At 48.0% G+C, this 72,089-nt stretch overlaps 2 pseudogenes across 1 annotated transcript; both read left to right on the forward strand.

Moving 5' to 3' along the window:
• Positions 1–9,721, forward strand: part of LOC122542698 (adenosine receptor A1 pseudogene) — a 12,805-nt pseudogene extending 3,084 nt beyond the window's left edge.
• A 32,187-nt stretch (positions 9,722–41,908) lies between these two features.
• On the forward strand, positions 41,909–52,492 carry LOC122542938 (putative G protein-coupled receptor 132 pseudogene; annotated as a pseudogene). Its single transcript, XR_015754690.1, has 2 exons — positions 41,909–42,120; positions 50,445–52,492. The product of XR_015754690.1 is annotated as a putative G protein-coupled receptor 132 pseudogene (transcript).
• Positions 52,493–72,089: the final 19,597 nt, after the last annotated feature.

Raw genomic sequence — 72,089 nt, forward strand, 5'->3', positions numbered from 1 at the left:
CTAGATCAAAGTTTGCATTATTTATATGTGTCACCGGAGCAGTCTGATCAGATTACATTATCCCCTGCACCCGTTACACATTAACAAGAATTTGACGCAATCAAGCAAGTTTATCAGAGAATGATTGCCAGTTAATTAGAAGGAAGTTGTGTCTGGTATGAGTTCTTGCCAGATGCTGTGTATGTTGCTGTTTCGTTTAGACTAACTGCAGGTAAGAGACTTGTTGTTCTGTCTGCCGCACACTTAAATTAATTTCAGCCAATTCTGCAATTTCAGTTCACCCCTTACCTGTTGGAAATAGCCCTCTGGGAGGGAGGCGCTTGGGTAATGAAAGCAGTGAGATGCCCTTAATTTAGAGTCATAGAGATGTACAGCAAGGAAACAGACCCTTTGGTCCAACCCGCCCATGCCGATATCCCAACCCAATCTAGTCCCACCTGCCAGCACTTGGCCCATATCCCTCCAAACCCTTCCTATTCAGATACCCTTCCAGATGCCTTTTAAATGCTGTAATTGTACCAGCCTCCACCACATCCTCTGGTAACTCATTCTATACACGTACCACCCTCTGCGTGAAAAAGTTGCCCCTTAGGTCCCTTATATATCTTTCCCCTCTCACCCTAAACCTATGCCCTCTAGTTCTGGACTCCCCTACCCCAGGGAAAAGACCTTGTCTATTTATCCTAACCATGCCCCTCATAATTTTGTAAACCTCTATAAGGTCACCCCTCAGCCTCCGACGCTCCAGGGCAAACAGTCAGAGCATATTCAGCCTCTCCTTGTAGCCCAAATCCTCCAACCCCGGCAACATCCTTGTAAATCTTTTCTGAACCCTTTCAAGTTTCACACCATCCTTCTGATAGGAGAGAGACCAGGATTGCACGCAATATTCCAAAAGTGGCCTAACCAATGTCCTATACAGCTGCAACATGACCTCACTCTGGTTCAGGTATGATGGGAGTAGAATCCAGGGGCTGGTTAGCTCAGTTGGCTGAATGGCTGGTTTACACTACAGAGTAATGCCAACAGTGTGGGGTTCAATTCTCAGGTTGGCTGAGACCACCTGAAAGGACTCTCCCACAACCTCTCCCCTTGCCTACAGCATCCTGAGTCTGTGACTAGAACCACCCACAAGTCTCTCTCCATCTAACAAGACAGCATCCTGATGCTGTCGTAAGACTCTGCCTTAATTTAGAATCTATGTAGGACCAGATCTAATGGGGATTTCCTTTCAGAGCTTTGATTGCTCTGGTGTTAACTGACTCTGCCTGAGCCTGGAAAGTGAGCCCTGGAGCTCAGAGGTCAAAAAGTGAGGCTCTGGAAAAGTGCTGGTCAGGGAGCAGGAGCATTGATGTTTTGGGCATAAGCCCTTCATTTTTTGACTTGTTCTGTGGCCATCCAGATTGAGGCTGTGTGCTTGGGAGAGGGAGGGTATAACAGGTACACAGTCCACGGGATTGCCCTGTGACTCAGTGGGAAACGTTCCCACCTCCAAGACAGAAGGCTGTGGACTAAAATCTCACTCTAGCCATCTACGTTCACTAACCAGAGCAGTCGGGACCGTCGGGTATGACATTAAATTCAAAGTAACTCCACAGAGGCCGATATCCCAACATCCTTTATTCACACGTGGAAAATCTTTAACACTGAGCCAGCTCTCAGAGTGAACAGAACCTCTGACCCTCCTGTTTCTTTTTTTTTTCCTCACCATTAGCCTCTTAATTCCATTTTTTTACCCTTGAAGTTGAATTCAAATTGCACCATCTGCCGTGGTGGGATTTGAACCAAGCTCTCCAGAACATGAGCTGGGTCTATGGATTAAAGTCCAGCAACAATACCACTAGGCTATTGCCTCTTTCCGACCCTCCTGTTTCTTTATTTTTTCTTGTTCTTTTTTTTTCTTTTTAATCCCTTGTTTCTCTTGTTTTTCTTTAACCCCCACACTACCACCTAAGTGCGGTAGTGCTTATTTTTTCCCCCAGCACCCATGGTGTGTGTGTGTGTGTATACGTGTGAGACAGTGAAAGTTACAAAGTGCACGAATCTTTATTCAAATTCCACCACCAGGAAGATAGGAAAACACCCAGGTGGCCAGTGACAAACACTGCCCTTCACATCAAAGGACAGTGCTGTGTGATCAAAACAGTGAAGGGGAGGGTAGGGACGACCCTCCTGTTTCTTTTTTTTTTCTTATTTTTTTCTTTATTCAAATTCCACCACCAGGAAGATAGGAAAACACCCGAGTGGCCAGTGACAAGCACTGCCCTTCACATCAAAGGGCGTTGCTGTGTGACGCTTACCCTTTTTTTTTCTTTTAACCCCAACACTACCACCTAAGTGCGGTAGTGCTTATTTTATCCCCAGCACCCATGGTGTGTGTGTGTGCAGGTGTGAGACACAGTGAAAGACACAAAGTGCACGAATCTTTATTCAAATTCCACCACCAGGAAGATAGGAAAACACCCGGGTGGCCAGTGACAAACACTGCCCTTCACATCAAAGGGCAGTGCTGTGTGATCAAAACAGTGAAGGGGAGGGTAGGGACTAAATCAAAAATCTCCCGTTTATATATATTTTTTCAAAACAGTGAAGGGGAGGGTAGGGACTAAATCAAAAATCTCCTGTTTATATATTTTTTTCTTTTTTTTTCCCCACACTACCACCTAAGTGCGGTAGTGCTTATTTTATCCCCAGCACCCATGTTGTGTGTGTGCAGGTGTGAGACACAGTGGAAGACACAAAGTGCACGAATCTTTATTTCCACCACCAGGAAGATAGGAAAACACCTGGGTGGCCAGTGACAAACACTGCCCTTCACATCAAAGGGCAGTGCTGTGTGATCAAAACAGTGAAGGGGAGGGTAGGGACGACCCTCCTGTTTCTTTTTTTTTTTCTTCTTTCTTTTTTTTTCTTTTTTTCTTTCTTTTTTTTAATTTTTTTTATTTTAACCCCCGCACTACCACCTAAATGCGGTAGTGCTTATTTTCTCCCCAGCACCCATGGTGTGTGTGTGCAGGTGGGAGACACAGTGAAGGACACAAAGTGCACCAATCTTTATTCAATTTCCACCACCAGGAAGATAGGAAAACACCCGGGTGGCCAGTGACAAACACTGCCCTTCACATCAAAGGGCAGTGCTGTGTGATCAAAACAGTGAAGGGGAGGGTAGGGACGACCCTCCTGTTTCTATCTGTCAGCCAGGGCTCCCTGATTGGACCAGGTTAACAGCCCCAATCAGGGAACTCAGATTCTATGAGGTCCACCTGACTGACCTCATTTAGTCACTACACAACTGAATCCTTATCTATCCTCCCAAGTGGATGTTAACTATCCTGAAGGCTATTTCATTGGAGTTTTGATTTGCAGATGCCAGTGTTGGACTGGGGTGTACAAAGTTAAACATCACACAACACCAGGTTATAGTCCAACAGGTTTAATTGGAAGCACTAGCTTTCAGAGCGACGCTCCTTCATCAGGTGGTTGTGATGAAGAAGCAGCGCTCTGAAAGCTAGTGCTTCCAATTAAACCTGTTGGACTATAACCTGATGTTGTGTGATTTTTATCATTGGAGTTTGCCCTTGTATTCTGACCACTATGTATCCCTCAAACAATAATCACTGAGAGTGGATTATCGGCTTGCTATCACAATGCTGTTAGTGCGAACTTGCAGTGTTTCCTAACACAGCAAGAGTGATGACTCCTCAAAACTGCTTTGGCACATCCTGAGTGTGTGAAAGGTTCTATATCAATGCAGGACCATTTCAGTTTCCACATCTTGCCCCAAACATCTGGATATTTGTCTTTGTTCTTCTATGGGATATGGCTAGATCAGCAGTGGTTGTCCATCCCCAATTGACCCTTGAGCCAAATGGTTTACTTGGGTCATTTAAGGGTATTTAAGAGTTGATCTCCATTTCGGTGGGTCTGGAGTCACGTGTAAGCCAGACCGGGATAAGGACAACAGGTTTCCTTCCCGAAAGGACATTAATGAACATCGATGATAGTTTCACCCTCACTGGGACTAGCTCTGTAGCATCACACAGCACGGAAACAGACCCTTCGGCCCAACCAATCTGTGCTGGCCTTAATCCCAAACTAAACTATCCCACCTCCCTGTGCTTGGCCCATACCCTCCAAACCCTTCCTTATTCATGTATCTGTGAATGAATTTAAAAAAACAAACCTCTTCTCCTGTTCCGTCCTCTCAATCTCTGTCGTCATCTCTATTCCCTTCCCCTTCACCTGCCCATCCAGTTTCCTCTTAAACACACACCATTCACTCCCTGTGGGAGCAAGTCCCACCTTCTCCCCACTCTCTGGGTAAATACTGCTGGATTGCCGATGAGAATTTCCTGGAGCCTATCTTATACTATGAGGGTGATCTCTCTGTCTCCAATCTATCGAAACATTTCAGCATTTTAATGACCTCCACTAGGTCACTCTCCACCCCCTTCCCGGCCTTTATTTCCAAGAGAGTGGAGCCTGAGCCTGGAAATCTTCTCCTAAGGTCCAGCTCTGTGCATTTCCTGTGTTCACATTGGTAAATCTCCTCCATACCCTCTCCAGTGCCTCGATATTCTTCTTATAAATGGTGGCCAGAGCTCAATATATTCATAGGGTCATAGAGTCAGACATACAGGTCCTTCGGCCCATCGAGTCTGCTATGGTCAGCTAACTCTTAGAATCCCATTTCCCAACAGTTGGTCCATAGCCTTTCCTGGTTAAGGGCTCTAGCCCAAAACGTCGATTCTCCTGCTCCTCGGATGCTGCCTGACCTGCTATGCTTTTCCAGCACCACACTCTTGACTATAGCCTTGTGTGTCTTAGCATTAAAAATACACATTTAATGACAGTAAACTTTTCAGTAACCAGTACCTACAGGACCAGGAATGTGTCTGTCAATCAAGAGGTCCGCATAGTCAATGTAAAAACGTGCATTAAGTAATAGAGACATGACGCAGGAGTTATACACAACACTGTTATACTTTACTGACACTTAAATAATAATTCAACTTTGCCTTTAATAAAACTTAACAAAGGACAGCCTTCTCACTTACACCCTCACTGGACATTATGGTGCTGGAGGAGAAATTGACTCGAAATTGAATCATTGATACTTTATGTGGCCTTTTGAATGAACAATGAAGTATATTTACATTGAGATAAATATGTTTTTGAAAAATAATTGGGACAGAACAATATGTTAAATGTAGTTGAGGTATATAATTTGTGCTGCGTTATTGAAAATGCCACTTCATTAAGATTAAAACAGCGTTTGCTGTATTTTTTCAGGCAGTGAGTTCTGGGTTCCTACCACCCTCTGGATGAAAACATGTTCCCTCAGATCTCCTCTATGCCTCCTGCTCCTTTACCTCTGTCTCCTGGTCTTTGGGCCCTCCCCCAAGGGGAAGTGTTTCTTCCTGTCTACCTTATCCATCACCCTCGTAATCTTTTACATCTCAATCATGTCGGAGATAAAGAGAAACCTCTTCAGCCAGAGAGTGGTGAATCGATGGAACTCATTGCCACAGAGTGCTGTGGAGGCCGGGTCATTGAGTATATTTAAGATGGAGATAGATAGGGTCTTGAGTATCAAGGGGATTGAGGGTTATGGGGTGAAAGCGGGAGAATGGGGTTAAGAAACTTATCAGCCATGATTCAGCAGAGCAGACCCGATGGACCAAATGGCCTAATTTCTGCTCCTATGTCTTCTGGTCTTATATTGCCATTTCTCAGTCGTCTCTATTCCGAGGCAAACAGCCCCATTCTGTCCAATCGCTCTTCAAAACTACAACTCTCCAGACCAGGCAATATCATAGAATCCCAACAGTGTGGAAGCAGGCCATTCAGCCCATTGAGTCAACACCAACCCTCCGAAGCACATCCTATCCAGACCCACCCTATCCCTGTAACCCTACATTTCCCATGGCTAACCCATCTAGCCTGCACATGCCTGAACACTATGGGCAATTTAGCATGGCCAAACCACCCTAACCTGCACATCTTTGGACTGTGGGAGGAAACCGGAGCACCCTGAGGAAACCCACACTGACACGGGGAGAATGTGCAAACTCCACACAGTCGCCCGAGACTGGAATTGAACTCGGGTCCCTGGTGCTGTGAGGCCACTGTGCCATCCTTAGTATCCCGATAACTCTCGTCTGCACTGGCAGGACCCTAACTGTGATCAAACTAAAATTCAATACGGATTTATCATAATTCCTTACTTTTCAATTGTCAACCCGTCATCTTGGAAGTTGTAGGCACGGTGGGCCTGTTAAATGCCGATAAGATTTGGGCATCTTTGTAAGGACACCATGCCAGATAACATTCAGAAACCACAATGAGAGACTGGTCACTGGAAGGACATTGTAAAAGGGCGGTACGGTGGCTCAATGGTTAGCGCTGCTACCTTAAAGCATCAGGGACCTGGGTTCGATTCCAGCCTCAGGCAACTGTTTGCACATTCTCCATGCGGGTTTCCTCCGGATGCTCCGGTTTCCTCCCACAGTCCAAAGATGTTCAGGTTAAGGTGAATTGGCCATGCTAAATTGCCTGTAGTGTTCAGGGATGTGTAGGTTAGGTGCATTAGTCAGGGATAAATGTAGAGTAATAGGGTAGGGGAATGGGTTTGGGTGGGATACTCTTCAGAGGGTCAGTGTGGACTTGTAGGGCCAAAGGGCCTGTCACCACACTGTAGGGATTTGATGAAAGAATTCAATTGTCCTTGAAGGTGAACTGAAGGGGGAATAACATAAAAGAATTCTCTGACTGAATGTTGATTTCCCTTATCAAAGAAAGATGATAAACTCCTTACACGCTTACAATTAATTACCTGTTTCCCATCATGAAACATTAGTTGGGATATCTCCTTGATGAGCAGTGACCTAAGGGGCTAGTAACCTACTGCTTAGAAGGTGAGATTAGGTTGGACAGCTCCTGGGTAACCACAGACACAATGGGCTGAATGGTGCCCCCCTGCTTCCATGTTGTGAACTTTCAATGAGCAGAGCGTGAGTCCCATCCTTCTAAAATTGTATCTTTTTCACCCCCCTGCAAGGGCAAAACAGAACAACCCAAATTGTCCTGTTGAAGATTTGTGTACAGCTATTTGGAAAACCATCAAGGAGCCATGAGGAGTTAAGGCGGGAGTCAACACGGAGAGGAATTTCTCATTTCACTATGGACGGATTGGCAGGTTATGTCAGGAGTGTGTCAAACCTGTCCCAGAGTGAGATCAATTGCACCAACCCTTCCTTGCCCATCAACGTTGGATATTTTATTGCGGAGGCATTAACCGCATTCCTTGCTGTTTTCGGGAATGTCTTTATCTGTTTTGTTGTGGCCAGGAACAGAAAGCTGAGGACGGCGACAAATTACCTCCTGGTGTCACTGGCCGTGGCAGACATATTGGTTGGGGCAATTGCCATCCCGTGCGCCCTGCTGACAGATGTCGGCCTACCCCGGTGCAGCTACTATCTCTGCGTCCTCATGCTGTGCACCCTGCTGGTCCTCACTCAAGCGTCCATCTTCGGCATGTTCACCATCGCTGTGGAGCGCTACATCGCTATCCTGAGGCCCTTCCGTTACCCGGTCCTGGTGACGCCCGGGAATGCCGGCCTGGCCATCGCCGCGACGTGGGCGCTGGCCGTGGCCATTGGGCTGGTGCCCCTGATGGGATGGCGCAAGGTGCGGGTCTCCGACAGAGGCTGCTTCTTCAACGTTGTCATCGACGAGAGCTACATGGTCTACTTCAACTTCCTCGGCTGCACCCTGTTGCCCCTCCTTGCCATGTTCGTCATCTACGCCAAGATATTCTTTGAGGTGAAGCGGCAGATCCGGAGGATAGCCGAGAGACACGTCGGCATCAGCGCAGAGGAGAAACGCCGGAGAATTATCTGTAGGGAGCTCCAGACAGCAATGTCACTCTTCATCGTCCTCTTCTGTTTCACCCTGAGCTGGATTCCGATCCACATTCTGCACTGCATCAGACTCTATTGCCCAGAGTGCGACGTCTCCACGTCCATGATGCTGACCATGGTCATTCTGTCCCACTTCAACTCAGTCATCAACCCCGTCATCTACGTCTTCAGGATCAAGGCCTTCTGGGAAGCCTTCAAGGAGGTCTCCTCATGCATCCCCTACCCCGCACTCTTCGGGAAGTATTCCAAATCGAACTTGACCGTGATGATTACAGCCGAAACTTTCAGGAATCGGAACAATGCGTTGCCGGGGTTGTAGGACTGGGGAGAGGAACTCCAAAGGGTTTTGTTGGGCTGGCGTGACCCAGTGACCTGGCACCCTCTCTGTTGAGACACTCTCTGTTTCGTCAATTCTGTTTCTGGTGATCAGGACTCACGGACCGTGAGTGCTCAGAGGTCACGCTTTGTAGCTTCATAAAGCACAGCGAAGTCCCATCAGGTCTGCACCAACATAACTACTGCTAAAAGTGCACTCATCCCAATTGTCCCATATCCTTGATTCCTTTGGACTAGGGACCGGGGAGGTGTGTGCTGTGAGGAGGATGCTAAGAGGCTGCAGGTGACTTGGACAGACTGGCTGAGGGGGCCAATACGTGGCAAATGCGATATAATGCAAGGTTATCCACCTTGGTGGCAAAAACAGGAAGGCAGATTATTACCTGAACGGTAGCAGTTTAGGGAAAGGTGAGGTGGGATGAGACCTGGGTGTCATGGTGGAACAGTCGCTGAAGGTTGGCATGGAGGTACAGCAGAAGTGAGGAAAGCCAATGGCATGCTGGCCTTCATAGAGAGAGGATTGGAGTTAGGATGTCTTGCTGCAGTCATACAGGGCCTTGGTGAGGGCACTCCTTGAGTATTATGTGCAGTTTTGATTAGATTAGATTCGATTCCTACAGCATGGAAACAGGCCCTTTGGCCCAACAAGTCCACACCGACCCTCCGAAGAGTAACCCACCCAGACCCATTTCCCTCTGACTAATGCACCTAGCACTATGGGCAATTTAGCACGCCAATTCACCTGTCCTGCATATCTTTGGATTGTGGGAGGAAACTGGAGCACCCGGAGGAAACCCACGCAGACACGGGGAGAATGTGCAAACTCCACACAGTCAGTCACCTGAGGCTGGAATCGAACCTGGGACCCTGGTGCTGTGAGGCAGCAGTGCTAACCACTGAGCCACCGTGCCGCCCGAGTCTGAGAAAGGACATTCTTGCTATTGAAGGAGTCCAGTGAAGGTTCACCAGACTGATTCCTGGGATGGAAGGACTGATTTCTGAGGAAAGGCTAGATCAACTGGGCTTGTACTCACTGAAATTTAGAATAATGGGAGGGGCATCTCATAGAAACATATAAAATCCTGATTGGACTGGACAGGCTGGATGAGGGAAGAACTAGGGGTCACCGTCCAAGAATAAGGGGTAAGCCATTCAGGATGGAGATCAAGAAGAACTTCTTCCCTCAGAGAGTCGTGAACCTGTGGACTTTTCTCCCACAGGAAGCTGTTGGGGCCAGTTCATCAGATACATTAAAGAGGGAACTGGCCGTGATCCTTGCGGCTAAATGGATCAAGGAATATGGAGAGAAAGAGGGAATGTGATACTGAGATTGCATGATCAGCCATGATCCTATTGAATGGTGTTGCAGGCTCGAAGGGCCGAATAGCTTATTCCTGGACCTATTTTCTATGTTTCTATGTTATTAAATGTGACAATTCATAATGATTTGCTTCTGATCCAGTTGCCTGTCAATTATAATGTAAATAATTAAAACTAATTTGCAGGATGTGGCCGGGCCAACATTTATTGCCCTTTAGATGGTGAGGCGGTGAGGAGATTCTCAATAACTGAATCATTTTTTCAAACTATTTCAGGGGACAACCACATCGCTGTGGGTCTGGAGTCACGTGTAGGCCAGACTGGGTAAGGATGGCAGATTTCCTTCCCTGAAGGACATTAGTGAACCGGGTGGGTTTTTACAATAGTGTCCAACACCGAGACGCATTGTTAATTCCAGGTGTATTTGAATTTCCTCGCTGTAGTGATGGGATTTGATGTCTTGTCTCCAGATCATCACAGCGGGCCTTCTTGCATTTGATCATTGTTGCCAGTAGATAAAGTTTGTCAAAGATTTCTGTCTTTTCAGTCATCAGGACAATTCACAAGGGTAAACATTCTGAGACTTGGATGAGAATTTGGGAGGTACGGTTAGTAAGTTTGCAGATGACTCCAAGATTGGTGACATAGTGGAGAGTGAGGAAGGTTATCGGGGAGTACAGCGAAATCTGGGATCATCTGGGCTGAGGAATGGCAGATGGATCTTAATTTGGATTGTAATTTGCAAGGTATTGCATTTTGGTCAGGCAAACCAGGGCAGGACTTCCATAGTCAGTGTTAGGGCGCTGGGGAGTGCAATAGAACTAAGTGATCTAGGGGTACAGGTTCATTGCTCCCTGAAAGTGGAGTCACAGGTAGACAGGGTGATGAACAAGGCTTTCAGCATGTTCGCTTTCATCAGCCAGAGAATGGGATGTCTTGTTGCAGCTGTACAAGACGTCGGTGAGGCTACAATTGGGGTACTGTGTGCAGTTCTGGTCACCCTACTGTGGAAATGATATTATTAAACTAGAACAAGTGCAGACAAGACTTATCAGGATGCTATCTGGGCTGGAAGGTTGGAGTTAGAAGGAGAGGTGGGAGTGCAGGAGACTGAGGGGTGACCTTATAGAGGTTTATAAAATTGTGAGTGGCATTGATGAGGTAGATAGCCAACAGCTTTTCCCCAGGGTAGGGGAGCGAAAAACCAGACGGCATAGGTTTAAGGTGAGAGGGGAGGGATACAGAAGGTCCACTTTTGTCATACAGAGGGTGGTGAGTGTCTGGAGCAGCTTGCCAGAGGTCGTGGTGGAGGCGAGTACAATTTAAGAAACATTTAGACAGGTAGATGGATGGGATAGGTATGGAAGGATATGGGCCAAATGGAGGTAAACGGGACTAGTTTAATTGTGAAAATGGGACAGCACGAGCAAGTTGGGCCGAAGGGCCTGTTTCCATGCTGCAGACCCCAATGTACCTCTGACTTCCATGTAACATTGGGACTTCTTGTGAATCGTCCTGAATATTGCTGGAAGAAAAATGGTGACAAAACGTCTTTACTTCAGTAACCCTGAGAGTCTGTCCCACCAAGTGACTATGTGTAACTTGGATACGGTAAGGACTGCAGATGCTGGAAGCAAGAGTCAGTAGATAGTCATAGAATCATAGCGATGTTGTGAAACTTGAAAGGGTTCAGAAAAGATTTACAAGGATGTTACCAGGGTTGGAGGATTGAGCTACAGGGAGAGGCTGAACAGGCTGGGGCTGTTTTCCCTGGAGCGTCGGAGGCTGAGGGGTGACCTTATAGAGGTTTACAAAATTATGAGGGGCATGGATAGGCTAAATAGGCAAGGTCTTTTCCCTGGAGTCGGGCAGTCCAGAACTAGAGGGCATAGGTTTAGGGTGAGAGGGGAAAGATATAAAAGAGACCTAAGGGGAAACTTTTTCACACAGAGGGTGGTACGTGTATGAAATGAGCTGCCAGAGGATGTGGTGGAGGCTGGTACAATTGCAACATTTAAAAGGCATTTGGATGGGTATATGAATAGGAAGGGTTTGGAGGGATATGGGCTGGGTGCTGGCAGGTGGGACTAGATTGGGTTGGGATATCTGGTCGGCATGGACGGGTTGGACCGAAAGGTCTGTTTCCGTGCTGTACATCTCTATGACTCTATGACTCACCCTAAACTTATGCCCTCTAGTTCTGGACTCCCCCACCCCAGGGAAAAGACTTTGTCTACAGGGTGACCACTGTATCCACGGAGTTGATTTCCATGGTCTCAGTTACCTGCGGTTTACCGCAGCCCGAACATATTACAGGGAACATTCCAGAACCAGGGACCGGGGGCTACCGGGAAAGTACATTTTCCATATAAATGAATGGGTTTGCTCATATCCTCAATTCTGGGCTTCTGCAGTTGGTCTTGGAACATATGCCCCACGGGTACTGGGGGTTGGGGGGTGGGAAGCTACTGTATTTACCCTACCCATGCCCCTCATGATTTTATGAACCTGTATAAGGTCACCCCTCAGCCTTCGACGCTCCAAGGCAAACAGCCCCAGCCTATTCAGCCTCTCCCTTTTGTTCAAACCCTCTAACCACAGCAACATCCTTGTAAATCTTTTCTGAACCCTTTCAAGTTTCACAACATCCTTCCGATAGGAGGGAGACCAGAATTGCACACAATATTGAGATGCTGTCCTGCCTCCTGCGCTTCTCCAGCTTCACAGCTATTGTTAGCCCTGCTCGGCTGAGCCCACTTTACCTTCAGCTTTTAAAGTTTTGCCAATGATTTGTTGCCAACGATTCAGTTCCGTGGGACACTCCAGATGTTCTCCGTGAAGTAGAGAAGGTGAAGAGGGGGCTTGAGCGAGGTGTTCAAACCTTTTGAAGGGTTTTGGTGCAGTAAGCAGGGAGAGACTGTGTCCAGGGGCAGGAGGGTCAAAGGACAGATTGGGAAAAGGATCCCGAGGTGATGGGAAGCAGTGTTCCTGTTGAACTCAGCAAAATGTGGTCTGGAACCCATTGCCCGAAAGAGGAGGCAGGATCAGCAGGAACTTTCAAAAGGGAATTTGATAACTATTTGAAAGGGCACATTTTCAGCATTTACGGGAAAAGAGCAGAGGGACAGTGGGACTGTATTGTTTAATATGTTGACCTCACTGCCTCCATCACTGATGCACAGTCACAGCAGTGTGTACCATCTATAAGATTCACTGTCGCATCATACCATACCCCTTTGCGAATCCACAATCTCTACCATCTAGAAGAACAAGGACCATCCCCTGCAAGTTCTCCCCCAAGTTACTCACTGTCCCAAATTGGAAATATAATCATCCATCCCTTCAGTGGCGCTGGATTAGGTTCCTGGAATTCCCTCCCTAACGTCACCATGGAATCACTACAATATGGAAGCAGGCCATTTGGCCCATCGAGTACGCACCACCCCGCCAAAGTACAGCTTATCCAGACCCACCCCCGACTCTACCTGTGCACTTACCATGGCTAATCCACCTAGCCTGCACATCCTTGGGCACTACAGAGCAATTTCCCACAGCCAATCCACCCTGACCTGCACATCTTTGGACTGTGGGAGGAAACCGGAGCACCCGGAGGAAACCTTCGCAGACACAGGGAGAACATGCAAACTCCACACAGACAGTTGCCCGAGGGTGGAAACAAACCCTGACACCCTGAGGCAGCAGTACTAACCACTGAGCCACCATTCCACTCCATGGGTGTCCCTCCACCACGTGGGACTGCGGTGATACAAGTTGGCAGCTCAATGCTATCTTTTCAAGGGGAAATTAGGGATGAATGATACATATGGGCCAGCTGGCAATGCCCCACATCCCGTGAGAGATGAGGAAGAGTCCTTACTGTCTTGCCCATGCATTAGTCGACAGGCACTTGGGAGGAAGGTAATGAAGGAAAGGTGAACTCTGTCAGTTTTGGTGGTGTTTGTGGTTTGATGAACAATGATTCTCAGTGGTTTTGCTGAAGATATTGATCTGAGCTCAATTTCTTTCATTTGAATGGTACAAGGTCATATCACAGGAGGAGATCGCTCTGCCCATCACCTCTAAGTCAGCTGTTTTGAATAACCTTCTCTCCACAGTTCCATATCTTCCCTCATCACCAAATGCGGTTAACTCTGAGCTTACTGACACCCGGTGAGGTTCAAGAACAGCCAGCTTTAGAGGCAGACGATGAGTTGAGGTACTGCACGGTTCTCTGGCATCGGGGGTACTGTGTACTGTCTACCTTCTTTGGGCAGAGCTGGATAGATGGGCTGAATGGCCTACCTCCATGTTTCCATGTTAGTTCTCTCAGGGAGAATGTAAAATAAACAGAGATCACTCAAGCAGGTTTACTCAACTAATACCTGGAGTGAGCAAATTGTCTTATGAAAAAATGTTCGTAAGACATTTTTAAAATTCAGGTATGCGATGAAGGCCACTCTGGCTAGGCCCAACATTTATTGCCCATCCCTAATTGCCCCAGAGGACAGTTTAATAGCCAACCCCATTGCTGTGGGTCTGGAGTCACATGTAGGCCAGACTAGGTAAGGATGGCAGATTGCTTCCCTAAAGGACATTAGTGACCCACATGGGGGTTGTTCTGACAATCGACAATGGATTCATAATCATCACTGGACACTTACTTTCAGATTTTTAAAAAATTGAATTCAAATTTCACCATTGACCATGGCAGAATTTGAACCCAGCTGCCCAGAACATGTCTAGGGTCTCAGGATTAAAATCTCAACGATAATACCACTCAGCCATTGCTTTACCAACATGGCAGCCTCTGGAATTTAGAAGGGTCATACAACCCCTACAGTGTGGAAGCAGGCCATTCAGCCCATCAAGTCCATGCCAACCCTATGAAGGGCATTTCACCCAAACCCACCAACTCCTTACCCTGTATTCCCCATGACCCATCCACCCTGACCATAGCAACACGACGGTTGGAGGAAGAGCGCCTCATCTTCCGCCTAGTAACCCTCCAACCACATGGGATGAACTCCGATTTCTTCAATTTCCTCATTTCCCCTCCCCCCACCTTGTCTCAGTCAAATCCCTCAAATTTAGCACTGCCTTCCTAACCTGCAATCTTCTTCCTGACCTCTCCGCCCCCACCCCACTCCAGTCTATCACCCTCACCTTGACCTCCTTCCACCTATCGCATTTCCAACACCCCTCCCCCAAGTCCCTCCTCCCTACCTTTTATCTTAGTTTGCTGGACACACTTTCCTCATTCCTGAAGAAGGGCTTATGCCCGAAACATCGATTCTCCTGTTCCTTGGATGCTGCCTGACCTGCTGCGCTTTTCCAGCAACACATTTTCAGCTCTGATCTCCAGCATCTGCAGTCCTCACTTTCTCCTGCACATCTTTTGGACTGTGGGAGGAAACTGGAGCACCCGGAGGAAACCCACACAGACACAGGGAGAATGTGCAAACTCCACACAGACAGACACCCGAGGCTGGGATCGAACCTGGGCCCCTAGCGCTGTGAGGTAGCAGTGCTGACCACTGAACCGTCCTCAGAGTAGGGGTCCTCCACTAATATCTTCGATGAGCAGATTCGTTTTGTATCCTCTGGAATTTGGAAGAGGTGGAAGTGACTGAATTGAAACATCAAGGATCCTGTGGGGGACTTGACCGGGTGGATGTGGGAAGGATGGTTCCTCTTGTGAGAGAACGTAGAACTGACGCATTTAAAAGACAGAAGAGGTGAATATTTCTCGCACAGAATCACTAGACCCTGGAGATTTCTTCCTGAAAAGGTGGTGAAAAATGAATATTTTTTAAGGCGGATATATTTTTTTTAGATTACTTACAGGGGGGAGACAGGCCCTTCGGCCCAACCAGTCTGCCAAAGCACACCTACCCAAACCCATTCCCCTACATTTACCCCTTCACCTAACACTACGGGCAATTTAGCGTGGCCAATTCACCTAACCTGCACATTTTTGGATTGGGAGGAAACTGGAGCAAACCCACGCAGACACGGGGAGAATGTGCAAACTCCACACAGTCAGACACCTGAGGTGAGAATTGAACCCAGGTCTCTGGCGCTGTGAGGCAGCAGTGCTAACCACTGTGCCACCGTGCTGCCCACTACATATTCTTGTTAAGCAAGTAGGGTGGGCAGGAATAAAGACATTTCTTAAACTCACTTGCAGAATGAGGGCATCTTTGGCTAGGCCAGAATGTATTGCCCAGGCAGAGGGTAGTTTAAAAGTCGACCCCATTGCTGTGGGTCTGGAGTCACATGTAGGCCAGACTGGGTAAGGGTGGCAGATTTCCCTCCCTAAAGGACATTAGGGAACCAGGTGGGATTTCTGACAATGGAGTCACGGCTATCCTTAGACTTGTAGTTCCAGATTTTGTTTTCAAATTTGAATTCAAATTCCACCATCTGCCCTGGCAGGATTCAAACCTGGAAGGTTCCCTGGGTCTCTGGATAAATAGTCCAGGCCATCGCCTCACTTTGTGATTTGAGATTACAGTTAGATCTGCTGAGATTTTATTGGATGGTGAAACAGACTGGAGGGGCTGAATGGCCTACTCCAACTCCTAGGTTTTCTCAGAGCTTGCCACTTCCCCACGCAGTGTCCGATGGAATCACCTCCAGGCCAGAATGTCCATGCTGAGGCCAGGCCGGGCTGGGAGATTGCCAGGCAGGGCTGGGAGACAACCACACCAGGCTGAGGGACCACCACACCAGGCTGAGGGACTACCACACAGGGCTAGGAGACCACCAGACCAGGCCAAGAGACCACCACACCAGGCTGAGACCACCACATTGGGCTTGGAGACCACCATACCAGGCCGAGACCACCACACCAGGCTGAGAGACCACCACACCAGGCCAAGAGACCACCACACCAAGCTGGGAAACCACCACATCAGCTGGAAGACCACCATACAGGGCTTGGAGACCACCACCGTGAGCTGGGAGACCATTACACCAGGGTGAGAGACCGCCACATCAGGCTGGAAGACCACCAGATCAGGTTGGGAGACCACCCAGAATGAGCCAGGAGACCACCACACCGCGGGCTGAGAGGACACCATGCTGGGCCAAGAGACGCCCATGCCGATCAGTTGTCACAATGAGAGCATGCTAATGGCATTAACACCCTCTGGGATTTCTGAATTGGTGATCTTGCCCTGCGAAGAGATATTGAGCAAATATCTGAGGAAATATTCCCTAGAAGTTCAAAGAACCAACAGAAACCTTCCAGGGCAGATGTGAAGATGTTGTTACCTGTGGCTGATACAGCTAACACCAGGGGACTTCATCTCAGGACAGGGATTGGTCATTTAAGATCACAGCCAAGAAGAATTTGTTCACTCAGAGGGTGGTGGGTCTTTGGAATTGTCTACCCGAGAGGGCTCAGATATTTGGCAGGTTCAAGTCAGAGATTGACAATTTGATAAATCAAACAAGGCTGAATTATACAATTAAAACTAGGGCCTTGGGTAATGATGTGGAACAGAGGGATCTAGGGGTTGAGGTATTTAATTCTTTGAAGTTTGCATCACAGGTAGACAGGGTGGTTAAGAAGACCTTTAGCATGCTTGCCTTCATTGCTCAGATCTTTGAGTATAGGGGTTGGGACGTTAGGTTGAGGTTGTACAGGATGTTGGTGAGACCTCTTCTGGAGTACAGTGTCCAGTAGGAAGGATGTTATTAAGCTGTAGAGGGTTCAGAAGAGATTTCCAGGATGTTGCTGGGAATGGAGGTTTTCCATTATAAAGAGAGGCTGTAAAAGGCGGGCCCTGTATCGACTGCTGCTGCACACCGTCCACCTCTTCTCCCTCATCCACCGTCCGGACATGCCTTGGCGTGCCCATTTGCCACCGGGCGGTGGGGATCCCCAGTGGAGGACTCTCTATGCGGGAGTCCTCCCCCTTTCTCTCAGGGATCTGGGGTGGAGGGTGCTGCATACGGCAGTCCCCTGCAACCGCAGATTGCGGTGGTTCACGGACTCCCAGCCCAACTGCTTGTTCTGTGGCTCTGTGGAGTCCGTGGACCACGTGTATATTGGGTGTGAGCGTTTGCACTCCCTTTTTGATTTTCTTAAAAACCTCCTCCTCTGCCTTTGGTTGCACTTCAGCCCCACGCTCCTGATCTTCGGGCACCCGGTATGGAGGAGGGAGGGCAGGTCTGAAGACCTCCTCGTGGGTCTGCTCCTGGGCCTGGCCAAACTGGCCATTAACAGGTCCAGGCAGCGGGCCGTGGAGGGGATCGTTAGGGCCGACTGCCTGCCCCTCTTCCGTGGTTACGTTAGGGCCCGGGTGTCCTTGGAGAAGGAGCACGCGGTGTCGACCAACACCCTGGAGTTGTTCAGGGAGAGGTGGGCGCCGCAGGGAGTGGAGTGCATTATTTCTCCCTCCAACTCTATTTTGATTTAACCCCTGCCCTCCCCTTCACTGTTTGATCACAGCATTGCCCTTTGATGTGAAGGGCACTGCTTGTCAGTGGCCACTCGTGTGTTTTCCTATCTTCCTGGTGGTGGAAATTGAATAAAGATTAAAAAAAAAGAAAAAAAGTAAAGACAGGTTGTATAGGCCGGGGCATTTTCACTGGAGCGTGGGAGGTTGAGGGGGTGACCTAATAGAGGTTTATAAAATCATGAGGGGCATGGATAAGGTGAATGGCAGGTGTCGTTTCCCCAGGGTGGGGGATTTCAAGACTGGGGCATACTTTTAAGGTGAGAGGAGAGAGATTTAAAAGAGACATGGTTGGGGGGGGGGGGGGGGGGGGGTCAGTTGTTTTTATGCAGAGAGTGATCTGTGTGTGGAATGAGCTGCCAGAGGAAGTGGTGGATGTGGGTAGTGTTAAAACATTTAAAAGACATTTGGATAAGTATGTAAGTAGGAAAGGTCTGGAGGGATTTGGGCCAAGTGCAGGCAGGTGGGACTGGTGTAGTTTGGGATTATGGGTTTGCATGGACTGGTTGGACTGAAGGGTCTGTTTCCGTGCTGTATGACTCTCTGACTCAATTCCATAACAGGTTTGTGAAGATTGATACCATCAAGGAGATAGTGCAGGAAAATGGCATTGAGATAGACCACCAGACATGGTCGAATTCAATGGGCAGGGGAGGTTCGATGGGCTGAATGGCCTACCTTAGTTCCTATGTTTGCTAAACAAAGGTACATCTGTTTTGTTTAAAGGGGTGTATTGGTCTCTGCCTCAGCCACTGATTGTAGCAAAGCATTCCAGCATGGGCACGATGGGCCAAGTGGGGCATTTCTGTGTTGCATACCTCTGCTCTCCAACAAGCCAATGTGTGGGGAAATTTCTCCTCTTCCCTCCCATCCGTCGCCAATTTTAAATTAACCTCCCATCGCTGTCCGCTCAAATGTGTCATTATTCTGTACTCAAGTGGCAACTCAAGACGGGCAATAAATGTCAGTCCAGCCAGTCATGCCCACGTCCCACTGGTGAATTAAAAAAGAAATTTAAATTCACGGCAACTTGACCCTTCAATTAGTTTCTTTCAGTCTTCTCGCTAAGTTCAAAATGACCCTAGGATCTTGATCCTATCCCTCTTCAGCCACAGTTGTGAATCCCTGGCTCAGTCTATGTGATATCCTCACTGTGGGTGACACAGTCCGCTCTATAATGTGGTGTCCATATTGTGCAAAATGTTCAGAATCTACTGGCACCCAGTTGGCAGGTTGGGTGAGGGTGGGAGTTTTATCATATCGGGCCATTGAGTCATACAGCACGGAAACAAACCCTTCGGTCCAACTCGTCCATGCTGACCCGATATCCTAAACTAATCTAGTCCCATTTGCCAGCACCTGGCCCATATCCCTCCAAACCCTTCCTATTCATATACCCATCCAAATGCCTCCACCACTTCCTCTGGCAGCTCATTCAATACACGCACCACCCTCTGGGTGAAAAGTTACCCCTTCAGTCCCTTCTAAATATTTCCCCTCTCACCTTAAATTTACACCCTCTAGTTTTGGACTCCCCCACCCCCAGGGAAAAGACTTTGTCTAGTTACCTTATCCATGCCCCTCATGATTTTATAAACCTCTATTAGGTCACCCCTCAGCCTCCGACGCTCCAGGAAAAACAGCCCCAGTCTGTTCAGCCTCTCCCTGTAACTCAAACCCTCCAGCCACAGCAACATCCTCGTAAATCCTTTCTGAACCCTTTAATAATATCTTTGCTATAACAATCCATATGGTGTGGGCACACCCACTCACAGCTGGTAAATGGGATTGGTGCTGGTGGTTATATCACTGGACTATAATCCTGAGCTCAAACCTGATCAGATGATTACTTCAATAAAAGCAACATGCAAGGGGATGGAGAAAAAGGAAGAGAATATCAATCAGCCTAAAAGTCATTCAGAGAGTTAGTACTTAGATGATGGGCTGAATGGCCTAATATTCTGTGACCCTGGATTTAAATCCCATCATGGTGGAGGGCAACCTTAGAATTCAACAGAACTCTGGAGTGAGGAGTTAACTTACTGGTGACCATGTAGATGAAGGGTTAAGCCCAAAACGCCAACTCTCTTGCTCCTCAGGTGTCGCTCCACACCTTATCGACCATGTAATCCCGATCAACTGTTGTTTAAAAAGCATCTTGGGAGGTGATGGCCTAGTGGCATTGTTGCTGGACTGTTAATCCAATTCAGGTCTGGCAGCCTCCCAGTCCACTCTGACTCCACTTCTTCCCGGCCTCAGAGCTGACCCGACAAGGCTCCCACAGCGGTATCTCGGCCCAGTCTCTCTCTCTCTCTCAGCAGCTTGTGGTGGTGTCTTGGTCTGGTCTCTCGGTGACTCTTGGCAGGTGCTAGCCTGGTCTAATGGCAGGTCTTGGCCCAGTCTCTCAGCAGCTGTGATGGTGTCTCGGCCCAGTGTCTCTGCGGATCTCGGCCTGGTCTCCCAGTGGTTTGTGATAATATTTCGGCCTGATCTCTCGCTGGCTCTTGGCAGGTCTTGGCCTGATCTCTCGGCAGCTTGTTGTAGTATCTCGGTCCGATCTCTTGGCTGCTTGCGATGGTGTCTCGGCCTGGTCTCCTAGTGGCTCTTGACCAGTGGTTTGTATTAGCGTTTCAGCCTGGTCTCTCGATGGTTCTTGGCTGTTCTCAGCCTCGTTTCTCAGCAGCTCCTTGTCGTAGTATCTCGGCCTGGTCTCTTGCGGTTGTATCTCGGCAGCTCTTGGCGTGTCACGGCCTGGTCTCTCAGCGGCTTGTAGCGATTCCTCGGCTCGGCATGTGAGTGGGTCCTGCCTGGGCATGTTCCTGAGGCACCGGGACAGACGGCAGCTTCAGCAGCAACAATGGCACGGAGGCCCAACATGGGAAGGGCGAGCGGTGAGGGAGCTCCCCTGGTATCTGTGGGAGGTGGCATCAAGAACAGGCAGCTGAGATCTCCCAGAGCGCGAGCTAAGTGGAGGACTCATCAAAGACTGTTGAACTTTTAACTTTATTTCTTAATGTTTCCAGTTTAAATTGAGAAAAACTTCTGTGTTAACTATTATCTTATTTCTTTATTTGTCAACTTAGTTTATGAAGGTAATGATTAACCTTTTAACTCTGTTTCTCTTACTGGACTAAACATACATTTTTTGATCCTTTGTACCTAAGATGGTGCCATGTGTGGTGACATTAGACACTTTTCACTTACTTCTGTACTTGAGGCAATAAAATCTAAATCTAAATCAGACAATGTTCTGGGGAACCAGGTTAGGATCCCACCAGGGCAGATGGTGAAGTTTGAATTCAATAGAAATCTGGAATTAAGAATCTAATGATGATCATGAATCCATTGTCAATTGTTGGAAAAAATCCACCAGGGTTCACTAATGTCCTTTAGAGAAATAAATCTGCCATCCTTACCTGGTCTGGCCTACATGTGACTCCAGACCCACAGCAATTAAACTGCCCTCTGGGTAATAAACGTTGGCCCAGTCACCGACACCCACATCCCAGGTATAATTTTTTAAAAAATCTTTGTAGACTGTCACGAGGACGATGGGCAGAGTGGCCTCCTCCTTCCATGCTGTCTCTGGAAATGGGCGATAGGGTAGAGCGTGAGAAGATGTCTCCACTTGTGGAAGTTAGACAAGGTCTTTTCCCTGGGGTGGGGGAGTCCAGAACTAGAGGGCTTAGGTTTAGGGTGAGAGGGGAAAAGATATAAAAAGGACCTAAAGGGCAACTTTTTCGCGCAGAGGGTGGTACATGTATGGAATGGGCTGCCAGAGGAAGTGGTGGAGGCTGGTTATTGGTGATATTGTTGCACCCACGAAATCTCTTTTCAAACACCATGTGTGGAGCATAAACACCAGCATAGGGAAGTTGGGCCGAATGGCCTGTTTCAGCACCAGCCAGCAATGAAGCACTGAACCTCTGACCCTCCCCGACTGTGGATGGTAGGAGTTGACCCTGAACCATTTCTCTTTTCTCTTTCGTGCCCTTTTTAAGCTTTTCTTCGAACTACATAACCTTTGGTCTCCCACCCGTTTCACCTCCTCATTTCCGACTGTTCGGAATGTTATTTCTCCCCCTCAGAGTATCTCGTCCAGCTCTTCAAGTCACACAGTGGGGTGTTTGAAAAGAGATTTCGTGGGTGTAACATTTTCACCAATAACCAGCCTGAAATAGTAGAATTGTACAGCACTGAAATAGGCCATTCAGCCCATCTCTCCGGTAGAGTTTTTTAAACGTACTAGTTCACAGGTAGAGGGCATTGCTGGCTGGGCCAGCGTTTATTGTCCGTCCCTAACTGTCCCTTCAGAAGGTGGTGTTGAGCTGCCTTCTTGAGCTGTTGAGGTCCATGTGCTGTCGGAATACTCACAATGCCCTTAGGGAGGGAATTCCAGCATTTTGACCCAGCGACACTGAAGGGACAGTGATGTATTTCCAAATCAGGATAGTGAGTGACTCGGAGGGGAACTTGCAGGGGGTGGTGTTCCCATGTGTCCTTCTATACGGAAGTGGTTGTGCGTGTGTAAGGTGCTGTCTGAGGATCTTTGGTGAATTCTGCAGCGCACCTTGTAGACGGTACACACTGCTGCTACTGAGCATCGAGGGTGGAGGGCGTGGATGCTTGTGAATGTGGTGTCACTGAAGCAGAATAAGAGGAGACGTGGTTAATTCTCACCTGCTCTGCAATTCAGTAAGATCTACTTGTGTTTCAAATTCCATATTCCTACTTTCCCACCAATAACCATCGATTCTTGTAAGGCAAGGGCATCTATTGACATCGGACTTAAAACTATTCAGTGGCCCTACTTCATCACTGTCTGAGGCAGAGTGTTCTCTGAAACGCAGTCATTCTCCTCTACATGGCGGAAGGATGTAGTAATGTGCGATCACATGGCATTCAGGCAGAGCTTGCCAATTGGATAACAAAATTGGCTTGACGTTAGAGCCAGAGGGTGGTGGTGGAGGGTTGTTTTTCAGGCTGGAGGCCTCTGACCAGAGGTGCTCTGCAGGGATTGGTGCTGGGTCCACTGTTGCTTGTCGTTTATATAAACGCTGAAAATGTGTTGCTGGAAAAGCGCAGCAGGTCAGGCAGCATCCGAGGAACAGGAGAATCGACGTTTCGGGCATAAGCCCTTCTTCAGGCTTATGCCCGAAACGTCGATTCTCCTGCTCCTTGGATGCTGCCTGACCTGCTGCGCTTTTCCAGCAACACATTTTCAGCTCTGATCTCCAGCATCTGCAGCCCTCACTTTCTCCCCGTTTATATAAACGGTTTGGATGAGAATTCAGAAGGCATGGTTAGTAACTTTGTAGATGGCACCAAAATTGGTGGTATAGTGGACAGCGAAGAACGCTATCTAAGATTCCAAATGGATCTTGATCAATTGGGCCAAGTGGGCTGAGGAGTTTTACTTGGATAATACAAAATATTGAATTTTGGTAAAACGAACAAGGGCAGGACCTACACAGTTAATGGGAGGGCCTTGGATAGTGTTGTAGAACAGAGAGACCTGGGGGCTCAAGTACATATTTTTTTAAAAGTTGCGTCATATATAGATAGTGTGTTTAAGAAGGCATTTAGCATGCTTGCCTTCATTGCTCAGACCATTGGGACGTCATGTTGTGGTCGTACAGTATGTTGGTGAGGCCATTTTTGGAGTACTGTGTACAGTTCTGGTCACCCTGCTACAGGAAAGATATTATTAAATTGGTGAGGGCTCAGAGAGGATTTATCATGATGTTGCCGGGATTGGAAGATTTGGGTTATAAGGAAAGGCTACATAGGCTGGGACTTTTTTCAGGGTAGGAGAGTTTAAAACTGGAGGGTGTAATTTTAAGGTTGGAGGGGAAAGATTTAAAAGGGGCCCTGGGGGCAACGTTTTCACACAGAGGGTGGGTCGTGTGTGGAATGAACGGCCAAAGGAAGTGGTGGATACAAGCACAGTTACAACATTTAAAAGACATTTGGGTAGGAAAGTTTTAGATTGACCTGTGCACAGATAGGCAGGACTAGTTTAGCTTGGGAAACTTGGTGGTCATGCAGAGTTGGACCAAAGGGTCTGTTTCCATGCTGTATGACTCTCTAAACTGGCTGCTTTATCCTGAGTGGTTTTGAGCTTCTTAGGGCTGCACCCTTCCAGGGCAAGTGGGGAGTAACCCATCCCACTCCCGCCTTGTACATGGTTGACAGGCTTTGGGAAGGTGAGTTACTCACCGCAGTATTCCCAGTCTTTGTAAGCACAATATTCCCACACAGCTGTGGAAGCAGGTGGGATTTGAACCAGGGATAGCCAGTCCAGCAATAGATCTGCATCACCAGAGCACAGTCTAAATGGCTGGTCCAGTTCAGCTCCTGGTCAACGGTAAAATCATTTTCGTACGGGAGTGCAACAAATTGTACTTTCCCGATTTGCCTTCTACAGAAAGTCAGCAGATGAAATTGGAAAATATTTGATGCACTGATCAGTTTGAATAGACAAAGGCAGAGTGTAAGTTTAGTTACGTGGAGTAGACTGAAACTGAAATTCCTCTTGTTGGCTTTTCTGCAGGTTTAGCTTGACATCCTGTTTTGATTACTTCTGTTCATTAAAGCTCGTGAGTTCTATTTATAACAAATGTCACACTTTTGCGGTATGACGTACATTGCTCGGTGATGCTACGTTCGAGACGAGGTCCCAGTGGCTCTGCAAATGTCAGGTGGGCCAAGTGCAAAGCAAAACAAAGAGCTTACATTTATGTAGCTACCATTTGCAAAATCCCATTAAGCACACTGGAAGTGCAGCCCCACAGTACACAAGTGAAAGACAAGCAAGGCAGTTAAAAAGAGAAATGGGGAGATCCAGGGGGGAAAAAAACAGAAAGAGAAAGGCAGTGTGAGAAGGAGAAATTAAAAAGAAGTTGAATAAAGAGTGAGAGAGAGAAAGAGCGAGTAAAGGAAGGCAGAAAGAGAGAGACAGAGTGAGTGAAAGATGAAAGGCGACAGAGAGAGAGAAAAGAAGGACATTGGGAAAGACAGAGAAGGAGAATGTGCGAAATTTGGAAAGTGAGAGAGACAGAGAGAGAGAAACTGGGAAAGACTGAGAGAGGGAGAGAGTGTGAAAGATGGTGGGTGACAGAGAGGGAGAGCAGAGGAAAACTGGAAAAGACAGAGAAGGAGAGAGTGTGAAAGAAAGTGACCAAAAGAGAGAAGAGAAAAGCTGGAAAAGACTGAGAGAGGGAGAGAGTGTGAAAGACAATATGGGACACAGAGGGTGGTACGTGTATGGAATGAGCTGCCAGAGGATGTGGTGGGGGCTGGTACAATCGCAACATTTAAGAGACATCTGGATGGGTACATGAATAGGAAGGGTTTGGAGGGATATGGGCCGGGTGCTGGCAGGTGGGACTAGATTGGGTTGGGATATCTGGTCGGCATGGACAGGTCGGACCGAAGGGTCTGTTTCCATGCTGTACATCTCTATGACTCTCTATGAAAGAAGGGACAGCGTGAAATTAAAGGGATAGAAACGGGTTTATAATCTATTACCTATCTTTTGGAGGGGAGAGACTGAAAGAGACAGATAGATAAAGGAAACAGAGGGAGAGAATGTGAAAAACAGCAAAGGAGGTGGAGGACACGAAAAGAGAGAGACAGCAATTAAGAAAAAGAAACAGGAAATATTTAAAGAGAGAAACGAAGGAGTAAAGAAGATCCCCTATTGCTTTCCGTTTAATTTCTACCTCTCACATCTTCCCTTTGTTTTTCACACATTGTCTCTCTCTCTCAATCTTTTGGGTGGCACGGTGGCTCAGTGGTTAGCACTGCTGCCTAATACGCCAGGGACCTGGGTTTAATTCCAGCCTCGGGTGACTGTCTGTGTGGAGTTTGCACATTCTCTCCGTGGGTTTCCTCCCACAGTCCAAAGATGTGCAGGTCAGGTGAATGGGCCATGCTAAATTGTCCATAGTGTTAGGAAATTAGTCAGGGGTAAATATCGGGTGGGGGAATGGGTCTGGGTGGGTTACTCATCAAAGGGCCTGTTTCCAGGGGGCGGTACGGTGGCTAAGTGGTTAGCACTCTACAGCACCAGAGACCCAGGTTCAATTCCAGCCTCGGGGTAAATATAGGGTAGGGGAATGGATCTGGGTGGGTTAATTTTTGGAGGGTCAGTGTGGAGTTGTTGGGCCGAAGGGCCTGTTTCCATACTGTAGGGAATCTATTCTAATATGTTTCTTTCTGTCACCCCACAACCCCTGCTTCTTTTCCCTCTCTCTCTTTCTCTTTTTTTTTAATTTGTTGTTTCTTTGTTCACGCTCTCCTCCTCTCTCATGTCAACTGACCGCTTGGAAAATATATCCTCAGGCCTTGAAAGTAAACTGCCAAATTCAGACTGTGTCAATAAATAACAAAACAAATTAATGAATGGTACCTACGTGTGGCAGTGGTTCTGTAGCAGATCTTATCTGTCAGTATCTTTTCTGCAATCCCTCTACAAATTCTAACTCTGGGAGGGCTGAGGTGCCATCCCATTGTAGACTGACTTTATGAGTCACCCAGTAATAGATCTACAAATTCGATCTTCACATTTATCAGTACACCCACATCCAGGCGCTGTGACATTACTGATTCCATTCGGAATGTATAAGTCATCTGACCTGACACCTTCTGACATGTTAATTTTCACTTATTAATGCTCTAATTGCCACAACAGTAACATTGAAGATTTGGATTTGCATAGCGCAGCTTTGCACAGAATTAAACACTCCACCCCCACCCTCCCCCAACCGCGAGTTTCACAGGAGGGTGGTGCAGGCTTGACTCCAAACCACTTGTGAACGTGCCAAGAAGGTCAGTTAGACCTTAGAAGAGAGCAGGTTGAGACAGAACGGTTTAAGGGGAATGGAGAGAGGAAGGGGGGAGACGGAGGGTTTTGGGGAGGGGAGAGAGGAGGGGGTAGGCAGAGGGTTTTGGGGAGGAGGATTCCAGAATTTAGGTTCCAGGTAGTAAGAGGCACGGCCACCACTGGCAGAGTGATAAAAATGATGGGATGATCAAAAGGGTGGGATCTTGCAATATGGGGGGTGGAGGACATTACAAAGATGGCACTGAGAAACCATGGTAAGGGTGCTACAGAAATGCACATTACTGTTATCATTGTATCGTAACATGATGGGTGTTGGTTAGTTCAGTTGGATAGACTGCTGGTTTGCAACATGATACCAGTAATGCAGGGTCAATTCCTGCACCAGCTAGGGTTACCATGAAGGGCTCTCCTTCTCAGTCTCTCCTCTCACCTGAGCTCTGGTGAGGTACAGTTACATCGTTTAAAGGACATCTGGATAAGTTCATGAAGGGGAAAGGTTTGGAGGGATATGGGCCAGGAGCAGGCAGGTGGGCCTAGTTTAGTTTGGGATTATGGTCGGCATGGACTGGTTGGACAGAAGGGTCTGTTTCCGTGCTGTATGACTTATAAATGATATTCAAATACTTGTCCAATTCTGTTTTGAAAGTTACAACTGAGCCTCTGTCCACTTCTCCTACAGTTCCACATCATTGAGGTGACGCTATGGTCGAGTGGTATTGTCACTGGGCTGTTAATAAAGAAACTCAGCACAAGTCCCAAGGACCCGAGTTCAAATCTGCTCTATGATAGACAATTTGGATTCAATAAAAATCTGGAATTAAGGATCTAATGATGACCATGAATCCATAGTTGGGGAAAATCCATCTGGGCTGAAAATGTGTTGCTGGAAAAGCGCAGCAGGTCAGGCAGCATCCAAGGAACAGGAGAATCGACGTTTCGGGCATAAGCCCTTCTTCAGGAATGAGGAAAGTGTGTCCAGCAGGCTAAGATAAAAGGTAGGGAGGAGGGACTTGGGGGAGGGGCGTTGGAAATGTGATAGGTGGAAGGAGGTCAAGATGTGGGTGATAGGCCGGAGTGGGGTGGGGGCGGAGAGGTCAGGAAGAAGATTGCAGGTTAGGAAGGCGGTGCTGAGTTTGAGGGATTTGACTGAGACAAGGTGGGGGGAGGGGAGATGAGGAAACTGGAGGAATCTGAGTTCATCCCTTGTGGTTGGAGGGTTCCCAGGCAGAAGATGAGGCGCTCTTCCTCCAACCGTCGTGTTGCTATGGTCTGGCGATGGAGGTGTCCAAGGACCTGCCTGTCCTTGGTGGAGTGGGAGGGGGAGTTGAAGTGTTGAGCCACGGGGCGGTTGGGTTGGTTGGTGTGGGTGTCCCAGAGGTGTTCTCTGAAACGTTCCGCAAGTAGGCGGCCTGTCTCTCCAATATAGAGGAGGCCACATCGGGTGCAGCGGATGCAATAAATGATGTGTGTGGAGGTGCAGGTGAATTTGTGGCGGATATGGAAGGATCCCTTGGGGCCTTGGAGGGAAGTAAGGGGGGAGGTGTGGGTGCAAGTTTTACATTTCTTGCGGTTGCAGGGGAAGGTGCCAGGATTGGAGGTTGGGTTGTAGGGAGGCCGGGATTGGAGGTTGGGTTGGTGGGGGAAGAGCGCATAGCAACAAGACGGTTGGAGGAAGAACGCCTCATCTTCCGCCTAGGAACCCTCCAATCACAAGCGATGAACTCAGATTCCTCCAGTTTCCTCATCTCCCCTCCCCCCACCTTGTCTCAGTCAAATCCCTCAAACTCAGCACCGCCTTCCTAACCTGCAATCTTCTTCCTGACCTCTCCGCCCCCACCCCACTCTGGCCTATCACCCTCACCTTGACCTCCTTCCACCTATCACATTTCCAACGCCCCTCCCCCAAGTCCCTCCTCCCTACCTTTTATCTTAGCCTGCTGGACACACTTTCCTCATTCCTGAAGAAGGGCTTATGCCCGAAATGTCGATTCTCCTGTTCCTTGGATGCTGGCCTGACCTGCTGCGCTTTTCCAGCAACACATTTTCAGCTCTGATCTCCAGCATCTGCAGACCTCACTTTCTCCTCGAAAATCCATCTGGTTCAATAATGTCCTTTAGGAAAGGATACTGCCATCCTTACTTGGTCGGGCCTACACGTGACTCCAGACCCACAGCGATGGGATTGACTCTTAACAATTAGGGATAGGTATTAAATGCTGACCTAGCTATTGACACCCTTATCCTGTGAATGAACTTTTTTAAAAAAGCCCTTAAAATGGTACTTTCCAGGATTTTGACCTAATGATGCTGAAGGAACTGATATTTCCAACTCAGGATGGGAAGGGAAGTTACAGGGTGTGGTGTTCTCATGTATCTGCTGCCCTTTGTCCTTCTACATGGAAGTGACCGTGGGTCGGTCGAAGGATCTTTGGTGAATTTCTGTCGTGCATCTTGTAGATGGTACACACTGCCGCTGTTCCCTCATCAAACCGTAATGTCAGAGTTCAATGTATGCTCTCCTGATGTAGCTTAAAGTTGGAGTGGGGGGAGCAGTGCGGTAGACAATGCATTTAGATAAATATTCATCTCTTTACTCTGCTAAGCCAACTTCCACACATTAGCCATAATTTATTCAGTCCCATCTTCAGTGGAATGAGTCTTGATGTTTCAAAAAGAAATATCAACACACTTCCACAGACACTGACAGACAGTGAGGAAGGCAAAAGGCTGGAGAGTCAGAGTGGAAACGCGTGGCACTGGAAAAACACAGCAGGTCAGGCAGCATCCGGGGAGCAGGATTTTTTTTAGATTAGATTCCCTACAGTATGGAAACAGGCCCTTCGGCCCAACAAGTCCACACCGACCCTCTGAAGAGTAACCCACAAGAGTTGACGTTTTAGGTATAAGCCCTTCGTTACGAATGTGGAGGGGGCAGCAGTGGGGAAGGGGGCTGAGAGATAAATAGGAGGGTGGGGCTGTGGGGAAAGTAACTGGGAAGGCGATAGGTAGATGCAGGTGGGAGGGAATTGTGATAGGTGGGTGGGGAAGGGTGAAGCAGATTGGTGGGAAGGAAACTGGACAGGTCAAGGGGATGGTGCTGAGTTGGAGGGTTGGATCTGAGATGAGGTTGGGGGGGGAGGGGAGATGAGGAAACAGGTGAAATTGACAATTGATCCTGTGTGGTTGGAGGGTCCGAAGGCAGAAGATGAGGCGTTCTTCCTCCAGGCGTCGGGTGGCTTGGATTTGGCGGTAGAGGAGGCCCAGGACTTGCATGTCCTTGGGGGAGTGGGAGGGGGAGTTGAAGTGGTTGGTCACAGGGCAGTGGGGATGTTTGGTGCGTGTGTCCCAGAGATGTTCTCTGAAACCATCCGCGGGTTGGCATCCTGTCTCCCCAGTGTGGAGGGGATCACATCCAGAGAAATGGACACAGTAGATGAGGTCAGTGGATATGCAGGAAAATCTCTACCAGCTGTGGAAGGATCCTCTGGGGCCTTGGATGGAGATGAGGGGGGAGGTATGGGCAGGTTTTATACCTCTTGCGGTGGCAAGGGAAGGTGCCAGGACTGGAGGGTGGGTTGGTGACTGGGAGTGGGCCTAACAAGAGAGTCACGGAGGGAGTGGTCTCTGCGGAATGCTGATTGGGGAGGGAAATATATCTCTGGTGGTGGGGTCTGATTGTAGGTGGCGGAATTGGTGGAGGATAACACATTGTATCTGGCGATTAGTGGGGTGGGAGGTGAGGACCAGGGGGTGTTCTGTTGTTGCGGTTACGGGGTGAGTTCAAAGTGTGGCAAGTGGCGATGCGCTGGAGGGCATTGTTGACCACATGGGAGGGGAAATTGCAGTCCTTGAAATAGGAGCCACCTGGAGTGGCAAGGGTAGAATTCTCCTGGGTTATTATTGTTATTATTACTATTATGATTATTGCTGGCCTGTATTTCCCGTGGAATGTTCTGGGAAGCTGGGTTCAATTCCCGCCATGGCAGATGGTAGAATTAGAATTCAATAAAGATTCTGGAATTAAGAATCTAATGATGATCATGGTCCATCATCGATTGTTGGAAAACCCAGCTGGTTCACTAATGTCCGGTCGGGAAGGAAATCTGCCATACTTACTTGGTCTGGCCTACCTGTCACTCCAGACCCACAGCGATGTGGTTGACTCTCAAACCCCTGGGCCAAGTCAGAGACACCCTCTTTTAAGAAATCCCCACTCCTGGCTCTCCGCGCTCCATAGTGTTGCATCAATTTTGAAGACATGGAATGGAGTCCCAATGGGAAAATAACTCTGCGAATCCCTGCCTTAGGGCCCCAGAAGACAATGGCAGAGCGACAGAAATTGGGGCAAATCCTCAAGTGGCCTGAATTGGGAAGAAGAACCCTACTTAACGACCAAGCACGGGATTAGGGTAATGGGTTAAGTACAAGTCTGTGATTGAATGAATCAGTTGCAGGGTCACTAGATCAGGCTGCTGGGGCTGTGTGTGTGACCTATGGGCATGTGGTTTGAGATGTGAGTGGAAGAGGAAGCTATGGAATGCTTGCTTTGCAAAAAGGATGTGCCCCATCATCAAAACCAGTCCCATGACACGCAAGGGGAAGTAGCCTCAGGTCTGAGAAACTGGGGAGACATTTTAAAACACAAACTGACTCACAAGTTCGCGAATTCACACACGAAATTTGTTTTCAAAATCAAGAGCAAATCTGTGAGGAGTTGGCAGCTGGAAATCACAGAAGTGCTATAGGGGAGATGTTGTGAAACTTGAAAGGGTTCAGAAAAGATTTACAAGGATGTTGCCAGGATTGGAGGGTTTGGGCTACAGGGGGAAGCTGAACAGGCTGGGACTGTTTTCCCTGGAGCATCGGAAGCTGAGGGGTGACCTTATAGAGGTTTACAAAATCATGAGGGGCATGGATAGGGTCAATAGACAAAGTCTTTTCCCCATGGTAGGAGAGTCCAAAATGAGAGGGCACAGCTTAGCAATTTTTGAGAAGATTTGTAGCTCAGGTTGATGGTAGGTCTGTTCGCTAGCTCGCTGAACTGGAAGGTTTGTTTTCAGACATTTCGTCACCATGACTGGATGACATCATCAGTGAGAGTCTCTGGTGAAGCACTGGTGGTATGTCCCGCCTCTCTATTTATAGGTCTTGGTTTCTTAAGGTGGGTGTTATCATTTCAGGTTCTTTCTTTCAAGTGAAGGTCGATGGGATCTAAGTTGATGTGTTTATTGATGGAGTTCTGGTTGGAAAGCCGTGCCTCTAAACATTTCCGTGTGTGGCTTTGTTTTGCCTGTCCTAGGATGTGTATGTTGTCCCAGTCAAAGTAGTGTCCTTCTTCGTCTGTATGTATGGAAACTAGTGAGAGTGGGTCACATCTTTTAGTGGCCAGTTGGTGTTCATGTACCTGGTGGCAAGTTTCCTGCTAGTTTGCCTGATGTAGTGTTTTTAACCATTCTTGCATGGTATCTTGTAAATGGCATTAGTTTTGCTGATGGCATCTAATGGATCCTTAGGTTCATTAGTCGTTGTTTAACTCTGTTGGTAGGTTTGTGGGCTACCATGATGCCAAGGGGTCTGAGTAGTCTGGAAGTCTAAGATGAGAGGGGAAAGATTTCAAAGGGACCTAAAGGGCAAGTTTTTCACACAGAGAGTGGTCCGTGTATGGAATGAGCTGCCAGAGGAAGTGGTGGAGGCTGGTACAATTACAGCATTTAAAAGGCATCTGGATTGGTATATGAATAGGAAGGGTTTAGAGGGATATGTGCCAAGTGCTGACAAATGGGACTGGATTAATGTAGAATATCTAGTCAGCATGGACGAGTTGGGCCAAAGGAGAAGCGTTATGAAAGCTAGTGCTTCCAAATAAACCTGTTGGACTATAACCTGGTGTTGTGTGATTTTTAACTTTGCACACCCCAGTCCAACACCAGCTCCTCCACAACATCTCTGAGAGAAGACATTTTTATTTGTTTCTCTTATTTTCAACATACAAACACCCCAGGTGCAGAAACAACCCCTCAGCGTTTACGTTGTCAACCTCCCCTTAAAATTTGATATTTTTTAAAATAAAGAGTTAAGGTTTTGAGAGGATGTTAAATAATTGGACAATTTCCAGATCCAAAGATAAAGGTCACTGGACGCAAACCTTTAATTCTGTTTCTAGCTCAATCAATGCTGCCAGACATGTCGAGTTTCTCCAGCAATTTCTGTGTCAGATTTACCGGGATGTTGCCTGGCCTGGAGAGTTTTGTTTATGAAGCGATGTTGGACAGAATGGGGTTGTTTTCCTGGGAAAAGAGAGGGTGGGGGGAACATGACTTGGATTTTAAAAAATGATGAGGGGCATAGATAGGGTAGACAGGAAGACACTTTTTCTCTTGATGGAGAGAAATGATCGGGGGGGGGGCGGGGTTTAGATTGAAGGTGGGAGGTTTAGTGGGGATGTGAGAAGGATGTTTCTTTTCCCTGAGAGAGCGGTGGAAATTTGTAACACACTGCCTGACAGGGGTAGTAGATGCAAAAAACCCCTGATTATATTTAAGAAGAATTTCGGGAGGCAATGGCCTAGTGGTATTATCGCTGGACTTTGAATCCAGAGACCCAACTAATGTTCAGGGCAGCTTCGGTTCCAATCCCATCATGGCAGATGCTGGAATTTGAATTCAATAATAAATCTGGAATTAAATGTCTAATAATGACCATGAATCCACTGTCAGAAAGTCATATCTGGTTCACTAATGTCCTTTAGGGAAGGAAACTGCCATCCTTACCTGGTCTGGGCCTACATGTGACTCCAGACCAGGAGTCACACAGCACAGACACAGACCCTTCAGTCCAACCAGTCCATGCTGACCATAATCTCAAACTAAACTAGTCCCACTTTCCTGCATTTGGCCCACATCCCTCTAAACCTTAAACAGAAACAGAAATTGCTTGAAAAGCTCAGTAGGTCTGGCAGCATCTGTGGAGAGAAATCAAAGTTAATGATTCAAGTCCAGTGACCCTTCCTCAGAACCAAACCTTTCCTATTCATGAACATATCCAAATGTCACTTATGATTTGGAGATGCTGGTGTTGGACTGGGGTGGACAAAGTTAAAAATCACACAATACCAGGTTATAGTCCAACAGGTTTAATTGGAAGCACTAGCTTTTGGAGAGCTGCTCCCTCATCCACCTGATGAAGGAGTGGCGCTCCGAAAGCTAGTGTGCTTCTAATTGCACCTGTTGGACTATAACCAAATGTCATTTAAACGTTGTAACTGTACCCGCATCCAACACTTCCCTCAGGAAGTTCATTCCACACATAAACCACCCCCTGCGTGAAAAAGTTACCCCTCAGGTCCCTTTTAAACCTCTCTCCTCTCACCACAAGAATATGCCCTCTAGTTTTGGAACACCCCACCCAAGGGAAAAGACCTTTGCTCTTCACTTCATCCATGCCCCTCATGATTTCATAAACATCTATAAGGTCACCCCCAACCTCCTACACTTCAGAGAAAAAAGTTCCACCCTATCCAGCTTCTCCTTTCCACTCAAGCCCACCTGTCTCAGCAACATCCTGGTAAATCTTTTCTGAATCTTCCCCAGTTTAATAATCTCCTTCCTATAACAGGGAGACCAGAACTGGACACAGTTCTCCAGAAGAGACCTCACCAACATCCTGTACAACCTCAATATAACTTCCCAACTCTTATACTCAACGGTTTGAAGACAAGCATATTGAACACCTTCTTAACCACCCTGCCTTCCTGTGACATGATTTTCAAAAAACTATGTACCTTTGGGCTGCACGGTGGCTCAGTGGTTAGCACTGCTGCCTCACAGCACCAGGGCCCCAGGTTCCATTGCAGCCTCGGGCGACTGTCTGTGTGAAGTTTGCACATTCTCCCCGTGTCTGTGTGGGTTTCCTCCGGGTGTCCCAGTTTTTCCCACAATCCAAAGATGTGCAGGTTAGGGTGAACTGGCCATGCTAATTTGCCCATAGTGCATTAGTCAGAGGGAAATGGGTCTGGGTGGGTTACTCTTCGGAGGGTCGGTGTGGACTGGTTGGGCTGAAGGGCTTGTTTCTACACTGTAGGGAATCTATTCTAATCTAATCTAAACCCCTAGATCTCTCTGTTCTACAACATTACCCAGGGCCCTACCAGTAACTGTGTAATAACCCTTTGCTTGTTTTACCAAAATGCAGCACCTCACATTTATCCAAATTAAACTCCATCTGCCACTCCTCAGCCCATTGGCCCAATTGATCAAGATACCTTTGGAATCTTAGATAACCTTCTTCACTGTTCACTATACCCACCAATTTTGGTCTCATCTGCAAACTTACTAACCATACCTCCTAAATTCTCATCCAAATCGTTTATATAAATGAGAAGCAACAGTGGACCCAGCACCGATCCCTGCGGAGCACCTCTGGTCACAGGCCTCCAGTCTGAAAAACAACCCTCCATCACCACCCTCTGGCTCCGAAAGTCAAGCCAATTTTGAATCCAACTGGCAAGCTCTTTCTGAATCCCATGTGATCTAACACCACTAATTAGTCTACCATGCAGAACTCGTCAAAGGCTTCACCAAACATAGAACATAGAGCAGCACAGCACAGGAACAGGCCCTTCGGCCCACAATATTGTACTAGACATGATGTCAAATTAAACTAAGCCCTTCTGCCTGCCTTTGATCCATAACCCTCCATTCCTTGCTTATTCATGTGCTTATCTAAAACCCCCTTAAATGCCCCTATCATATCTGCCTCCCTTAACACCCCCTGGCAACGAGTTCCAGGCACCCACCACTCTCTGTGTAAAACTCTTGCCCCTCACAAATCCGTTGAACTTTCCCCCGTAAATGTGTGCCCTCAAGTATGAGACATGTCAACTCTGGGGGAAAAGATTCTGAATGTCAATCCTCAAATCCATGTAGACAATGTCTAGTGCTCTTCCCTGCCCCCTGATGCCAAGGGGATGGAGAATGTCCTGGAAAAAGGGGCTAGAATAGTTAGGTTGTGACTGGTGCAGACTCGACGGGCCATTCTCCGAGCAACAGACCTCCACGAGAAACATTCTTGAAACATGCTGCCCTGTCCAATCTGCGTCAGACAGCAGCGATAAATCAGGTGGAATGTGGGTGGCCCCTACACCTGCAGTAGCACCCAGCATTGTGACTTCATATCACTGAGCTCAGAGGCAGAATGACTCATTAACGTCTCACCGCAATTCTGAGAGAAAGAGAGAGGGAGAGTGGAGGTTGAGGCTGGTTTGATCGCGCAGATGAACTGGAACCAAAGGCTTACCCTCCCCTGGTCCACAGCTACACCAAACCCTGAAGGACGGAGATGAATGAGCAAAGACAGAGTTCTTCTGCAAGTACTGCATGAGCAAGCCTTATAATGAGTCTTTTAACGCGTTCTCAGGCGACAGGGTGACAGAGGTGCTGACTGATTACCAGAAATAGAAAAACAATGACAAATGGTAATTTCTAAAACTATTACCTCAACACATTACTGGATTTGGGTTAAATAATAAAGGAACTAGTATTTGATTGGATCCTCTCTCCTCTTAGAGTCATATAGCACGGAAGCAGACCCTTCGGCTGAATGTGTCTGTGCTGACTAATGCCACCATAGAGTCATACAGCACGGAAACTGCGGCCAAAGTCATCCATAGTGATTAGAATGGGGGACTCAATCACGAGGGGTCATGAGTTGAAGGTGAGAGGGGAAAAGTTTAAAGGAGATATGCATGGAATGTTCTTTACGCAGAGGGTGGTGGGTACCTGGAACACGTTGCCAGCAGAGGTGGTAGAGGCAGGCACGATAGCGTCATTTAAGATGCATCTAGACAGATACATGAAAGGGCAGGGAGCAGAGGGATACAGATCCTTAGAAAATAGGCGACAGGTTTAGATAGAGGATCTGGATTGACACAGGCTTGGAGGGCCGAAGGGCCTGTTCCTGTGCTGTAATTTTCTTTGTTCGTTGTTTCCTAAACTGCACCGTCTCGTTTGCTTGTGTTAAGAGCTCACAGCACATTTTTGAAGTGGCCCCATTTTTAGGAGACAGGGAAACCTTCTCGAGACCTGTAACCTTAAAGGCAGGGCGACTTCGAGAGCTCTGTGACCTTCACCACAAATTAGAACAGGGAACCTTGTCCCAAAACCCACTCCCAACATGAACCCCATGAAGTAGACACCAAGACGATTTGAGGAAAAGTCTCTTCACCCAGAGGTGGGGAGGGGGTGGGGGAGTGGGTGGGGAACGTGAACAGGGTCTGGAATGCCCTCCCTGGGAGGGTAGTTGAGGAGGGAAACCTCACAACCTTTAAAAACTACTTGGATGAGCTCTCAAAGCATTATAGCATTCAAGGCTGCGAGCCGAGTGCGGAAAAAGCAGGACTACTGCAGACTTAATGCATCTTTGGCTTGATGGGCCGAAGGGCCTCTCGGTGCTGGCCGATTCGATGATCTGCACTCCCCCCGACCCTCATGAGCACAGGTTGCTATGGCAACCTAGATATTCACCGGAGCATTAAGCTAAGGGATGTGGATACGACTCTCAAATTTCTTTCATACCCACAACCACCCAGGAATCTCTCCCCCTTTTACCGTCTGCCATTGGCGGGTGTTGGAGGTTGAAGCTAAACCCTGTCTGGACCTTCCCTGACCAACAAGTCCCAAGGTTCTTGGCTTAGAGGCTGTCCCACAATCCACTGCTCCAACTGGCGACCATTTTGTTTACAACGAGACACCATGGGCAACAATGAGGTGAGAGGCTGGAATGGCTTTCCATTGGAGAGAGGCTAGGAGGTGAAGGAGGCTCAATATATGGGAGAAGGTTTGACAACGTCAGGTCAGAGAAAGCCCCTGAGGAAGGGTGGGATACCATGGAGGTCTTTTATTCCCAAGGATGAGAATTTTGAAACCAATGTTCTGAAGGGGTCAATGAGAGGTGATGGGGAAGGATGTCACTGGTGCTAAGAACAAGCTGTAGGACAGAGGATGGTACATTAGGAACTTGTTGATGTGTCCAGAGTTAATCTACACTGACTTTTGAGTAGCACTTCGGGAAAGCGTCTGGGGGTCAAACAGGCCATTTACATGGTGAGGAAGAACAGCTTTAATATACTCTCACTGCGCCCCTTAAGTCTATTTTATATCTTTCCCCTCTCACCCTAAACCTATGCCCTCTAGTTCTGAACTCCCCAACCCAGGTAAAAGACCTTGGCTATTTACCCTATCCATGCCCCTCATGATTTTATAAACCTCTATAAGGTTACCCCTCAGCCTCCAACGCTCCAGGGAAAACAGCCCCAGCCTGTTCAGCCTCTCCCTGTAGCTCAAATCCTCCAACCCTGGCAACATCCTTGTAAATCTTTTCTGAACCCTTTCAAATTTCTAACAGGAGGGAGATGAGAATTGCACACAATATTCCAAAAGTGGCCTAACCAATGTCCTGTACAGCGGTAACATGACCTCCCAACTCCCAGTAATTGTCCAGAAGTTGACCATAAGCTGGTGATGTCCCAAACAGATTAAAAGGAGGGTGAACATTGAAACTTTGAGACACACCGTTATGACTGTGGTCAGAGAATCTCCCTAGATCCCCGTGGGACTTGAGGGGAAATTATTCTCCTGTTGTAAGTCATTTTAATTAGTTCTGTTTAAAAGAAACAATCATCATGAGACTGATGGCAGTGACTGAAGTGCACCTGGAAATCCCACAAATTGTCCCTTCGTAAGGAATTAGAGACGTCATTGTGGTGCAGTTTCTGTTGAATAAAGTATATGTTTGAAAGAAGCTTCTGTTACAAACACAGGATGCCACCTCCAGCTTCTGTGTTTGAATGTTCTCTCTCTTCCCTTCTTCAAAGCACTGAGACTTACAGCCCACCCCCTCCCTGCACCATCTCTCTGGGCAAACAGAGGCATCCAGGCTGACTGAGACAGCACAGTATCACAGTGTGGCCTGGTTACATCTGCACTCATTGTGCACTCACTGTCTCTCTCTCTCTCACGCACACGCACACACACATACACACACACACACTCACATACACACACTCCTTTGTACTCATACACACACATACACTCATTTGCACTCACACACACACTCATACACACACACATTCACATACACACACACACACTCATACACACACACACACTCACACTCACATACACACATGCTCACTCGCATACACACATGCACACACACTCACATACATATATACACACACATATATACACACCCACTCACATATACACACACATGTACACACACTCACATACACACACACTCACATATACACACACATATATACACACACTCACACACACATACACACACTCCTTTGAACTCACACATACACTCATTCACACACATACATACAGACACACACATTCACACTCACACACGCACACACACACTCACATACACAGACGCACACACACACACTCCTTTGTACTCATACACACACATACACTCATTCACACACACTCATACACACAGACACACACTCATTCGCACTCACACACACAGACACATACTCACACACACTCACAGAGAGACACACAGACACACCCACTCACACTGGCACATGCACATGCTCATTTGCAAACACATACACACACAGACACAAACACATACACACTCGTTCGCACTCACACTCACACAGATACACGCACTCATTCTCATACACACACAAACTCACATATACACACACACCCACACATTCACTCACTCACTTACACGCTCACAGACACACACACACTCACACACATGCACATACACGCACACAAAACATACTACACACATACACACACAACACGCACCACCACATACAAATAGATACACACACAGATACATATAGACACACACACCCCATACACAAAACATAAAACACACAACACAAATATAGACATATATAATCCACACACACACACACAAAACACATTCACACGTAGAAAAGTATGGAAAGAGCTGCCAGAGGAAGTGATGGGGGCTGGTACAATTACAGCATTTAAAAGGCATCTAGATGAGTGTATGATTAGGAAGGGTTTAGAGGGATATGGGCCAAGTGCTGGCAAATGGGACGAGATTAACTTAGAATAACTGGTTGGTATGGACAAGTTGGACTGAGGGTCTGTTTCCGTGCTGTGTATCTCCATGACTCTACAGCCCTAAGTATAGAGAGACACACACACACACACACACACACACAGACACACACACAGACACAGACACAGACACACACACAGACACAGACACAGACACACACACATGAATCCCACCAGCAAATAACAAAATGTAAAAGGGAAACGCCTTGCATTTATGTGACCCCACAGTGTCAGTTTGCTTAGCCACCAGTGAAGCACTGAATCACTGTTTCAGCGAGGGCAATACTGCAGCCAACCTTCCAACGCACAGCAAGATCCCACAGTCAGTGTCATAAGAGTATAAGAGTCCGCCTTTATGTGGTGTCCGCTGAGGGGATTGGTATTGACTGGATCAACTGGAGAGAATAGCCCTACTCCTTTCTCGTGGTCATGGGATCTCTTACATCTGGACAGAGCCTCACCACCTCTGCAAATCCCTCTTCCGGGACGTGGTGCCTCTGACAGTGTCGCACCCCTTCAGGCCTGATCCCTACCTCGTACCCTCTCCCTTTTACCCCCGCACCGAGTCCACAGAGGTGGTCAGAATGTAATCCCGAAAAGGCCAACCTGATTCCAGAGCCCGGAAACCAGTGATCGAACTTAAATTCAATCAAAACCTTCAAATACAGTCTCAGCAACATCAAACCTGTCGTTGGTCATTGCTAAAAACCCACTGTGTTCACTAATGTCCCTTAAAGGAGGGAAAGTCTGCCATCCTTACCCAGTCAGGCGTACACGTGACTCCAGGCCCACACAAATGGGGATGAATTTTATATAAAATCCTTACAGTATGGAAGCAGGCCTTTTGGTTCATTGAGTCCGCACCGACCCTCCGAAGAGCATCCCACCCAATCCCCGTAGCCCTGCGTTTCCCATGACGAACCCACCCAGCCAACATATCCCTGGACACCATGGGCTATTATCCCATTGCCAATCCACCCTGACCTGCACATCTTTAGACTGTAGTGGGGGGAAACCGGAGCACCCGGAGGAAACCCACGCAGACACGGGGAGAATGTGCAAACTCCACGCAGACAGTCGCCCGAGGGTAGAATCGAACCCGGGTCCCTGGTGCTGGAAAATGGGACTAGAATAATTCGGTGGTTGATTTTGATTTTTCACTGGCACAGACTCAATGCGTCAAAGAACCTTTCTCTAATGACTCTATGAGTTATGGTCTTGCATTTGATTGCTAGCTGGGAGCCCCTTGGGTGGAAAGGAAACAATTATTCTGGCCCTGGCACAGTGGCTCAGTGTTTAGCACTGCTGCCTCACAGCGCCAGGGACCTGGGTTCGAGTCCAGCCTTGGGCGACTGTCCCCGTGTCTGCGTGGGTTTCCTCCCAAGATCCAAAGATGTGCAGGTTAGGGTGAATTAGCCGTGCTAAATCGCCCCATAGTGTTCAGGGATGTGTAGGTTAGGTGCATTAGTCAGGGGTAAATGTAGAGTAATAGGGTAGGGGAATGGGTCTGGGTGGGTTACTCTTCGGGGGAGGTTGCTGTGGACTTGTTGGGCTGAAGGGCCTGTTTCCACACTGTAGGGATTCGATGACTCCATCAACATATAGAGACTGGCTCAGAGTTAGCCTCAACCAGTGGTGGAATAGTGGACTCACTCTCCACTGGGAGGTAAGGAGGGGAGCTATGTGCCGAGGTTTCAGGGGGTTGGATGGTTCATAGAAGCAGTAGGGAACAACCTGTGAAAGCAGTCACCTATAGCTTCCTCATAGTTGAGAAGATATTTACAATGCAACCTTCCGCACATCTTACACTCGTGGCAGACGGTTTAACCAAGGGGTAGGTGTGAACAACATTGTTCTCTCCACTTGCTCTCAATTTTATGACAATCGTACGTCATTCGGATTTGCAAAAACACTCAGGCTGCAAGTTTCCTGTTGCAGTGACAGTTGTAGTCTGTGTGGTCTGGCCGAATCATTCTGTACCACAATCTCTCTCACACACACACACACACACGGAGACAGACACAGAGCAGAGTTCAGCACTGCCGTCATTTTCACAATCTCCAACATCAATTAGCAAAAAAGGTTGAACTACTGGAGTAACACCAGTCTCAGAGGTAAGTGCTCTAACAATGACAAACGTTTTTTTTCCCATTTGTACTCAGTAAGTTGACTGTTGTGTAGCGTTTCTGGACTCTTCTAACATAGAAATAAATTGAAGCATTTTCCATTACTGATTTAGTTGTAACAATGGTTTATAATTTTGGCAATAGTTCTTGGGAGTTAACTTAGGATATGTTTAGGTTAGGTTAAGTTGGTAATGCTAAGTTGGGTTAGTTTCCACAGTATTTTTTGTTAAGTTGTTTTGTTTTAGGTTGGGTACACGCAGGGTTCGGGCAGTCTGGGTTGGTTACGCTGGCTGGTATTGGGATACATCAGATAAGGAATAGTTTGGGTTGAGATAGGTCAGTTTGGGTTAGACTGGGTCTGATTGCAACGGATTACGGTGTACAAAGTTGTGTTGGGTTTAGGTTGGTTTGGAGCACATTTCATTGAGTTATTTGGAGTTGCGTTGAGTTGGGTGGATTTATTGGAGTCGAGAGTGTGGTGCTGGAAAAGTACGGCAGGTCAGGCAGCATCCGAGGAGCAGGAGAATCAACGTTTCATAAGGATGAGGGGCTTATGTCCGAAACATCGACTCTCCTGCTTGTCGAATATTATCTGACCTGCTGTGCTTTTCCAGCGCCACACTCTCACCTCTGATCTCCAGCATCCGCAGTACTCACTTTCTCCTCCTGGATTTATTGGACCATGTTGTCTTGCGTTGAGATGGTTCAGTCAGTTTTGGGTTTGGTAATGGGTTGGATTGCATTCGGGTGGTTTAGGATGAAGATTATAAACTGGGCAGACATTGGTTTTGAATTGCTTTAACAAGCAGCTAGTACAGACACAGTGGGCTGAATGGCCTTCTTTGCTGTAAACCTCCTGTTGTTTCGTGGAAGATTGCAACTGAATTTTAAATATTAAAATATAGATATTTTAAATGTTCGAACCACAATTGTCTTAAAATTGTTAAATGCAAGTAAGGAGCCGAAACCGTGGATTGAGCCCAGTCTTTGGATTGTGACAGAAGTTCGAAGGAACAGCAGCAACAAAGTAGAGAGTGAGAGAGAGAGAGAGAGAGAGAAGCAATAAAGTTTCCAATTAAATGGAAAGAAAGAATTTGCATTGATTTCGCAGTTACCCAAAGCACTTGTAGCCAATTACAGGGTGACCTGGACAGGTTAGGTGAGTGGTCAGATGCATGGCAGATGCAGTTTAATGTGGATAAATGTATGGTTATCCAGTTTGGTGGCAAGAACAGGAAGGCAGATTATTACCTAAATGGAATCGAGTTAGGTAAAGGGGCAGTACAAAGAGATCTGGGTGTTCTTGTATGCCAGCCAATGAAGGTAAGCATGCAGGTACAGCAGGTAGTGAAGAAGGCTAATAGCATGCTGGAAATGTGTTGCTGGAAAAGTGCAGCAGGCCAGGCAGCATACAAGGAGCAGGAGAATCGACGTTTCGGGCATAAGCCCTTCTTCAGGAATGAGGAGAGTGTGCCAAGCAGGCTAAGATAAAAGGTAGGGAGGGGGGACTTGGGGGAGGGGCGTTGGAAATGCGATAGGTGGCAGGAGGTTAAGGTGAGGGTGATAGGCCGGAGGTGAGGGGGTGGGGGCGGAGAGGTCAGGAAGAAGATTGCAGGTTAGGAAGGTGGTGCTGAGTTCGCGGGTTGGGACTGAGACAAGGTGGGGGGAGGGGAGATGAGGAAACTAGAGAAATCTGAGTTCATCCCTTGTGGTTGGAGGGTTCCCAGGCGGAAGATGAAGTGCTCTTCCTCCAGCCGTCATGTTGCTATGGTCTGGCGATGGAGGTGTCCAAGGACCTGCGTGTCCTTGGTGGAGTGGGAGGGGGAGTTGAAGTGTTGAGCCACGGGGTGATTGGGTTGGTTGGTCCAGGTGTCCCAGAGGTGTTCTCTGAAACGTCCGCAAGTAGGCGGCCTGTCTCCCCAATATAGAGGAGGCCACATCGGGTGCAGCGGATGCAGTAAATGGTGTGTGTGGAGGTGCAGGTGAATATGGAAGGATCCCTTGGGGCCTTGGAGGGAAGTGAGGGGGGAGGTATGGGCGCAAGTTTTACATTTCTTGCGGTTGCAGGGGAAGATGCCAGGAGTGGAGGTTGGGTTGGTGGGGGGTGTGGACCTGACAAGGGAGTCACGGAGGGAGTGGTCTTTTCGGAACGCTGATAGGGGAGGGGAGGGAAATCTATCCCTGGTGGTGGGGTCCGTTTGGAGGTGGCGGAAATGACGACGGATCATATGATGTATATGGAGGTTGGTGAGGTGGTAGGTGAAGACCAGTGGGGTTCTGTCCTGGTGGCGATTGGAGGGGCGGGGCTCAAGGGCGGAGGAGCGGGAAGTGGAGGAGATGCGGCGGAGAGCATCGTCGATCACGTCTGGGGGGAAATTGCGGTCTTTGAAGAAGGAGGCCATCTGGGTTGTTCGGTATTGGAACTGGTCCTCCTGGGAGCAGATACGGTGGAGATGAAGGAATTGGGAATATGGGATGGCGTTTTTACCGGGGGCAGGGTGGGAGGAGGTGTAGTCTAGGTAGCTGTGGGAGTCGGTCGGTTTATAGTAAATGTCAGTGTTGATTCGGTCGTCCGAGATAGAAATGGAGAGGTCTAGGAAGGGGAGGGAGGAGTCTGAGACGGTCCAGGTAAATTTGAGGTCGGAGTGGAAGGTGTTGGTAAAGTGGATGAACTGTTCAACCTCCTCGTGGGAGCATGAGGCAGCGCCGATACAGTCATCGATGTAGCGGAGGAAAAGGTGGGGGGTGGTGCCAGTATAGCTGCAGAAGATGGACTGTTCCACATATCCTACGAAGAGGCAGGCATTGTGGGGCCCATGCGGGTGCCCATGGCTACTCCTTTGGTTTGGAGGAAGTGGGAGGATTCCTCCAATTTCTCCTTCCAATCCTCCCACTTCCTCCAACTTCTCTTTCCAATCCTCCCACTTCCTCCTCCCTACCTTTTATCTTAGCCTGCTTGGCACACTCTCCTCATTCCTGAAGAAGGGCTCATGCCCAAAACATCGATTCTCCTGCTCCTTGGATGCTGCCTGGCCTGCTGCGCTTTTCCAGCAACACATTTTCAGCTCTGATCTCCAGCATCTGCAGTCCTCACTTTCTCCTAATAGCATGCTGGCCTTCATAACAAGAGGGATTGAGTATAGAAGCAAAGAGGATCTTCTGCAGCTGTATAGGGCCCTGGTGAGACCGCACTTGGAGTATTGTGTGCAGTTCTGGTCTCCAAATTTGAGGAAAGACATTCTGGCTATTGAGGGAGTGCAGTGTAGGTTCACGAGGTCAATTCCTGGAATGGTGGGATTACCTTACACTGAAAGACTGGAGCGACTGGGCTTGTATACCCTTGAGTTTAGAAGACGGAGAGGGGATCTGATTGAGACATATAAGATTATTAAAGGATTGGACACTCTGGAGGCAGGAAACATGTTTCCGCTGATGGGTGAGTGCCGAACCAGAGGACACAGCTTAAAAATATGGGGTAGACCATTTAGGACAGAGATGAGGAGAAACCTCTTCACCCAGAGAGTGGTGGCTGTGTGGAATGCTCTGCCCCGGAGGGCAGTGGAGGCCCAGTCTCTGGATTCATTTAAGAAAGAGTTGGATAGAGCTCTCAAGTCTAGTGGAATCAAGGGTTATGGAGATAAGGCAGGAACAGGATACTGATTAAGGATGATCAGCCATGATCATAATGAATGGTGGTGCAGGCTCGAAGGGCAGAATGGCCTACTCCTGCACCTATTGTCTATTGTCAATGAAGCACTTTCTCAGTGCTGTTGTGTAGCAAGCATAATAGTTTGATTTGATTTATTATTGTTGCGTGTACCTGGACAGAGTGAAAAGTTTCGTTCTGCGTGCAGTACAGGCAGATCATATCATACCATGTACGTGAGGGTATTAAAACAGGGTGAGGAATACAATGTTAGTTCATTGGGTTCAGAAGACATTTACTGGGATGTTGTCAGGTATGGAAGGTTTGAGTTATAAAGAAAGGCTTCTTCACTGGAGCATAAGAGGTTGAGAGACGACCTGGTAAAGGTTTATAAAATAATGAGGGGTATGGATAAACTTAATGGTGGTTGTCTTTTCCCTGGGATTTCAAGACTAGGGGGTACATTTTTAAGTGGAAAAGAACAGTGGTTCAGGCAGTATCTGAGGAGCAGGAGAATCAACATTCCAGGCATGAGCCCTTCATTGACCGAAACGTCGACTCTCCTGCTCCTCGGATGCTGCCTGACCTGCTGTGCTTTCCCAGCACCACACTCTCGACTCTGATCTCCAGCATCCGCAGACCGCACTTTCGCCCAGCACATTTTTAATGTGAGAGGAGAGAGATTTAAAAAAGACAGGAGGGGCAAACTTACGCAGAGGGTGGTACGTGTGTGGAATGAACTTCCTGAAGAAGTGGTGGATATGGGGACAGTTATAACATTAAAAAGACATTTGGTTAAGTTCATGAGAAAGATATGTTTAGAGGGATATGGGTCAGGAGCAGGCAGGTGTGGGACTGGTTTGGTTTGGGATTATGTTCCGCATGGACGGGGTGGACCGAAGGGTCTGTTTCCATGCTGTGTGACTCTATACACACAACATATTCCACAATCCTCAATGTGATCAAGACCAGAACATTTTCTTAATGTGAGGTTGCGGGAAGAACAAATATTGACCAGGCCATCCATAAAGCTGGAAACTAGGACAAAGAGACTCAGTGTCTGCCTGCTAATCTCTATCCTGAGAGGAGTGTGGAAGTATAGGGTGAAAGGAATGGTCTGATATCGGTGAAAGATTTAACCTTGGACGGATTTGGGTTTTTAGACAGTTATGGCTTGTTGGTGGGATCCGGTAATTCGCTTCATTATAGGAAAGATGTGGAAGCTTTAGAGAGGGTGCAGAGGAGGTTTACCAGGATACTGCCTGGACTGGAGGGCGTGTCTTATGAAGGAAGGCTGAGGGAGCGAGGGCTTTTCTCATTGGAGTGAAGAAGGATGAGAGGTGATTTGATAGAGTGTACAAGATGATGAGAGACACAGCTAGAATGGATAGCCAGAGACTTTTTCCCAGGGCAGAAATGTCTATCCTGAGGGGGGCATAATTTTAAGGTGATTGGAGGAAGGTTTAGGGGTAATGTCAGAGGTTGGCTCTTTACACACAGAGTGGTGGGTGGGTGGAATACACTGCCAGCAGTGGGAGTGGAGTCAGAGACATTAGGACCATTTAAGGGACTCTTGCATAGGCACATGGAAGATAGTACAATGAAGGGTACGTAGGTTAGTCTGATCTTAGACGAGGATAAAAGGCCAGCACAACATTGAGGGTCGAAGGGCCTGTACTGTGCTGTACGGTTCTATGTACACCAATTCTCTCTTGAGTAAAAATGTCAATTTTACATCAGCCGGAGTGAAACAAGAGAACTGGCTTTTCTTTGACCTTAGTGGAGTTGGTCAAGGCAGGGATACTGACCAGAGCAATGACAAACACCTAAATTGTCCTGGAGATGTGTTGCACTCAGCTCCTTGGTATCTCACTGACACATCCTCCCACACAACTATGTGCAGTTCTGGAATCCACATCATAACGTGGCACAGTGGCTCAGGGGGTGGCACTGCTGCCTCACAGGGTCAGGGATCCAGGTTCGATTCCACCTTCGGGCAACTGTCTGTGTGGAGTTTGCGTGTTCTCTCTGTGCCTGTGTGGATTTCCTCCCACAATCCAAGGATGTGAGGGTTAGGGTGAATTGGCCATGCTAGATTGCCCATAGTGTTCAAGAATGTGTGGGTTCTGTGCAATAGTCAGGGATAAATATAGGGGAATGGGGAAGGATGGGTTACTCTTTGCTGGGGCCAAAGGGCCTGTTTCCATGCTGTCTGGGAGTCTGGGAGGGCACTGGGGAGGATGCAAAGGAGATTTACCAGGATGTGAAATAAAAATAGAAATTACCAGAGAAACTCAGCAGGTCTGGTGGCACCTGTGGAGTGGGACAAAGCAGTGTTAACATTTTGGGTTCCAGTGACCCTTCTTCAGAAATGTAACTCTGCTTTCTCTCTCTCCATGGACACTGCCAGACCTGCTGAGCTTTTCCAGCAATTTCTGTTTTTGTTTCCTTTCAGATTTTTCCTGATCTGGAGTGTTTTAGTTATGAAAAGAGATTGGACGGACTGAGATTATCTTCCTTGGAGTGGGGAAGGGGGGCATGATTGAGACATATAAATTAGGTGGGTCATAAATAAGATAGACAGAAAGAAACTTCTGTCCATGATGATGGGATCAATAATGAGAGGGCACAGATTTAAGGTAAAGGAGCAAGATGTTGGGAGAGGCTGTGAGGAAATCTGTTTTAGGGATCTGGAACTCCCTGCCTGTGAAGGTGGGAGAGACAGAAACACTCATCACATTGAAGAAGGTTTTGAATACTACATGTGGCATGGTGGCTCAGTGGTCAGCAATGCTGCCTCACAGCGCCAGGGGCCCTGGTTCGATTCCAGCCTCGGGCGACTGTCTGTGTGGAGTTTGCATATTCTCCCAGTGTATGCATGGGTTTGCTCTGGTTTCCTCCCACAATCCAAACATGTGTAGGTTAGGGTGGATTGGCCATGCTAAATTGCCCCATAGTGTTCAGGAGTGTGTAGGTTAGGGTGGATCGGCCGTGCTAAATTGCCCCATAGTGCCCAGGGATGTACAGGTTAGGGTGGATTGGCCGCGCTAAATTGCCCCATAGTGCCCAGGGATGTGCAGGTTAGGGTGGATTGACCGTGCTAAATTGCCCCATAGTGTCCAGGGATGTGTAGATGAGGGTGGACTGGCCATGCTAAATTGCCCCATAGTGCCCAGGGATGTGCAGGTTAGGGTGGATTGACTGTGCTAAATTGCCCCATGGTGCCCAGGGATGTGTAGGTGCATTAGTCAGGGATAAATGTAGAGCAATAGGATCAGGGAATGGGTCTGGATGGGTTACTCTTCAGAGGGTCAGTGTGGACTTGTCGGACCAAAGGGCCTGTTTCCACACTGTAGGGATTCTCTGGTTCAGATGGGGCTGTGTATGGACCAAGACCTGGAGAAAGGGATTAGGGTAGTTAGGTGCTTATTGTTAGCCACTGCTTTTATGGTGCCATATATCATCATCGAATCCCTACAGTGTGGGAAACAGGCCATTTGGTCCAACAAGTCCACACCGAACCCGTCAAAGAGTAACCCACCCAGACCCATTTCCCTACCCTATTACTCGATATTTACCCCTGACCGATGCACCTAACCCACACACCCCTGAACACTATGGGCCCTTTAGCATGGCCAATTCACCCTAACCTGCACATCTTTGGACTGTATCTCCTTGACTTGATGAATGTATCTCCCCCTGCTGGATGGAGGTACACCATAGGCACAAAATCAGAAAGGGGGTTATGCTGTCGACCAGTGGAGGTAGGCAACTGAAGGAAGCTTCCAATCCATTAATTCACACAAACAAAAAGAGGCAGATGAATTTGCAGTGAGACTTTGAGATTTGAATGATTGTTCAATTTACGTGGCACTTAGTGGTTTGACCCGTGGATGAGACAGATTTCCACCTTACTGACCTTGTACAGGTGTCACACGTTTTCCATCAGGGCTGTCTGGTCTTGTGGGATTTGTGGTTGCAAGATTCTGAACTGGTGCTGTAGCTTTTTAGTGACAGGGTTTTAACGTCTGTCAAAATGGTTGGGGTGACACAGTAGATGGGTGGCACGGTGGCTCAGTGGTTAGCACTGCTGCCTCACAGCCTCAGGGACATGGGTTCAAATCCACCCTCGGGTGACTGTCTGTGTGGAGTCTGCACATTGTCCCCGTGTCTGCGTGGGTTTCCTCCGGGTGCTCCGGTTTCCTCCCGCAATCCAAAGATGTGCAGGTCAGGGTGGATTGGCCGTGCTAAATTGTCCATAGCGTCCAGGGATGTGTAGGTTAGGGTGGATTGGCCGTGGGAAATTGTCCATAGCGTCCAGGGATGTGTAGGTTAGGGTGGATTGGCCGTGGGAAATTGTCCATAGCGTCCAGAGATGCGTAGGTTAGGGTGGATTGGCCATGCTAAATTGACCCATAGTATCCAGGGGTGTGCAGGTTAGGGTAGATTGGCCATGGGAAATTGTCCATTGCCTCCAGGGATGTGCAGGTTAGGTGGGTTAGCCATGAGAAATGGGGGAGGGCGTGGATTAATGTGGAATGCTCTTCCGAGGGTTGGTGTGGACTCAATGGGCTGAATGGCCTGTTCCCACACTGTGGGGATTTCACTTCCTTAGCATGAACATGATGCAATTTACTGTAACTTGTGTTGAATGGTCTTCCTCCAGGTCTGCTGTCCAAATTCAGGTCTCCCCTGCATCGCCCACTCGAGAAAATATTGACCAGTCTGGAACTATGGAGCCCTTTTGCAACCAGACATTGTGTCAGATCGATTTTACGAGAAACAGCATTGAGCTCGCGGTCATATACAGTGCCATCTTCATCGTGAGCTTTACCATGAACTGTCTGACCCTCTGGCCAATTATCCTGCAAGTCAAGCAGAGGAACGTCCTGGGAATTTACCTCCTAAGCCTGTCCATATCTGACATTTTCTACGTGTTGACCATTCCTCTCTGGGTCCTTTATTACTACAACGACCACACGTGGACACTCAGTTGGGCTTCCTGCTATCTGTCAGGGTTCATATTCTATTCCAACGTCTACATCAGTATCTTGCTCCTCTGTTGCATCTCGCTGGATCGATACCTGGCGGTGGTCTATCCCATCGAGTCTCAGGGTTTCCGACGGCCGGGGAAAGCTGTACAAGTGAGCCTGCTGATTTTTTTGGTCATCTTCGGCCTCCACCTTCCAGTCCTCATTGGCTCCATCAGTCAAGATGGCGGACACAAGACCGACAACCAGACTTGCTTCGAGCACATCCCTCTGATCAGGCCGGTTGCCATCGGCAACTACTTCCGATTCGTGGCTGGCTTTTTGCTGCCACTCCTGGTCCTGATCTTTTCCTACCAGAGGATCTTCAAAGGCGTCCGGAAGAGCTTGACCCTGGGGGCGGAACAAAAGGCCAAAGTTAAGCTTCTCTCCATATTGGTCATCACCATTTTCGTCATATGCTTCGCCCCCTACCACATCATCCTCTTGCTCCGAACCATAAATTTCACCCTCAACAACTGCAGTTGTGACTTCGAACAGGCGGTCCACCTGTACTTCAACATTTCCCTGGCGTTGTCCAGCCTCAACAGTGCCGTGGACCCAATACTCTATGTGTTGGTCAGCAACGGTGTCAAAAAGGATCTGAGGAAAACTTTCACCTCCCTTCGTTATGTTGGCTTCGCAAAGGGTCAGACCACAAAGGGGTCACCTATCTCGCTGACCAAGACTACTGCCTTAATCGGCCATGTTTGATGGGAGGAGTTTGGGGGGGGGGGCAGGTCACACACAGATTAACAAGATGATGGGAAGTCTTGCATTCACCAGCGCCCCTTCCCCGTTGCCTAAAAGGAAGCAACGTCGGTTCTTATCTCCCGTTTCCCAGCTGTGAAACCAGGACAGGGAAAATCAGGAGGTGGATCCATCTTATGCTGAACTCTAAAGGGAGACGAGAGGTAGAAAACTGGACTCCACGTAGCTTTCAAACCTGACTTTGAGCATCCAGTTTAACAGGCTGTTTCACTTGGGGTGCCCAGGCAATGATTGACCAAGTGGGTGGACCAGAGATTTGGATAATGGCCAAAGCGAGGTCTCAGGTTTGCTGTCCTCTGCTGGTCTCAAGGAGGATTCTGCCAACTCGGTTGGTGCTCAGCTCCCTATCTGACAGGATCTGGAGAGCCGCACTCAGAGGTAAAAGGAACGGTTGGCTGTAATCCCATTAGTGAGAGACTTAACATGAGAAGAACCCTTCATGGTAACTTTAGCCAGTGCAGGAATTGAACCTGCCAACCTGCCAACCAAGCGAAGCAACCCTCACCCCACGAGGTACCCAATGTGAGGCTTGAACCCTGAGATCGAGAGCCCCATGGTCTACCAACTGAGCTAACTACTGGAGGGCTTGCAAACCCAGACCTGGAAACATGAACTCAGCGAGGAGAAATGAAGCTCAACAATATCCTCAATCACTTCAAACCTTCCTCCTTGAGTTACAAGTTCAATATTTACCGGTTCAGCTGAAGTGACTCATGGAGGTTTTTGTACAAACTGAGATATAATAGAGAATGCATTTAGAATTAATGAAAATATTGCAGATGTAATGAACCAGCTAACTTGGAAGTGTGGTGAGGTAGCCACAATTGCATGTAATGAGATGTGTCATGAAATGTTCAAACTTTGCACATAATTTCAATGACAATGATTCAAAACCCATTAAAGAGGGACCATGATAGACACACTTTTGGATGGTATTTTATTTCACGATGTAAACTTTCAACCCAAAGACCGAACAGTTGCCTGACTTACATCAAAAAATCCATATAGAGACGAAAAAATCAAGTTTGTCACAATTCTGTTGCAACTAAAACAGACAAATTCAATAGGTGGCAGGGGGGTGGTGGGCAGAATAGGAAAGGAAAAGTTTAGACAATATTAAAATCGCCAAATAAGACACCGGTCTGACCTTAAAGGCTCTGAAATACAAATACATTTCAAGTTTAGAAAAGATTTACAAGGATGTTGCTAGGGTTGGAGGATTTGAGCTATAGAGAGAGGCTGGATAGGCTGGGGCTGTTTTCCCTGGAGCATCGGAGGCTGAGGGGTGTCATAGAGTCATAGAGATGTACAGCATGGAAACAGACCCTTCGGTCCAGCCCGTCCATGCCGACCAGATATCCCAACCCAGTCTAGTCACACCAGCCAGCACCCGGCCCATATCCCTCCAAACCCTTCCTATTCATATACCCATCCAGATGCCTTTTAAATGTTGCAATTGTACCAGCCTCCACCACTTCCTCTGGCAGCTCATTCCATACACATACCACCCTCTGTGTGAAAAAGTTGCCCCTTAGGTCTCTTTTATATCTTTCCCCTCTCACCCTAAACCTATGCCCTCTAGTTCTGGACTCTCTGACCCCAGGGAAAAGACTTTGTCTATTTATCCTATCCTTGCCCCTCATGATTTTATAAACCTCTATGAGGTCACCCCTCAGCCTCTGATGCTCCAGGGAAAACAGCCCCAGCCTGTTCAGCCTCTCCCGGGTGACCCTATAGAGGTTTATAAAATCATGAGGGGCATGGATAGGATAAATAGACAAGGTCTTTTGCTGGGGTCGGAGTGCTCAAAACTAGATGGAATAAGTTTAAAGTGAGAGGGGAAAGATTGAAAAGGGACCTGAGGGGTAACGTTTTCATACAGAGGGTGGTATGTGTATGAGCTACCAGAGGATGTGGAGGAGGCTGGTACATTTACAATATTTAAAAGTCAGCTGGATGGGTATATGAATAGGAAGGATTTTGAGGGATATGGCTAAATGCTGGCAAATGGGGCTCGAATAATTTAGGATATCTGGTCAGCATGGACAAGTTGGGCCGGAGGATCTGTTTCCATGCTGTACGTCTCTATGACTCAGACCAGGGCCGTAAGAAACTCCAGAAGGTGGTTTACACAGCCCATCATTAGATTAGATCAGATTAGATTACTTACAGTGTGGAAACAGGCCCTTCGGCCCAGCAAGTCCACACCGACCCTCCGAAGAGCAACCCACCCAGACCCATTCCCCTACACTTACCCCTTCACCTAACACTACGGGCAATTTAACATGGCCAGTTCACCTAACCTGGAAGCCAACCTCCCACCCACGGACTCCATGCACGCTTCCCGTTGCCACGGAAAGGCAGCCAATATCATCAAATACCCCTCTTGGATTTTCCAACCTCTTCCGTCAGGCAGATAGCAGCAGAAGCTTGAAGACATGCACCAACAGGTTCAAGAACAGATTCCTCCCTGTCCTGAATGGACCTCTCTAACTTCAAATAATGTCGGTCTTGCTTTGTACACCTCCTGTGCAGCCTTAACCTAGTAGGCCTCGCTCTGTCGAAGTACCCTGAGATTTGTGTGTATGATCTGCGTGTACTGCTCGCAAAACAAAACCTTTCACTGTACTTAGGTACATGTGGCAATAATAAATCAAACCAAACCAAGCTTGTAGTGCAGGTTGAAATTGGTGGGTACAACGTTGTGAGCAACACAGAGACCTGGCTGGAAGAGAATTAGGGCTGGGAATGAAATATCGAAAGGATACATGTCCCATTGAAAGGACAGGCAGACGCCTTGTTAGGAAGAAATGAAATTAAATCAAGAGCAAGAAATGCTATAGAGTTGGAAGGTGGAGAATCTGATCGGGTAGACTTGAGGAACAGCAAAGGAAATAAAAAAGACCCTCATGGGAGTTAGATACAGGCCTCTTAGCATTAGGATTGGGATGTGGGGCAGAAATTAAAACAGGAGTTAGAAAAGGCACATACGAAGGCATTATTACAACAATCATGGGGGGACTTTGATACGCAGGTGGACTGGGAAAATCAGATTGGTAGCAGATCCCAAGAAAAGGAATTTGTGTAATGTCTATGAGATGGGTTTTTTTTGGAGCAGCTGGTGATGGAGCCCACTTGGGATCAGGCAGTTCTGGATTTGGTGATGTGTAATGAGGCAGACTTGACTGGGGAGCTGAAAGAGAAGGAATCCTTAGGGGGCAGTGACTACACTGTGATAGAATTCATCCTGCAGATTGCGAGGGAGCAGGTGGAAGCAGATGTAACGGTATCACCATCGAGTAAAAGTAACGACAAAGATATGGGGGGGGGGGGAGCTGGCCAGAGTTGATTGGAAGGGGTGTCTGGCAGCGACGACAGTGGAGCACCAATGGCAAGGAGGTTCCGGGGGTAATTCGGAAGGTAATCCAGAAATTCATCCCAAGGAAGAAGAAACACTCTAAGGGGAGGACAGGGCAACCATGGCTGGCCAGGGAAGTCAGGGACAGCATAAAAGCAAAAGAGAAAGCATACAACATGGTGAAGATCAGTGGGAAGCCACAGGATTGAGAAGCCTTTGAAAACAGTAAAGGATAACTATAAAAGCAATAAGGGGAGGACATGAAATATGACAGTAAACGAGCTAGTAATATGAAAGATTACCAGAGTTTTGTTTTTAGTTATATAAAAGGCACTGGAAAATGAGGCTGGAGAAGTAGTAATGAGGAACAAAGAAAGGGTGGAGGAACTGAATCGGTATTTTGCATCAGACATCACAGTAAAAGACCCCAGCGGAACCTCAAGAGAGTCAGGGAGACAGTGAATGTTATGGCTATCACTAAGGAAAAGGTGGTGGGGAAACTGAAAGCTCTAAAGGTGGAGAAATCATCCAGACCAGATGGATTACACCAGAGTTCTGAAGGAGACAGCTGAGGATTACACCAGAGTTCTGAAGGAGACAGCTGAGGATTACACCAGAGTTCTGAAGGAGACAGCTGAGGAGATTGTAGAGGCTATGGCGGTGATCTTTCAAGAGTCACTGGAGTCAGGGAGGGTCCCAGAAAACGGTTAATGTAGCACTGCTGTTGAAGAAGGAAGGAAGGCAGAAGACGGGAAACCACAGGCTGGTTAACCTGACCTCAGTCGTTGGCAGGATTTCAGAGCCCATTATTAAGGATGAGATTGCAGAGCACTTGGAAATGCGTGGTCAAATAGTGCTGAGTCAGCACGGCTTCATCAAGGGGAGGTCATGCTGGACAAATCTTCATTTTTACATTACAGTTAAAATACAGAAGGGGAGCTACAGCCCAGTGTATTATCACTGGACTGTTAATCCAAAGACCCAAGTAACATTCTGTGAACCCGGGTTCAAATCCCGGCACAGCAGATGGTGGAATTTGAATTCAATTAAAAACATTTAGCATTAAATGTCTAATGATGACCATTGTTGAAAAAAACCTATCTGATGTCCTTCAGGGAAGGAGACTGCCACCCTTTATCTGGCCTGGCCTACATGTGACTCTAGACCCATAGCAACGTGGTTGACTCGTAACTGCCCTCTGGGCAATTAGGGATGGGTAATAAATGGTGCCCATCCAGTGATTCCCTCTTCTCATAAATGAATAAATTAAGAAAAAACAATTTTTTAAACTGTTAGAATTCTTTGAGGTGGTAATGAATAAGTGAGACTTAGGAGAGGCAGTGGATTGTGATCTATTTGGATTTCCAGGCAAGGGCGCTGCACAGGAGGCTGCTAAATAAGATACGCGCCCATGGTGTTAGAGGCAAGGTACTGGTATGGATATAGAATTGGCTGACTGGCAGAAGGCAGAGAGTGAGGATAAAGGGAACTTTTACAGGATGTAAGCCAATGACTTGTGAAGTTCCATACAGCATCAGAGTTGGCATCACAACCATTCACATTAGCTATTTACCCTACAAATGCCTCTCATGATTTTATAAACCTCTATAAGCTCACCCCTCAGCCTCTGATGCTCCGGGAAAAACAGCCCCAGCCAGTTCGGCCTCTCCCTGTAGCTCAGATCCTCCAACCCTGGCAACATCCTTGTAAATCTTTACTGAGCCCTTTCAACTTTCACAACAACTTTCACACCTGAACATTAACCTTATGTTATTTCTGTATAAGGACACACAGAGCTGAAAATGTGTTGCTGGAAAAGTGCAGCAGGTCAGGCAGCATCCAAGGAGCAGGAGAATTGACGTTTCAAACATGAGCCCTTCTTCAGGAAGGGCTCCAGCAGATCTCCAGCATCTGCAGTCCTCACTTTCTCCTTAAGGACACACAGACCTCACTGAAACCCATTGTAGTAAAGTTATAGAATACATAATCATTTGGGAACATGTATCTTTAAAACAGAAGTAGATGAGTTTTGGTTTCAGCTCTGTAAAGGTGATTTTGTTTTTCGAGGTCAGAAAGTCATTTGGAAAAGTGACCCAAGGGTATCATTTCCAAGAAAGCATGTGACTCATGAAGTGCAAATGGTAATCACCTGCGATGTTAGCTGACCAAGTGTTGAATTTTCAACAAATAGAAGCAGAAACGAAAATGATCAGGGCTCCTTGGGCGTTCGGTTTGAGTTCAGGTTTCAGTATGATGTAAGTGGAAAAGCAGCTTCATCAGGTTTTTTTTCAGTTCAGCAAAATAGTGTCATTCTATTTATACTATTTATATTTATATTTATACTATTCATACTATGGCCTTAAACGATTTTTGTCCTTTTATTTCATGACGGTTGGGGCAGAGACCTTCTCCAAAGCCAATAAAGTAAATATCTTGTGGGGCCTTGAGTTTTGTTTTAAAAGTTGAAATGATTAGATTAGATTAGATTAGATTAGATTAGATTAGATTACTTACAGTGTGGAAACAGGCCCTTCGGCCCAACAAGTCCACACCGATCCGCTGAAGCGCAACCCACCCAGACCCCTACATTTACCCCTTTAACCTAACACTACGGGCAATTTAGCATGGCCAATTCACCTGACCCGCCCATCTTTGTGACTGTGGGAGGAAACCGGAGCACCCGGAGGAAACCCACGCAGACACTGGGAGAATGTGCAAACTCCACACAGTCAGTCGCCTGAGTCGGGAATTGAACCCGGGTCTCTGGCGCTGTGAGGCAGCAGTGCTAACCAGTGCTAGAAGCAGTCTGAGTGGGTGGGGTCAGCCTCCGCAGAACTGGGATTTCCAACTTTAGCTTTTTGCAGTTGCTGGGGTCTTGAAGCTGGATGCGGAAGCTCTTATTCCTCTCCCTGTTACAGCTAAACCTGATGCTCTCTTCTTGCTGCTAGAATTATAATCTACTTTACTGAACTTGTCTTTGCCAAGGGTGTGTTTATGGACTGTTAGTATATTGGAACAGTTAATTAGTTGTAGTTAATATACAGAGGAACCTCGATTATTCAAAATTATCCGAAAATCGGATTATCCGAAGGGGATCTCAAGGTCCCGATGGAAACATTACATCAAAGACGTGTTTCCAACAGTGATCGCATCTTTTGTTTACAGTGATTAAACAGGCACCGTCTCCAAATGACTGATCTCCCACCCTCTCTCACCCCACACTTTCCCTGGAGTTCTACAGAATGGGTGTACCCTAAACCCCCTCTTTCCCAGATAATCTGACCAACATTGTCCTGTACAGGGCATAGGTGAAATCTATCAAAAAGGTGCAGTAAAACGTTGTGTGTGTGGGTGTGTGTGTATGTGGGGTGTGTGTGTGTGGGTGTGGCTGTGTGTGTGTGTGTGTGTGTGTGTGTGTGGGTGTGGATGTGGCTGTGTGTGTGTGTGTGGGGGTGTGGATGTGGCTGTGTGGATGTGGCTGTGTGTGTGTGTGTGTGTGGATGTGGCTGTGTGTGTGTGTGGATGTGGCTGTGTGTGTGTGCGCACGCTATTTGAAGACTTGCCCCACAAAGGCAGTAGCAGTCTTGTTGTTGGTGTCCAGTCTGGCTGCCCCAGAGAGGGGCCGGGGTGGACGGGAGGTCGAGGGACAGTGTTGGTCGATGGGGAGCAGGAGACGGGTGGTGTTGGACAATGTTGGACTGCGTTGGGGGTGGGGTTGGATGAGGTTCGGGGCGGTGTTGGGCAGGGCAGCAGGGGGGCGGGGTTGGATGGGGTTCGGGGATGGGGTTGGATGGGGTTGGGGACGGGGTTGGATGGGGTTGGGGACGGGGTTAGATGGGGTTGGGGGACGGGGTTGGATGGGGTTGGGGGCGGGGTTGGATGGGGTTTGGGGCGGGGTTGGATGGGGTTGGGCCGGGGTTGGATGGAATTGGGGGCGGGGTTGGACTGCGTTGGGGGTGGGGTTGGACTGCGTTGGGGGCGGGGTTGGACTGCATTGGGGGTGGGGTTGGACTGTGTTGGGGGTGGGGTTGGACTGTGTTGGGGGCGGGGTTGGACTGCATTGGGGGCGGGGTTGGACTGTGTTGGGGGTGGGGTTGGACTGTGTTGGGGGCGGGGTTGGATGAGGTTGGGGCAGGGTTGGACTGCATTGGGGGTGGGGTTGGATGGGTTTGGGGGCAGGGTTGGACTGCGTTGGGGGCAGGGTTGGACTGCATTGGGGGCGGGGTTGGACGGGGTTCGGGGGCGGGGCGGGTCTGGTTGGAATGCCATGCTTCTAGGAATTCTTGTGCATGTCTCTGTTTGGGCTTGTCCGAGGATGGATGCGTTGTCCCAGTCGAAATGATGTCCTTCCTCATCCGTATGTAAGGATACTAGTGAGAGAGGGTCATGTCTTTTTGTGGCTAGTTGATGTTCATGTATCCTGATGGCTAGTTTTCTGCCTGTTTGTCCAATGTAGTGTTTTGTTACAGTCCTTGCAAGGTATTTTGTAAATAACATTAGTTTTGCTTGTTGTCTGTAAAGGGTCCTTCAAATTCATTAGCTGCTGTTTTAGTGTGTTGGTGGGTTTGTGGGCTACCATGATGCCAAGGTGTCTGAGTAGTCTGGCAGTCATTTCCGAGATGTCTTTGATGTCGGGGAGAGTGGCTAGGGTTTCTGGAAAACTAGCCACCAGGATACATGAACATCAACTAGCCACAAAAAGACATGAGTCGAGAGCGTGTTGCTGGGAAAGCACAGTAGGTCAGGCAGCATCTGAGGAGCAGAAAAATCAACATTTCAGGCCAGAGCCCTTCATCAGGAATCAGCTCCTCCTCCCACCCTACCTCCCACTAAAACGCTATCCCCTCATTCCTGAAATGTTGACTCTCCTGTTCCTCGGATGCTGCCTGACATGCTGTGCTTTTCCAGCTCTCAACTCTGATCTCCAGCATCTGCAGACCTCACTGTCTCTCACAAAAAGACATGACCCTCTCTCACTAGTATCCTTACATACAGATGAGGAAGGACACCACTTCGACTGGGACAACACATCCATCCTAAGATAGGCCAAACAGAGACACGCACGAGAATTCCTAGAAGCATGGCATTCCAACCGAAACTCTATCAACAAAACATTGACTTGGACTCCATTTACCACCCCCTGAAGAAAAGAACAGGAAATGACATCACCATAGGGAATGATGTCGCCACAGGAAATGAAATCACCAATCCAAGGAAACCCAAACACATAAATAGAAAGCGGGCTACACCACCAGTGCTTCATCCGGAGGCTCACTGAAGGTGTTACCCAGTATGGTGACGAAACGTCTGAAAATGAACCTTCCAGCTCAGTGGGCAAAACTACATCCATAAGCTCAACTTGAGCTACATATCTTCTCAAAACTTGCTAATATTTTGAGAGGGTTTGATTTGGTCCATAACACTAGTGCTGTAGAATCTCCTGGTTGGGAGAGTTTGTAGAAGTTTCTAATGTGTCCGAATCAAAATGGAATCCAAGTCCTCAGAACCAAAAGAAGTCTTTAGGCTGCAAAACTAGGAATAATCTTAAAACTGTTCTAGCAGCCTGGGAAGGAAAACGAGAAAGAATTAGTTAGGAAAAATTAAGGAGTGAAGAGAGGGGGATATTTCTCTGGGATTCAGTATCTGTAAAGGGAAATGGTTGAATCTTTGTTGTTATGGCTTATGTTCAGCTCTTTTCAAACTGACTTACATATATATGGTCTTTTCTTTTGTACAATACACTTGTATACTTATGTGAAGAACATTAACAGTCTCCTGTGACTATATTCAGTGACTAAACACCAACTGCAAAACTAAAACTGAGGATCTATCAAGCAAAGTTTCACTCTAGGGACCTGACGTCCAATGTTACCATCAGGTTTTTTAAAAAAATTCACTCGTAGGACATTGGGAGTCACTGGCTGGCCGGCATTTATTACCGATCCCTAGTTACCTTTGAACTGAGTGGCTCGCTAGGCCATTTCGGCCTAGCAATGTGGAGAGTCTCCCACATCGCTGTGGGTTTGAAGTCACATGTAGGTCAGACCAGGTATGGACGGCAGATTTCCTTCCCTGAAGGACATTAGTGAACCAGATGGAGTTTATCCAACAATTGATTCATGGTCATTAGTAGACTCTTAATTCCAGATTTGAAATCAAATTCCACCATCTGCTGTGGCAGGACTTGAACCCAGGGCTCTAGAACATAAGCTGAGTTTCTGGATTAATAGTCTAGAGATAATACCACTAGCCATTATCTCCCCCAGGAACATTTTCTGCCACCTCCACCTCATCATATACCTGCTGTCCATGAAATTTAACTCCCCACTCCATCTCCTCTTAAATTACATTAAATGACATCAGGATTGTGACTTGACACATGTGACTCTATGACTATGACTACATTTCCATGCCTGTTTTTTAGGGTGCCCACTATGATGTTCAACTCTTCGGTGTTTGCCTATGCGAGTCCGTTTACTATTGATGTTCACTGTGCTTGATTGGTAGAGCCTGAGTGTGGACTCAGACAGAAGTCAGCAAAGTGTAGACAGAGCTGAAAGCTCCAGAGAGGTGCATGGAGCAGACACATTAAAGCACAACTCATCACCTCTGAGATATTAGATACACAACAGAATCTTGCTCCATTATAAAGGACTAAGCTTTAATGGTATAGCCTGTTGCTAGTGTTTAGCCTTCTGAGGATTAAACATTTCTGGTTTCGTTGATATACTTTTAGGAAGCAATCCCAGTTTTCCTATCCAGGATTGGGGCTGGAATGTGACTCCAGACCCACAATTTGGAGATGCCGGTGTTGGACTGGGGTGTACAAAGTTAAAAATCACACAACACCAGGTTATAGTCCCACAGGTTTAGTTGGAAGCACTAGCTTTCAGAGCGCCGCTCCTTCATCAGGTGACCTTCATCAGGCTTCGAAAGCCAGTGCAGACACACAATGATTGGCTCTTAGCCCCACAATGGCCTAGGAAGCCACCCAAGAGGGTACACATCACTACACAGACCGCCCATAGGTCTACTTCAATGGCCATTCATCACCAGCCTCTGAAGGATGATGGGGAATGGCCAAGTAAGCAATGCTAAAACACAAGGACTGAATTAAAACACAATACATTCCACCTCTGTGTTATCAGTGGACGATGTGGAACTAGCACCACCTAGTGTTCACTAAATAAATCAATTAACAAATTCCAGAAATTCACTAATGCTTAACTCGTGTCGAATGATAGAGCTCATTCTGGAGGCAATTCAGCCCATAATTCCTGTGCCATCCTTTTGCAAGAGCTCGCCAAATATTTTTTTAATTCTACCATGGGATGTGGGGCATATATTGCCCGTTCCTAATTGCCCCTTTAACAGAGCAGTTACAAGTTGACCACATCACTGTAGGCCCAGTGTCACATGTAGGCCCAGTGTCACATGTAGGCCTGACTGGGTAAGGACGGCAGGGGTTCCAAAGACTCTCAACCCTCTGAGAGAAGAAATTCCCCCTCATCTCAGTGTTAAGTGGGCACCCCTTTATTCTGAGGTTGCACCCTCTGGTTGAGACTCTCACATTTACCCCCCTCAAGACCCTTTTGACAGTGAAGGGATGACAATACATTTCCGAGTGGGGATGGCGAGTGGCTCAGAGGGGAACTTGCAGGGGATGGTGTTCCTGCGTATCTACTGCCCTCATCCTTCCATGGGCGGGGGGGCGGCAGATGCTGAGAATGGAGCCTTTAGTGTGTTGCCACAGTGCAGCTCACAGACGGTAGACACGGAAATAACTGAGCATCGGGGGTGGAGGGAGTGAACATATTCAACCGAAATAAAATCATCCTAACAGACCAAGGGGCTGCTCTCTCACTAGAAAGAGACGACAGGTGGTGAGTTTCACCTGAGGGTCACCATGCCTCAGGCGAGGGGAGAGGTTGGGAAAGAGAGTCAATAGATGTGAAGCTGGGAGAGCACAGCAGCTCAGACAGCATCGGAGGAGTCGGAAAAGTCAACGTTTTGGCATGAAACCTTTCGTCAGGACTGGGGATGGGGAGGGAGCCCAGAAGTAAATAGAGGGAGGGGAGTGTGGGGTTGGGGGAAGGGTAGGTGGGACGGTAATGCAGGTTGGGGGTGTTAATGTGATTGGTCAGTGGGAAGGGTGGAGCCCATAGGTGAGTAGGAAGATGGACAGGTGAAGGCAGGTCAGGGAGGTGAGGAGGAGGGGTTGGACATGGGGTAAGGTTGGGGGTGGGGAGGATTTCGAAGCTGGTGAAGTCAATGTTGAGGTCATTGGGCTGTAAGCCCCCAGCCCGGGCGAAATATTAGGTGTTGTTCCTCCAGTTTCCATCTGGCCTCGCTCTGAGGAGGAGGCCAAGGATGGGGGGTGTCGCCAGGGGGAGTGGGACGGTGGGGGGAGGGGCGAATTAAAATGGATGGCTACCAGAAGGTCGGGTTGGTTGATGTGTGGAGAACGTAAATGCTCCGCGACTCTCTGCCTGAGTCTGCGTTTGGTCTCCCTGGTATAGAGACCACACCGGGACCAACAGATACAACAGACCAGGTTGGATGATGCGCAGGTGAGTCTGTGTTGGAACTGGAAGGATGAGGGAGATTGAGAAGGAGAGTCTTTCATGGTAATCTCATGGAATTGAACCCACCATGTGGGAGTTCACTCTACATCATAAACCAACCGTCCAGCCAACTGACCCCTGTGAACATATAAACCTTCCAGCCTGCTCCCCCGTTTCAACACGATCTTGGCGAATTGGATTTTAACCTCAACTCTTCACAGTCCATGATCCTCAGTCTGGAACAAAGTACCCAAACCGAGAGGAAGGCTGTTGACTGTTTGGAGCTCCTGTACTGGAACATTGAAACTGTGGGGGATGACGCCATGTTTGTTCAGTCTGCCTGTCAGATTGACAAATATTTTGCCACTTCTCTGATCACCGAGACCCTTGAGTTTTCCAAAGCATCATCACTGTAGTCAGGAATCTCACAACCTCTTTGCTTGAGAACCTACTAGTTCCCATGCTCCCTTCAGATGATAAGATATAGGCCATTCAGCCCATCAGGTCTGCTCCACCGTTCAATCATGGCTGATGTGTTTCTCAATCCCATTCGCCTGCCTTCTCCCTGTAAGCTTTACTAATCAAGTACCTGTCTTAATGACTTGGCCTCCATAGGCCTCTGTGGCAATGAGTTTCACAGATCCCGCCACCCTCTGGCTGAAGAAATTCCTCCTCATCTCAGTTCTAAAGGGTTGTCCCTCCACTCTGAGGCTGTGCCCTTAGGTCCTAGTCTCTCCTACTAGTGGAAACATCTTTATTATCAAGACCTCTCAGTATTCTGTAAGTTTCAATTAGATATCCCCCTCACCTTTCTAAACCCCATTAAGTACAGACCCAGAGTCCTCAACTGCTCCTCATGTGACAAGCCCTTCATCCCCTGGATCATTCTTGTAAACATCCTCTGGACCCCCCTTCCAAGGCCAGCACATCTTTCCTGAGATACAGGGACCGTAACTGCTCACAATATTGCAAATGCGGTCTGACCAGAGTCTTATACAGGAGTCTTCTACATTGGGGAGACTGGACGCCTCCCAGCAGAGCCCTTTAGGGAACATCTCCGGGACACCGGCACCAATCAACCACACCGCCCCGTGGCCCAACATTTCAACTCCCCCTCCCATTCTGCTGAGGACATGGAGGTCCTGGGCCTCCTTCACCGCCGCTCCCTCACCACCAGATGCCTGGAGGGAGAACGCCTCATCTTCCACCTCGGAACACTTCAACCCCAGGGCATCAATGTGGACTTCACCAGTTTCCTCATTTCCCCTTCCCCCACCCTAGTTCCAAACTTCCAGCTCAGCACTGTCCCCATGACTTGTCCAGACTTGTCCTACCTGCCTATCTCCTTTTCCACCTATCCACTCCACCCTCTCCTCCCTGATCTATCACCTTCATCCCCTCCCCCACTCACCCATTGTACTCTATGCTACTTTCTCCCCACCCCCACCCTCCTCTAGCTTATCTCTCCACACTTCAGGCTCTCTGCCTTTATTCCTGATGAAGGGCTTTTGCCCGAAACGTCGATTTCGCTGCTCCTTGGATGTTGCCTGAACTGCTGTGCTCTTCCAGCACCACTGATCCAGAGTCTTATACAGCCTCAGGACGTACCCCCCCCCCCCCCCCCCCCCCCCCACCACCACCCTGCTGTTGTACTCTAGCCCTCTTGAAAGGACTGCATTTTGTCTCTGCATTGTTGTTGCTGACAAGGTTATCATCAAGGACATTTTAACAAACAACAAAGGGGCGCTCTCTACAAAACGGTCTCCCGCACAGAGCTGGCACTGAACTCTCAGGCTCCAGTTATACTGTTTATTGAAAAGGAGGGATGATTTTATTTTAACGAGACAAAGAACTGCTAATGTAGGAAACCTGAAACCAAACCAGAAAGTGCTGGAGAAGCTCAGGGGAGAGAGGGAGGGAGAGAGAGAGAGAGAGGGGAAGAGAAAGAGGGGAAGAGAGACAGAGAGGAGAGGAGTCAGACAGAGAGAGAGAGACAGACAGAGAGAGGGATAGAGAGAGAGAGACGTAGAGAGAGGGGAGGAGTGAGACAGAGAGAGAGAGACAGAGAGAGAGAGAGACAGAGACAGAGAGAGACAGAGAGAGAGCGCGGGTAGAGTGCAGAGAGGAGTGAGACAGAGAGAGAGAGAGAGAGAGGAGAGAGGAAAGAGAGAGAGGTAGAGAGAGGAGAGGAGTGAGACAGAGAGAGAGAAAGAGAGAAGTAGAGAGAGGAGAGGAGTGAGACAGAGAGAGAGAGAGAGACAGCAGAGTTAATGTTTCAGGTCCAGTGACCTTTCTTCAGAAATGATCTAGGAGGTTATTATGTTGATGAAAGTCATTCCCACCCCTGGCTGCAGACTGAATCATTCTTTCATGTATATCACCTATAAAGATGCAAAGATCAGTCTTGCCTTTCTGCACTAAGGAAGTTACATTTATATAGTGCCTTTCTGAGCTGGGGAACCTCCATTGACACGCTACTTTTCTAAAAGTGAGCAGCTGCAATGATGCAGGAGATTCGGTCAGCAAGTCTCCACAGTGCAGATCAGTCTAAACCGAGACAATCATCTGTCATCTGAATGGCAGATGGAGTTTAATTCAGATCAAAACGAGGTGTTGCATCTCAATTAATGGTAGGACCCTGGGGAGTGTTGTCAAACAGACAGACTTATGGCTGCATGTAGAGAGGTGTTTGAAAGTGGCAACACAGGTATTCAGGTGAAGAAGACATTTCGTACACTTGCCCTCATCGGTCAGAGCATTGGATACAGGAGTTGGGATGTCATCTTATGGCTGTACAAGACATTGGTGAGGCCACATTGTGAGTTCTGTGCACAATCCTGGTCACCCTGCTACAGGAAGAATATTATTAAACTGGAAAGAGTGTCAAAAAGATTTACCGGGATATTACTGAGACTGGAAGGTTTGGGTGATAACGGGAGGCTGGATAGGCTGGGGCTTTCTTCCCTGAGTGTTGAAGGCTGAGGGGTGACATTATACCACGAGGGGCATGGGTGGAAAGAATAGGAAAGGTCTTTCCCCAGGATAGGTGAGTCCAAAACTAGACACCATAGGTTTAAGGTGAGAGGGGAAAGATATAAAAGGGACCTAAGGGGCAACCTTTTCACCCAGAGGGTGGTACGTGTATGGAATGAGCTGCCAGAGGAAGTGGTGGAGGCTGGTACAATTATAGCATTTAAAAAGCATCTGGATGGTTATATGAATAGAAAGGGTTTGGAGGGATATGGGCCAAGTGCTGGCAGGTGGGACTAGATTGGGTTGGGATATCTGGTTGGCATGGACGGGTTGGACTGAAGGGTCTGTTTCTGTGCTGTACATCTCTATGACTCTATCTGCACTACTTCAGGGTGAGGTTTTGGTCAGGACTCCCTGGACATCTCTCCCACCTCTGCTTCGAAATAATGCAGTGGGATCATTCCTGCCCACACGGGGAGGCACCCACTGGGAGTGCCCACCTGAATCCGACAATCAAACCTCCGGAGGGGGCTATCACGTGAATGAGATTCCCGAGTTAATCCCATGGCCAACTGTGGAGTAACTCCCAAACCTTTACGTTCTGCGGAGTGGGACCGATCAATTCCAATCACTCCCCCTCCGCTCCAATTCCTCACCTACTCCCTCCAGCCCCCCCACCCCATGCCCTCCCCTCCAGCCCCGCACCCTCCTCTCCAATCCCCCACCTGCTCCCTCAGCCTCCAACCCCTCCCCTCCAGTCCCCGTACCCTCCTCTCCAATCCCCCACCCAATCCTGTCCCCCCAGCCCCTACCCCTTCCCTCCAGCCCGCACCCACACCCCCCACACCTAGAATGCCACAGGGCGCTCGAAGGGCTGAATGGCCTGCTTTCCTTTTACCATGTTTACTCCACGTGAAGAGCTGGAACTAAAGTAAACAGCCTGACTAAGTGAGTAAAGGTTAACATTCCTTCCCCTCCATTAACTCAGTGCAGGATCCGGGTCTCTTGCCAATTGGCTGTTATCGGCAGTATTTCAGTCCCAGAAGTTTGAGACGCTAATTAGCCCTGAGAAGCACATTGGCTTATTTATTTATTTATAATATTTATCCAGCTGAGTCCTCACGCGCTCCAATCATCACAGTGTCATTTTCTGAGGTCTGATCAATACTGAGACCTTCTGAGTCATCGAGACGCAGTTATAAAGCACAGAGAAGGCTCTTCGGCCCATCCAGTCTGTACATCTCATTCTACAATTGTCCCGCTTTCCAGCGCTAGACCTCGAATTTTATGGCATCTCAAGTGCTTACCTTTACGCTTTTGCAAGGCTACAAGGCTTTCCCCCTCTACTACCCCCTCCCCCAGAGTCCACTCCGGACCCCCACCAGCCTCTGGGTGGATCAATGTTCTTCAAATCCCGTATACACCTCCTGCCCTTCACTGTAAAGTTATACACCCTCCCCAGGCCATGGAGTTCCCCAGTTTTGAGCTCCTGATCTCTGCCTCAGAGACAGAGTGTTCAGATCCATCGAATATTTAAAACATAATAAATGCCAACACGTTTTATGAAAAGCTCTTTCACGGGGTGTGAGCCTCATTGGCATGAGCTGGCATTTATTGACTGTTCCGAAGTGCCCCTGCACTGGTGAGATTTGAACCCATGACCCCAGTGCATTAGTGCAGACCTTTGGATTGCTGTAGGGTGTCTATAACAAACCACTCAGTTCAGTTCACAGTTAGGGATAGAAAGCAAATACTGATTACACTCACGTTCCAAGAAAGAATAACTTTTGAAAAAAGCAAGACCATACAGTACACCACAGTCCCTTCGGTCCAACCCGTCCATGCTGACCAGATATCCCAATCTAATCTAGTCCCACCTGCCAGCACTTGGCCCATATCCCTCCAAACCCATCCTATTCATATACCCATCCAGATGCCTTTTAAACGCTGTAATTGTACCAGCCTCCACCACTTCCTCTGGCAGCTCATTCCATAGACGCACCACTCTCTGTATGAAAAAGTTGCCCCTCGGTTCCCTTTTAAATCTTTCCCCTCTCACCCTAAACCTATGCCCTCTAGTTTTGGACTCCCCCACCCTGGAAAATGACCTTGGCTATTTACCCTATCCATGCCCCTCATGCTTTTATAAACCTCAATAAGGTCACCCCTCAGCCTCCGAATCTATTCAGTTTCTCCTTATAAGTCAAACCCCTAGTCCCAGCAACATCCTTGTAAATCTTTTTTGCATCCTTTCAAGTTTACCAACATCCTTCCTACAGCAGGGAGACCAGAATCGCAGTGTATTCCAAAAATTGGAAAGTCTTTTACAGCTGCAACATGACCACCCAACTCCTGTACTCAATGCGCTGACTGATGAAGGCAAGCATACCAAATGCCTTCTTCACCCCCCGTCTACCTGTGACACCACTTTCAAGGAACTATGAACCTGCACCCTCTAGGTCTCTCTACTTGAGAACACTCCCTAGGGCCCTGCCATTAGCAGTGTAAGTCCTGCCCTTGTTTGCCTCACCAATATGCAACACCTCACATTTATCTAAATTAAACACCGTCTGCCACTTCTCGGCTCATTGGCCCACCTGATCAAGATCTCATATTCTTCGATAACCTTTTTCACTGTCCACTACACTGCCAATTCTGGTGTCATCTGCAAACATGCCTCCTCTAGACCGAGAGTGTGTGGGATGGGAGCCACTCCAGAACCTCTCAATCCCACCGCCTTACGCGATATCCCTGCCCCATGTACACAAAGATCTGAAGGTGGAGAAACGACCTGTCTAATTGCGAGGAGCCCCTAACATCCCAACCCTGAGCAGGCAATGCCCATGTGTAGAAAGATAAGTTCCTACCCAGGATTCTCTACTCCTCCATTCGGTGCCTGTTCTCCATTGTGGCACGATTTCAGGATGTCCTCGAGTGCTTTGTTCCTAGTGAGGCACCTTTCGAAGTCCAGTCGCATTTGGAACATTGGACGCACAGCGAACGATTTTACACACAGCAAGATTCCAAAAAGAGCAAGGTGACCAATGATTGGCTGATCTGTCTGAGTAAGACAGACTAATCTCAGGGCGTAGAGCTAAACTGCCCCCATGGGGGGCAATGACCCAGTGGCATTGTTGCTGGGCTGTTAATCCAGAGACCCAGGCAATGTTCTGGATATCCGGCTCGAATCCTGTCATGGGAGATGGTGAAATTTGAATTTAATAAATATCTGGAATTAAAGAGTCCAATGGTGACCAGGAATCAATTGTTGGGAAAACCCATCTGGTTCACTAATCTCCTTTAGGGAAGGAAACTGCCATCCTTACCTGGTCTGGCCTACACGTGACTCCAGACCCACAGTGAAGGGGTTGACTCTTAGACTGGCCCTGTGCAGCAATTAGTGATGGGTAATAAACGCTGGCCTGGCCAGGGGCACCCACCGTGAACGAAATGTTTAAAAATCTTCAGTGAAATCATGCCATGAGACACTCCACACCAACCCCCCACTCCCCAAAATGGGGGTTGGAGGGGTAGTTGAGTCAAATGCCTCGTCACAGAGTCAGCTCCCCTGACAGTGCTGCCCTCCCTCATTGGCGCAGTGGCAGTGTCAACTTGCTCACGTTTCAGGAGTTGGGGGTGGGGTCAAGCCCACGAACATCATCTAGTGCATCCTCCATGACTCAGAGGGTGGCTCTGGGTCATACGGGGTGTAGGGTTTACAGGTTCAAGTCCCAGTCCGGAACTTGACTCAAAGATGAAGGCTGTCACTCCAGAACAGGGCTGAGGGAGTGCTGCACTGTCGGAGGGGCAGATGTTGAATTGGGTCCCCCTTGTGGATGCAAAGAAGAAGAGCAGGCTGGCTCTCCCCAGCGATCGGGCCCACACTTAACCATTGATCAACATCACAAAGATAAATGCTTCAGTCATGATTACGTTGATGCGGAGCTGGGGCTGGGGGAATGACTGTATGCCAATGGCTAGGCGCAAGTGCGTACTGCAGATGCCGGAGATTAGAGTCAAGATTAGAGTAGTGCTGGAAAAGCACAGTAGGTCAGGCAGCATCCGAAGAGCAGAAAAATCGACGTTTCGGGCAAAAGCCCTTCACCGGGCAGCTTTTCCTGATAATTGGCAATGGATTCTTGGTCATCAGTAGATTCTTAATCCCAGTTTTTTTTATTGAATTCAAATTCCAAAATATCTGTCCTGCCATTACGTCATAGTGGATTGGTCATGCCCCCTTAGAGTCCAAGGTTGTACAGGCTAGGTGGGTTGGCCATGAGGGAATGCGGGGTGACAGGGATAGGGTAATGGGGCAGTTGGGTCTGAGTGGGATGCCTTTTGGAGGGTCGGTGTCCACTCGATGGGCTGAACAGCCTGCTTCCACACTGTGGGAACATTTGTGATGGGAAATGCAGAGTTACAGGGATAGTGTGGTGAGGGGGGAGGGTGGGTCTGGTGGGGATGCTCTTCGGAGGGTGAGTGTGGACTCGATGGGCCAAATGGCACGCAGAAGGGATACACGCCGTCACCTAGCGGGACATGGCTGGAGGTGGCTTACAGTCAGAGTGTCTCGTACAGTCACCTGCTGTGACCCCAGCTCATACAGTCAGAGACATGTACAGCACGGAAACAGACCCTTCAGTCCAACTCGTCCATGCTGACCAGATATCCTAACCTAATCTAGTCCCATTTGCCAGCACTTGGCCCATATCCCTCTCAACCCTTCCTATTCATATACGCATCCAGATGCATTTTAAACGTTGTCATTGTACCAGCCTCCACCACTTCCTCTGGCAGCTCATTCCATGCACGCACCACCCTCCGTGTGAAAACGTTGTCCCTCAGGTGCCTTTTACATCTTTCCCCCCTCACCCTAAACCTATGTCCTCTAGTTCTGGACTGCCCCACCCGAGGGAAAATACTTTGTCTATTTATCCTATCCATGACCCACATGATTTTATAAACCTCTATAAGGTCACCCCTCAGCCTCCAACGCTCCAGGGAAAACAGCCCCAGCCTGTTCAGCCTCTCCCTGTAGCTCAAATCCTCCAACCCTGGCAACATCCTTGTAACTCAGCTATTGGGACAGTTCGCAATCCGGTGCCTCTAAACCTTTTTGGTTTAGCCCCCTCCCCTCCAGCAGGTGGGAGCAGTGTGAGGAGGGAAGCTGCAGCTTAACCGGTGACAGACATTGATGAAAAAATAACAGCAGCAGTGTCTTTATGACTCAGCCATCTCCGGTCGGGGAGCCGCAATGTCGAGGTGATGGATCGGTTCGAGACTGAACAGCTCCACTCTGCAGCACAGATGCTTTTTACTGCCCCCCGTTGCCTGGCAACGGAAGATGGCCTCGATGCAAACCACCCACCTCTCACTGATATAATATAGACAGGACAGGTTAAAGGGAACACAGTGCAAAAGGAAGGTCAAAGTTTCACCAGGTAATAGGGAAGGCAAATGCTGGAGAGGCAAATCCGAGGGGACAATTCTTCTGCACTACTAATCCAGAGAGCCAGGCAATGTTCAGGGAACCCAGGTTCAAATCCCATCATTGCAAATTCAATTTTAAAAACAAAATTGGGATTGAGAGTCTAACATTGAACCCATTGTTGGGGAAA

This window comes from Chiloscyllium plagiosum, unplaced genomic scaffold (assembly GCF_037043375.1).
Source record: "Chiloscyllium plagiosum isolate Xiang-an unplaced genomic scaffold, Cpla_swu_hap1 HiC_scaffold_47, whole genome shotgun sequence".
In the NCBI taxonomy this organism is placed as follows: domain Eukaryota; kingdom Metazoa; phylum Chordata; class Chondrichthyes; order Orectolobiformes; family Hemiscylliidae; genus Chiloscyllium; species Chiloscyllium plagiosum.